Source organism: Callorhinus ursinus, unplaced genomic scaffold, assembly GCF_003265705.2.
Source record: "Callorhinus ursinus isolate GAN/ISIS: 27379988/994484 unplaced genomic scaffold, GSC_fseal_2.0 scaffold85, whole genome shotgun sequence".
Classification (NCBI taxonomy): Eukaryota; Metazoa; Chordata; class Mammalia; order Carnivora; family Otariidae; genus Callorhinus; species Callorhinus ursinus.
Genome location: NW_027397147.1, coordinates 3,082,286 through 3,154,374, shown reverse-complemented (window position 1 = coordinate 3,154,374; position 72,089 = coordinate 3,082,286). Strand labels below are relative to the sequence as shown.

The 72,089-nt window shown below is 40.0% G+C and overlaps 1 protein-coding gene and 1 long non-coding RNA gene across 3 annotated transcripts; both read right to left on the bottom strand.

Annotated features, from left to right (window-relative positions):
- Window positions 1-16,201: 16,201 nt before the first annotated feature.
- RBBP6 (RB binding protein 6, ubiquitin ligase) lies at window positions 16,202-48,421 on the bottom strand. 2 transcript variants are annotated; one of them, XM_025855366.2, is made up of 18 exons: window positions 47,155-48,421; window positions 41,826-41,925; window positions 39,223-39,259; window positions 34,665-34,709; window positions 32,503-32,591; window positions 32,291-32,387; window positions 31,755-31,894; window positions 28,925-29,097; window positions 27,586-27,689; window positions 26,706-27,043; window positions 25,257-25,353; window positions 25,039-25,117; window positions 24,882-24,936; window positions 23,640-23,708; window positions 21,535-21,897; window positions 21,143-21,244; window positions 18,533-20,293; window positions 16,202-18,191 (listed from the first exon to the last, which is right to left on the bottom strand). In XM_025855366.2, the coding sequence occupies exons 1-18, from the start codon at window positions 47,318-47,320 to the stop codon at window positions 16,622-16,624; spliced, it is 5,385 nt and encodes a 1,794-aa protein (XP_025711151.1). In that variant the 5' UTR covers window positions 47,321-48,421; the 3' UTR covers window positions 16,202-16,621. The 2 variants fall into 2 exon arrangements, with proteins under 2 accessions (XP_025711151.1, XP_025711155.1); XM_025855370.2 differs by lacking the exon at window positions 21,143-21,244.
- A 1,189-nt stretch (window positions 48,422-49,610) lies between these two features.
- LOC141371668 (uncharacterized) lies at window positions 49,611-53,758 on the bottom strand. The gene is made up of 3 exons (XR_012376787.1): window positions 53,574-53,758; window positions 52,238-52,338; window positions 49,611-50,309 (listed from the first exon to the last, which is right to left on the bottom strand). It is a non-coding gene; the product is annotated as an uncharacterized lncRNA (long non-coding RNA).
- Window positions 53,759-72,089: the final 18,331 nt, after the last annotated feature.

Sequence of the window (72,089 nt, the reverse complement as noted above, 5' to 3'; positions counted from 1 at the left end):
GCAAATGACCGTTAAGCACATGAAAAGATGCTTAACATCATCTGTCATTAGAGAAACACAAATCCAAACCACAATGAAATATCGCTTTATATCCTCTAGGATAGCTATAAACAAGAAGAATAATAGTAAGTGTTGGGGAGAATGTGGAGAAACTCTTTGAACACCACTGGTGAGAATATAAAATGGTAGAGCTGGGGCACCTGGCTGGCTCAATCAAGAGGCATGTGATTCTTGATCTCGGGGTCTATAAGTTCAAGCCCCATGTTGGGCATGGAGCCTACTTAAAAAAAAATGGCAGAGCTGCTTTGGGAACCATCTGGTGTATGATCCAGCAATTCCACTTAAAGGATTGAGAACTGAAAATACACATCCACAGAAAAACTTGTACATGAATATTCATAGCAACATTATTCATAATAACCAAAAAGGAGAAACAAGTCAAACGCCCAATAAATGATGGATCAACAAAATGTGGATTATTCAGTCATAGGAAGAAATGAGGTACTGATACATACTACAATAGGGATGAACCCTGAAAACATCTTTTTGTTGTTAACATTTTATTTATTTATTTGAGAGACGGGGAGGGAGAGAGAGAAAGAAGCAGACTCCCCGCTGAGCAGGGAGCTATGGGGCTCTATCCCAGGACCCTGGCATCTTGACCTGAGCCAAAGGCAGAAGCTTAACCAACTGAGCCACCCAGGCACCCTGAACCCTGAAAACATTTAGGCTCAGTGAAAGAAGCCAGACACAGAAGGCCACATACTGTATGATTCAGTTAATAGGAAATGTCCATAATAGACAAATCCACAGAGGCAGAAAATAGATTAGTGGTTGCCAGGAGCTGAGGTGAGAAGGGAATGGGGTATGACTAATGGGTGTGGGGTTCCTTTTTGGGGCGATGAAAGTGTTCTAATTAGATGGTGGTATCAGTTGTAGAACTGTGTGAATATACTTAAACCACTGAATCATATACATGAAAGGGATGAACTTTATGGTATGTGAAATATATCTCAGTAAAGCTGGTATTAAAAATTGGATCATCAATCTAAGTGTAGAACCAAAGTGATAAAGTTTTTAGAAAAAAACATGGGAGTAAGTGTTTTGAATTTGGGTTAGGCAAAGATTTCTTAGAAATGCCACCAAAAGCACAGCCTTTAAGACTGAACACATAAGCTGGGCTCCATCAAAATAAAAAACTCTAGGCTTCATAAAACAATGTTAAGTGAATGAAAAACTAGCCATAGAGTAGGAAACTATATTTGCATATCACATATTTGATGAAGGACTTGTACCCAAAATACCTAAAGAACTCTCAAAATACTTAAATTTTAAAATGGGTGAAAGATTAGAACAGAAACTTCACTAAAGAAGATATATGAATGGCAAATAGCACATGAAAAGGTACTCAACAGGAAATGTAACTTAAGAGTACAATGAGATCCTTCTCAGAACGGCCAAAATTTTAAAAAGCCTGGCCACACCGTTGGCAAGGATGCGCAGGAACTTGAACTCCCTTACACTGCTGACAGAAATGAAAAATGGTCAGCCACTTTAGAAAACAGTTTGGAAATTTCTTAAAGTATTAAATAGACACTTCCACATGATCCAGAAACTTCATTCCCAGGTAATTAACATGAGAAATGAGAGCATATAAGAGCACTAAATGAGAAAACAATGCAGCCAAGAATACTATAACCACCTAGGCTGTCATTGAAAATAGAAGGAGAGATAAAAGCTTTCAGGACAAACAAAAACTAAAAGAATTTGTGAACACCAAACCAGCCCTACAAGAAATACCGAAAGGGATCCTCTAAGCAAAGAAAGAGCCTGAAAATAACATAGACCAGAAAAGAACAGAGACAATATACAGTAACAGGCAATAAATACACCTTACAGGCAATAAAATGGCACTAAATTCATATCTTTCAATAGTTACCCTGAATGTAAATGGGCTAAATGCCCCAATCAAAAGACACAGGGTATCAGATTGGATAAAAAAACAAGACCCATCGATATGCTGTCTGCAAGAGACTCGAGACTCATCTTAGACACAAAGACATCTCCAGATTGAAAGTTGATGGGGTGGAAAACAATTTACCATGCTAAGGGACATCAAAAGAAAGCTGGGGTGGCAATCCTTATATCAGACAAATTAGATTTTAAACCAAAGACTATAATAAGAGATGAGGAAGAACACTACTTCATACTTAAAGGGTCTATCCAACAAGAAGATCTAGTAATTTTAAATATCTATGCCCCTAACATGAGAGCAGCCAATTATATAAGCCAGTTAATGACAAAACCAAAGAAACACATTGACAATGATACATTAATAGTAGGGGACTTTAACACGCCCCACTCAAATGGACAGATCATCTAAGCAAAAGATCAACAGGGAAATAAAGGCTCTAAATGACACACCGGACCAGATGGACTTCACAGATATATTCAGAACATTCCATCCCAAAGCAAGAGAATACACATTCTTCTCTAGTGCACATGGAACATTCTCCAGAATAATCACATCCTGGGTCACAAATCAGGTCTCAACTGGTACCAAAAGATTGGGATCATTCCCTGCATATTTTCGGACCACAATGCTTTGAAACTAGAACTCAATCACAAGAGGAGAGTTGGAAAGAAATCAAATACATGGAGGCTAAAAGGCCTCCTACTAAAGGATGAATGGGTCAACCAGGAAATTAAAGAAGAATTTAAAAAATTCATGGAAAAGAATGAAAATGAAAACACAACTGTCCTAAGAGGAAAGTATACATCAGTCCTAAGAGGAAAGTATATAGAAAGACAAGCCTTTCTCAAGAAACAAGAAAGGTCTCAAATACACAACCTAACCTTACACCTAAAGGAGCTGGATAAAGAACAGCAAATAAAGCTTAGACCCAGCAGGAGAAGAGAAATAAAGATCAGAGCAGAAATCAATGAACTAGAAACCAAAAGAACAGTAGAACAGATCAACAAAACTAGGAGCTGGTTCTTTGAAAGAATTAATAAGATTGCTAAACCCCTGGACAGGCTTACCAAAAGAAAAGAGAAAGGACCCAAATAAATGAAATCATGAATAAAAGAGGAGAGATCACAACCAACACCAAAGAAATACGAACAATTATAAGAACATATTATGAGCAACTATATGCCAGCAAATTAGATAATCTGGAAGAAATGGGTGCATTCCTAGAGATGTACAAACTACCAAAGCTGAACCAGGAAGAAATAGAAAACCTGAACAGACCCATAACGACTAAGGAAATTGAAGCAGTAATCAAAAACCTCCCAAAAAACAAGAGCCCAGGGCCAATGGCTTCCCAGGGGAATTCTACCAAACATTTAAAGAAGAACTAATACCTGTTCTTCTGAAGCTGTAACAAAGAATAGAAATGGAAGGAAAACTTCCAAACTCATTTTATGAGGCCAGCATTACCTTGATCCCAAAACCAGACAGAGACCCCATCAAAATGGAGAACTACAGACCAATATCCCTGATGAACATGGATGCAAAAATTCTCACCAAAATACTAGCCAATAGGATCCAACTGTACATTAAAAGGATTATTCATCACAACCAAGTGGGATTTATTCCTGGGCTACAAGGTTGGTTCAATATCCGCAAATCAATCAATGTGATATAATACATTAATAAAAGAAAGAACAAGAAACATATGATCTTCTCAATAGACGCAGAAAAAGCATTTGACAAAGTACAGCATCCTTTCTTGATTAAAACTCTTCACAGTGTAGGGATAGAGGGTACATACCTCAATATCATAAAAGCCATCTACAAAAAACCCACAGCGAATATCATACTCAATGGGGAAAAACTGAGAGCTTTTCCCCTAAGGTCAGGAACACGGCAGGGATGTCCACTATCACCACTGCTGTTCAACATAGTACTAGAAGTCCTCAGCAATCAGACAAAAAAAGAAATAAAAGGCATCCAAATCAGCAAAGAAGAAGTCAAACTCTCACTTTTTGCAGATGATATGATACTTTATGTGGAAAGCCCAAAAGAGTCCACCCCAAAACTGCTAGAACTCATACAGGAATTCAGTCAAGGGGCAGGATATAAAATCAATGCACAGAAATCAGTTGCATTTCTATACACCAACAACAAGACAGAAGAAAGAGAAATTAAGGAGTTGATCCCATTTACAACTGCACCCAAAACCATAAGATACCTAGGAATGAATCTAACCAAAGAGGCAAAGGATCTATACTCAGAAAACTATAGAACACTCATGAAAGAAATTGAGGAAGACACAAAGAAATGGAAAAACGTTCCATTCTCATTGATTGGAAGAGTAAATACTGTGAAAATGTCCATGCTACCTAGAGCAATCTACACATTTAATGCAATCCCTATCAAAATACCATCAACTTTTTTCAAAGAAGTGGAACAAATAATCCTAAAATTTGTATGGAACCAGAAAAGACTCCGAATAACCAGAGGAATGTTGAAAAAGAAAAGCAAGGCTGGTGCCATCACAATTCTGGACTTCAAGCTTTATTACAAAGCTGTAATCATCAAGACAGTATGGTACTGGCACAAAAACAGACACATAGATCAATGGAACAGAATAGAGAGCCCAAAAAATGAACCCTCAGCTCTGTGATCAACTAATCTTCGACAAAGCAGGAAAGAATGTCCAATGGAAAAAAGACAGTCTCTTCAACAAATGGTGCTGGGAAAATTGGATAGCCACATGCAGAAGAATGGAACTGGACCATTTCCTTACACCACACACAAAAATAGACTCAAAATGCATGAAAGACCTAAATGTAAGACAGGAATCCATCAAAATCTTTGAGGAGAACACAGGCAGCAACCTCTTTGACCTCAGCCACAGCAACTTCTTCCTAGAAACATCACCAAAGGCAAGGGAAGCAAGGGAAAAATGAACTATTGGGATTTCATCAAGATAAAAAGCTTTTGCACAGCAAAGGAAACAGTCAACAAAACCAAAAGACAACCGACAAAATGGGAGAAGATATTTGCAAACGACATATCAGATAAAGGGCTAGTATCCAGAATCTATAAAGAACTTATCAAACTCAACACCCAAAGAATAACCCAATCAAGAAATGGGCAGAAGACATGAACAGACATTTCTGCAAAGAAGACACCCAAATGGCCAACAGACACATGAAAAAGTGCTCAACATTGCTCGGCATCAGGGAAATCCAAATCAAAACCTCAATGAGATACCACCTCACACCAGTCAGAATGGCTAAAATTAACAAGTCAGGAAACAACAGATGTTGGGGAGGAGGTGGAGAAAGGGGAACCCTCCTACACTGTTGGTGGGAATGCAAGCTGGTGCAGCCATTCTGGAAAACAGTATGGACGTTCCTCAAAAAGTTGAAAATAGAGCTACCCTATGACCCAGCAATTGCACTACTGGGTATTTACCCCGAAGATACAAATGTAGTGACCAGAAGGGGCACATGCACCTCAATGTTTACAGCAGCAATGTCCACAAAAGGCAAACTATGGAAAGAGCCTAGATGTCCATCAACAGATGAATGGATAAAGAAGATGTGATGTATATATATATATATATATATATATATACATATATATATATGTATATATATATATATACAATGGAATATTATGCAGCCATCAAAAAATGAAATCTTGCCATTTGCAATGACATGGATGGGACTAGAGGGTATTATGCTAAGCGAAATAAGTCAATCAGAGAAAGACAAGTATCATATGATCTCACTGATATGAGGAATTTGAGGAACAAGACAGAGGATCATAGGGGAAGGGAGGGAAAAATGATATAAGACGCAACTGGAGAGGGAGACAAACCATAAGAGACTCTTAATCACAGGAAACAAACGGAGGGTAGCTGAAGTGGTGGGGGGTGGGAGGGATGGGGTGGCTGGGTGATGGACATTGGGGAGGGTATGTGCTATGGTGAGCACCGTGAATTGTACAAGACTGTTGAATCACAGACCTGTACCCCTGAAACAAATAATACATTTTATGTTAATAAAAAAATTGCAAAAGATGCAAAATAAAAAAAAATGAGAGCATATATACATAAAAAAGACTTGTACCTGAATGTTCATCACAGCTTTATTTGTAATATTCAAAAATTGGAAACAACCTGAATGTCCATCAGTAGGTGAATAGATAAACAAAGAAAAATAAACAAAAAAAAATCCCACTCAGCAAGACAAGAAATGATACATGCCATGGCAGGGATGAATCTCAAAATAATTATGCTGAGTGAAGGAAAACAGACCAAAAAAAAAAAAAAGAATACCAATTGTATGATTCCATGTATATGAAGGTTTAGAAAATTCAAATTTCAAATTAATTTACACTGTCAGGAAGCACATCAGTTGGTTACTTGGGGGATGAGGTTGGGGAAGTGTAAGAGGAGGCCTTACAAAAGGCACAAGAAAATATTTAGAGGTGACAGATATGCTCATTATCTTTTTTTAAGAATTTATTATTAATTATTTATTTATTTATTTATTTATTTATTTATTTGACAGAGAGAGGTACAGAGAACACACAAGCAGGGAGCGAGTGGCAGAGGGAGAAGCAGGCTTCCCGCGAAGCAGGGAGCCCGATGCGGGGCTCCATCCCAGGACCCTGGGATCATGACCTGAACCAACGGCAGCTGCTTAACTGCCTGAGCCACCCAGGCGCCGTTTGCTGTGTGATAATTAAATCTCAGTAAAACTGCTTCAAATAGAAAGAAAAATATCCTGTGATGTCTGAGTATTTGAAACAATAATTGGACTAAGAGAAAAGCACTACTGAATTCAGTATTAGTGTACTTAACACTGTATGTAATAGCAATAGCTGACAATCTAAATTATCAATAGGTGACTAGTTAAATGTTAAATTTATACACAATGTAATATTATGCAGCTATAGAAAAGAATAGGGACATTTTCTATGCATTGATAAAGAAAGAGGTCCAAGTGTATTAGTAAGTGAAAAATGCAAAGGGCAAAATGGTGTGCTCCGTACTATTTTGTTCTAAAGCTATTTGTATAATAAGGAAAAGTAACAAGAGAGGGTGTATGTGTGCATGTATATATATTAAGAAACTCTGGAAGGATATACAAGTACCTAATGACAGTGTTTATCAGGAGTGAGGGGGTAATTACTGAGGGAAGCTATACAATAAGATGTTGAAACTTCTTCATATTCATATATGCACACAGACATATACATACATAACAGTAAAGGGCAAGCCACCAGCAGGTATTTTAATTCTATTATTGATCACAGAGAGTAGGATTGAGAAATTCCAGTCAAACGTGGTGGACTGCATATATTTACCTCTGCTCCTTCCTAAAAGTGCACCTTGATGATAATGAAGAGGGGAAAAGGCATGAAGGAACAAGAACAAGAATAGGAAATCACAAATTTTAGAAGGTGAAATTCATATGGAAGTGGTAACTAACCTAGAGGACCAGAAAATCAGAGGTCTAAATCAGAAGCCCAAAGACAGATTGTTCAACACAGAAGCCCAGAAGATCCAAAGTACATTGATAGCCAAGTACTACTGAAAGCAGCAATGCAGAGAGGGCCAAAAGGGGGAGTACAAAGCCGCTCACTTGGGCAGAAGGATGGAGGTTAACTCTCTGGAGGGTTGCAACTCAAGCAGTGGTTCCCAACTTTGGCTGTATGTTGGAATCACCTGGGAGATGCTAAGAAGCCTGATGTTCAGGTCACACCCTGATGTATTAAATCAGAAACTTTGGGGGTGGCATCCACCCAGTCTTCAGTATTTGCTAAAGGTCCCCAGGTAATTCCAGTACGCAGCCCTTAGGAGAACCGCTGAATGGGAGAGCCCCTGCAGTTGAAGACATCAAGCATAATAGCTGTAAGCAGGGGTGCTGTAATCAAAACAGGGAGATCAAATGTAAGCCTTTATATTTAACAGAGCCTACTTACCTCCAAAAAAGTTCCTGGTAGTCTGGTTGGTAATTATACTGCTCCTCCTCTAGCCCACACTGAAGAGTAGAGAATTCCTTCCTCAGAAAACTAGCCCAAGAAAAATGCTTGAGAGTACACTTACCACGATGAGCACTGGGTGATGTATGGACCTGCTGAATCACTATATTGTACACCTGAAACTAAAAGAACACTGTACATTAATGTACTGGAATTAAATTTTAAAATAATTTTTCAAAAAAGGAAAATGCTTGGAAGATGTTGGCAGCTGGGGATCCCCTAATGAAATGATCTAATCAGATCAGATCAATAGAACCCACTTGACAAAGCTTGCACACAGTTTCTAATGCAAGGAGCATAGGAAAACCTTAAAAAAAAAAAAAAACCTATCACATCTTCACCAACCCAATTATACCCATGAAAAAAGAACAGGGTGTTATAAAAAGGGAACAATAAAACAAAAAAGAATTCTGAGAGATTATAAATATGCTAGCAGAAATAAAAATTGGAATATGTTGAAGAAACTTTGCAAAAAACAGGGATGGAAAATAGGAGAAAAGAAGTAAGAAAATCAGAGAATCTGTCCAGGAAATTGAACATCTAAATAATATGTCCCAGGGGTGCCTGAGTAACTCAGTGGGTTAAGCGTCTGCCATCAGCTCAGGTCATGGTCCCGGGGTCCTGGGATCGAGTCCTGCATCAGGCTCCCTACTCAGTGTGGAGCCTGCTTCTCCCTTGCCCTCTGACCCCCTTACCTCAGGGTCATGCACTCTCTCTCGCAAATAAACAAAATCTTTAACAATAAATAAATATGTCCCAGAAAAACATGGAGAATATTATCTCACAAGTAATAAAAGATGGTTTCTAGAACTGAAAGACCTGAGTCTCCAGACTGAAAGGGCTCATAGAACACTCAGCAAGATAAATTTTAAAAGGCTCACATCAACACACATCATCAGATTTTTAATGTACTCAGGATAAAAGGAAGTTCCCAAAAGTATTCTGGGAGAGAAAAAAAGTCACAAAAATGGTTAAGAGTCACAATGCCTTTGAAGTCTTATCAGCAGTGCTGAAAGCTGTATTATAAGCAATATCTGCAAGTATGAGTGAAAATAATTTCCAACTTAGGATTCTGTACCCAAACGATAAATCAAGTGTGGCAGTGGAGTAAAAACATTCTTGATATTATAAGCTCTCAAAAAAATGTACCTCTTCATGCAGCCCTTCTCAAGAATCTACATGTGCCCTTCACCCCAAGTGAGGCAGCCAACCTGGAAAGAGAAAGATACAAGATGGAAGACACAGAGATCCATTGCAGAGAGAGGGTGAGGAAAATCCCCAGGATGGTAGTAAAGAAGCTTGCAGGGTCAGAGCTGTGTGGCTGGCTTAGAGGACAACCAATTTTTACAGGAGAGTTATCACAAGAAAAAAGATAAAACTAAAAGGCCACTTGATTCATTTGAATATACTGAGGAGAGATTTACATTTCTTGGCAATCTGTAGGACAGGAAAAACTTTAAAAAAATAAGTCAGTTATTAATTCCAGGGAAACCAAAACTTTACAGGAAAAAGAATCCTAATATACCAAATGACTTGATTTTGAACTACAGATGTAAAGACATAATAATGTCTTCTATCATCTTTTTTTTAAAAATAAGCTTTACACCCAACATGGGACTTGAACTCATGACCCTGAGACCAAGAGTCGCATACTTTACCTACTGAGCCAGCCAGGAGCCCCAAGACATAATAATGTTCACACCGTTTCAATGTAGTCCAAATGGGAACTTTTATTTGGAGGATGGGAAAAGATACATGTGTGGGGGTAGCGTGGGGAGGGAGATGAGGAGCTAAAGTCAGTAGTAGCTAACACTTGAAACTGAAACATCAAGGTAAGAGTTCACTTTTTATATTCAACAAGTGTTTTTGTTTTGTTTTTAAAGAAAGAACTAGAAGAGTTGGAATTGATTGCATCTGAAGAGCTGGTCAGGGTGCAGTGCGGTTGGCGCAGCAGGCTCAAGTGTTTTATGCCTTGAAGAATTTTATGACTTTTTAATCGTTGTAGGGCTTTGTTAGAAATAAAAGCAAAACACATTTTAAAAGCCTGCAAACTGAGGATGCATATTATGATCTGAGCAAACTTAGTGAAAAGTTAACCACCACAGACAAATGCTGATGGAAATGCCAAGGTGGTGGGAAGAGGGAGAATTGGGTTGGTTTTGGACTTGCAGGTAACTCTAAATGCCTGAAGGCGATGGAACTTTGTTTTACCGGCATTTTTATTGCCAGTGACATTTAACCTTTTCAAATATCAATTGGCCATTTGTATTCTGTATAATAGTTAAGTTTGTAATTTTTAAAAATTGTAGAGGGAAGAAAAGAGTTGCTATTTTAAAGAACTGCCTGCAGCTTCTTCTGCTCTCTAATGGTATAATTCATCACAGGGTGATTGTTTCTTGACTCAGAAAATACCTTAAAAGATGGAGAGCCTATGGTGGAGGACAGAAAAGAAGAAGAGACGTTGAACACAGGGTAAGTGAGAGGATGTGATGTATTCTGAGGGAAATGTCATAAACTTATGAAGACTGAGACTCTACCATAGTGAGATCTGAAGAGAACAATCAGCACCAGGAATAGATGTCAGGGAATCAGAAAGGAGCAGACCAAGATAAACCACATCTCACAAGCACTGTCAGAAATACTGGGGAAGATCTTGGGTTTCCAGTTGACTGGCCAGTTTGAAAAAAAATAAAGACCCAAGCTATTAAAGAGAAGTTGATCCTAGAAAAAGGAAAACTGACCAACACTTGGGTTATGTAAAATAGAATTGTTCATAAAAAGATTTAATCCATCTAGAATTTTCAGGTGTGGAAAATTTTTTCTCTAAATGGTAATCCAGTTTTCTCAAAGCTACTTACTGAAAAATGGACCTCTTTCATATTTATTTATGTTGAAACTGTCATCAAATACTTTATTTGGGCCAATTTCTGGGGTTTCATTCAATTCCACAATTTGTCTACCTGTTCTAGTAGAGACACTATCATGATTAGAAAATTGTATTAGCTCCCCACCCCACCCCCACCTGTAATAGCCAGGGGAATGAAGCCTCTGTGTTCTGACCTCCTTCCTGGCATTGAGACCACATACAGCATATCTATTTTTGGATGGAACCTTCCCCTAACCCCATCAAAGTTGTAGCCTATGCTTCAGGTTTCCTTTGTGCAATTTCCATCATATTAAAATGACCACAAAGGGAGTATTCCTCATATGCTCCATAACCTACCATTGTCCCTCCAGATTATGAGGCATTCATATTGCCCAAGATCTTCTATTTGCACTTCCCAAGAGGCCATCTGCTTTCTCAAGGAAGAGAATTCTGGGCATCTTGTCTTTAGTTCTTAAAAAACAAAAACAAAAACACAACTTTTAAAATGTGGCATTGTGGCAAAATTCCACATCTCTGGCTGTCTGCCCCTCCCATCCTTTCCCTGGACTCTAGCACTGATACAGTTTCCTCCTATGTTTGTTCACTTTTCATCCAACTTGTTTTTATTAGTTTTAAGTTTTAGGCCATGAAAAGGAATCGGTCTACCAGATCTAGTTATAGGTCATTAAGCCAATGTTAAAACATATTTATAAATAATTACCAAAATTTTAAGGTGTCAATGTTTCTACAAAAACTACTTTGAATTCTAAAGGTATGTCCGTTCTTTTAGTAGTATCTCTTACTACTTTAGACTTTAAAAATGAAGAACTAAATTGAAAAAGATCCACACTGGCCAAGCCAGCTTCATAGCAAATTATTAAGTAGCCACATTTCTGGGTGGAAAAGCAAGATTCATTCTGATGTGGGTTCTAAAATGGGATCACTGTTCACCCCCATCAGTTTTTTTTTTTAACTGTAAAAATTAGCAAGAGCTGTTCTTTAAAAGTCCTTTTAACATGATTGTAAAAATAATGTCAGAAGCCTGTAACAAAGAGAAGCCTTGATCAAGTGTTTAGACTACATTACTGAAAAGAATTCTCATGAAATCTCTGAACATTCCTGTTAACCCCATTTTTCATATTAGTGTGCTGAACCATCATTCACACACAGCAGAGCCACATTACCCTTTAAGGATTTAAGTGGCTTACTTTATTCAATTCTTTCGTGATCATTTGCAACACTTAAAATTAATGAAAAATGTTAATACTGAAAAGACCTGTTTATGATATACAGAGAGAAAGCAGAGCACACCATATATACACGTATCTACGTATTAGTAAGGCTTTGTTAAAATAAGAGACCAGGGCGCCTGAGTGGCTCAGTAGTTGAACGTCTGCCTTCGGCTCAGGTCATGATCCCAGGGTCCTGGGATCGAGTCCCACATCGGGCTCCCTGCTCGGCAGGAAGCCTGCTTCTCCTTCTCCCACTCCCCCTGCTTGTGTTCCTGCTCTCACTGTCTCTCTATGTCGAATAAATAAAATCTTTAAAAAAATAAAATAAAATAAGAGACCAGGTGAAATTGGCTTACATAAATAGCAATAGTATAAAAGGGCTCAAAGAAAGAGTTTGCTCCAAACCAGAGGTTCTGTCCCGTGTAGTTTTGTACAATAGGAACAACATTCATTAAAGGAGTTAAAGACAGGAAAAAGTGGACAAGACAGATGGGAACACTTGCACAAATCGGGATGAATAAACCATTCACTAGCTAACTCTGAAATTCCAGGCTTAAAAATTTTGGAGGGGATTTAGCGCTCTTCATTTGGCATGCTGAGACTAGCAAAGGAGTTATTCTTAGGCCCCTGATCGTAAGGCTTTGCAATATCCTTGGCACACTGAAGCAGCTGGTTATTGGAAAGATACTATCTTCCAAGTCTATAGTAGCTCAAAAACTATTTTCCTCCCTTAAAAATGTTGACGTTATCGCTGGTTCCCAGAAAGTTAGCAAAATTTAACTTCAAGTTCAAAAAATTTATTTCATCTTATCAATTATTAACCTTATAATGTGCAAGGTGTGTTTTGGCTTCTGGACTATATACCCACATTCCTTTTGAGGCTTTCAGTCCATTGAGGAAGACAACCAGAACCCACAGAAAACAACTGGTGTGTCCTCACAGCATATTCAGTGATGCTATTCCATCTTGGGTGTGTGTGGGGGTGGGCAGGCAGGCACCGTGAGGGAATAGTTAAAAAAAAAAAAAAAAAAAAAAAGGCAAGCTAATTCTTCAACAGTGGGTAGGAAACTGTAAAACAGGCAGAGGAGGAAGAAAACTCCAGCCAGACAAAAACAGCCAAGTATAGAAGACATGGAAATAGAACATGGCCTTTCTGGGGTCCAGCAAAAATAGATGAATCTTAACATGTTATGTCCCACTCCTCTCTACATAGCAGGGATAAGTTGGACTACTTAGACGCCGAGGCTTGAGTACCCAAGGCTGGACTGAACCTTCATAGGCAGTAGAATTTCCCCCTCAAAGTAGTACCAGACATCAAAAGCTAGAATTTTTAAGGATCAAATAAATACAAGCAACTATCACAGTGCCTGGCAGTTACTTCTTACAGTTTCTTTCAAGCCTTTAATTTCATTAAGCAGCCCATTCAGCACCCTTATTTAGGGTTGGGAGTTAAGCTATTTAGGTTCAGGAAGATGAAGGGGGAGCAGATTTGGGGAGTGTCCTGTGGTGCAAGTGACGGGGTTCAGGCAATCATAGGATGGAAGAGTAAGGGAGGAGTTAAAACCTCAGGCCTATTTCCAAAGAAAACATCCAAATGGCCAACAGACACATGAAAAAGTGCTCAACATTGATCGGCATCAGGGAAATCCAAATCAAAACCTCAGTTATCACCTCACACCAGTCAGAATGGCTAGAATTAACGAGTCAGGAAATGACAGATGTTGGTGGGGCTGTGGAGAAAGGGGAGCCCTCCTACACTGTTGGTGGGAATGCAAGCTGGTGCAGCCATTCTGGAAAACAGTATGGAGGTTCCTCAAAAAGTTGAAAATAGAGCTACTCTACAATCCAGCAATTACACTACTGGGTATTTACCACAAAGATACAAATGTAGGGATCCGAAGGGGTACATGCACCCCAATGTTTATAGCAGCAATGTCCACAATAGCCAAACTGGAAAGAGCTAAGATGTCCATTGACAGATGAATGGATAAAGAAGATGTGGTATATATACACAATGGAACATTACGCAGCCATCAAAAGGAATGAGATCTTGCCATTTGCAACGACGTGGATGGAACTGGAGGGTGTTATGCTGAGTGAAATAAGTCAATCAGGGAAAGACATGTATCATATGACCTCACTGATATGAGGAATCCTTAATCTCAGGAAACAAACTGAAGGTTGCTGGAGTGGGGGGGGGTGGGAGGGAGGGGGTGGCTGGGTGATAGACATTGGGGAGGGTATGTGCTATGGTGAGCGCTGTGAATTGTGCAAGACTGTTGAATCACAGAACTGTACCTCTGAAGCAAATAATACATATGTTAAAAAAAGATAGGAGGGGAAGAATAAAGAGGGGAAATTGGAGGGGGAGACGAACGATGAGAAACTATGGACTCTGAAAAACAAACTGAGGGTTCTAGAGGGGAGGGGGGTGGGAGGATGGGTTAGCCTGGTGATGGGTATTAAAGAGGGCGCGTTCTCCATGGAGCACTGGGTGTTATATGCAAACAACGAATCATGGAACACTACATCAGCAACTAATGATGTAGGGGCGCCTGGGTGGCTCGGTTGGTTAAGCGACTGCCTTCGGCTCAAGTCATGATCCTGGAGTCCCAGAATCGAGTCTCACATCGGGCTCCCTGCTCAGCAGGGAGTCTGCTTCTCCCTCTGACCCTCTTCCCTCTCGTGCTGTCTCTCATTCTATCTCAAATAAATAAAATCTTAAAAAAAAAAAAACTAATGATGTAATGTATGGTGAGTAACATAATAAAAACACAAAAACAAAAAAAACCCTTAGGCCTAAGAAAGGCCAGTAGAGGATGGAGCTGGAAGATGAAAAGATTGGTTTAAACTTAAACCAATGGCCACAGATGATGAATTCTGGAAAACTGTCCTAGGAGTGGACGGCTGTTAAAGGTCAGTTGAGATGAAAATGAAAGGCCAGGAGCCTACCTAGGTAAGAAACCTGACCTCACCTGATGAAGCTTATGATATAGAGAGTCCCAGGTGCTAAAATCCTCAGTGAACGTGGGAGATACGATCTAGATCTGGGGTCCTGATTAGTACAAATGAAGAGGGTAGTCTAGCTGGAGTACCTGAGAGTAGAAGTGGTCGTATGTGTTGTGTGGGGTGCAGTGTGGTGGGGCTCCAAGGGGGCACAACAGACACCTGCATCCCCAGTGACAGAGCCCTTTAAAGGAAAGTTGGTTTAACTTATTTTAACACACTTCTGACAAACACGTAACAAACTTAACTCAGTCTTGCATGGCTTTCATGAGGTCAACAGCATTTGTGACACTCACATTAATCTCCTTAAATCATTTTTAACTATTAGAAGTTACATTAAAAACACACTCTGAAGTATTTTTGCATACCGTCCGCACGGCCCAGCCTGGAAATCCTTTAAAGGCTCAGACACAGGAGGGTCACAGAAGCAAGTTGCTGCTAATTTAGTTCCTTTCCCCTCCCACTAGTAACAGTTCAGGGGAACTGTTACTCAGCCTGGAGCTGGTCTCTTTTCCTCCTTCCAGCCGCTGTCATCCTGATCCCTGTTCATACTGCCAAGTTTCTGAGGTACCATTCTTACCCTAACTCCCCAAATCCTTTCAATGCCTTTCATTGCCTACAATAACTTCCTGAACCACAGCCCCAAAGAGCCCATTATAGTCTAACCCAATGCTCCTGGACCTCCTACTTGCTTGCTCGTCAACAGGGCAGACCAGGCAGGCCACAGACACTCATGACTGTGCGCTTTAGTGGGCACTTTATCAAGGAATTTAACACTTGTTTATCAGGGTTTCAAGAAAAAGAACCATAAACAAATCACAATTCCTCATCGCTAAAATTCAAGTCCAAACTTCTAATTACTCTAAGACCCTTTCAGATTTTTTTTCAACCAGCTCTCCAATTAATCCTGATTTCTTATTTCTGGCCACCTACTACCAGCCCACTGATGAAGTCTACCTACCATGTTTACTTCATAATTTTGTATATTTGGTGCAGCTTATACTACAGGCTCAAAGGCTATTTTAAATGAGGAAATGGAAGGGGGAAGAGACATGACACACTTCCTTCAAATAACACATATATTCGACATTTGAAAAGTTTACTGAAAACTTTTATTGTAATCAAAAAGTGACATACTGGGGTTGTAATGAATTCAGCAAATCATTCTGCTGATATTTTAGAACTGATACCAGCTTTTGCCAGGCAATTAAAAAAATTCAAATGTGAAAATTTCACAGTACAGTAAACTCCACCCCAACTAATTAATGGTGGTTAAAAATAATAGGCCCTAGCAAAACCTCTCATGTTACATGGTCACAACTCACAATTCTGTACAAAAGTTCGTGTTATAAAGCTCTGATGTAAAAATCAAATAATCAAGCAGCAATATTTTAAGTGCAGCACAGGGTCTTCCATATCATTATTTACAAGGCTTGAATCTCTTTACATTATAACAAAATTTAATACAGATGACTTAGTAATTAAGTCAATTTTTAAAAATCCGTCCTTTTATACGGGGACAGATTTCACTTTTTGGTCATCTTTCTCCTTCTCCTTTTCTTTATCTTTGCTCTTCTTTGACTTCTTTTTCTTGTGTTTGTGTTTTTGGCTTTTTTCCAATTCTACTTCGGCGCCCGCATGCTTCTTATGCTTCTTATGTTTTTTATGTTTCTTGTGCTTTTTCTTTTCCTTCTTCTTCTTCTTCTTCTTGCTGTCCTGACTCTCTGCAGAGCTGGCACTACTGCTGTGGCTTCGGGTTTGGCTTCCAGAAGGGCTATGACTTCTACTTGGACTAACACTAGGGCTGCTTTGACTCTGGCTCCTGGCTGTGCCTATCTGGCCGCCTGCTGCTGGGTCCAGGCTGTCTTTTGCTTTCTCCACGACTTTATCTTTCAGTTCCTTAGAAACTTTTCCTGAAGTTTCCTCCTCTTTTACAGACACATTGCTTTCACTGTCACTTTCATTATAGTCTGGTTCAAAAGCAGCTTCATCAGTTTCTCTAGTTAAGTCGGAGGAAAGTCGGGAGGAGTGACTTAACTGCGGTTTCGGCTTCACTGCATTCTTGTCAGTCTGCCCAGGAACTTGCTCTTTTTCAGTCTGTGGGTCTGGTGGGTTAAGCACATATGGTAATTTATTGCCACTTGACTCTTTATTGTTCCTTGCTTCTAACATGTGCTTCTCACGATCTTTACAAGGATTTTTATCTACAGGTTTTGTCTCTTCACTTGGGCGTTTAGTATCATAAGTGGCTTTGTGATCATGAGGTCTTTTGTCTCTTGAGGGACTGGAATTGCTCTTTTTGGAATCTCCTGTTCCCTTCTTGGGCAAATCTCTCTCCTCCCGTGGCTTAGTTTTCTGTCCAGATGCAGAATCTTTACTTCGAGAAGGAGAGTCTTTCCTTCTTGTTAATTCATTCCTTTCATCTCTACGTTTGGAACTTGAGTATTCTCTGTTGTCATAGTCGGGTTTTTTGTCTCTGTTGGGGGTAAAGTCTTTAGTTGAAGAACCTCGAACGGAATCATGCTTATCTGAAGTTCTCGTCTCTTTGGAAGACTGAGACAGACTTTTAAAATTTCCTTGTTCATTCAGACGGTCCAAGTTACTATCTTTCTCTGGCGGAGCGCTGTTCTTCCTCTTCTCAGGGTTTTCCTTCTCCAACACTGAATGATCTCGATCTTTGGTCTTCCCCTTTTCACTGGATGCAGAGTTCTTTGAACTTTTGATCTCATGTTGTATAAGTTCATGGCTCACTTCCTTGGTGAGTTTCTGAATTTTCTCTGATGACTCGCTTTCTTTTTCAGTATACTTGACTGTATTTAAGGGTTTAGTGCTAACATTTTTAATAACACTGGCGGGTTTTCCTACACTTGATATAGGCTGTGTTGTCTTAACATCTTCTTCTTCAGATTCAAAGTCATCTTTATCCCATTTGGACTGAGGAACCTGAATCATAATAATAACATCTTCAGCAGGAGCCGTATTGTCATTATTATACTCTTCCATAGTTTTAATGACAGTTCGTTTTGTATCTGTTTTTTCTTCAGATTTCCGCACAGGACTGCCTCCAGTTGAGCTCGTACTAAAAAAAAAATTAATATGCTGTTAATTTAATGAGGAATTTACTACTACTGAACACTGATAAATATAAAAAAGGCTAACTTAAACATAAATGTCCTTTTAACTCTCAAAAGCCAATAGCCCTACTCTGAGATTAAATGATTTAAATGTAGGATTGTGTTAAAAAAAAAAGGCTCACCCACAAAATCTATTTACAACCTTCAACTCCTTTCTTTAAAGACAAGAATAAGCCAGGCTAACCCCTTCTTAATTAACATACTACACTTTAGAATTAAAAGCATTGATAAAATTAAAGGAATTCTTTCCCCAAACATCCACACCCAACCACCCATAATCAGTTACCTGGTATAATCCACAAGCGTTGAGCTGGATCCTTCAGCTCCAGCTACTTTTCGTCTGACCTTTCCTTTGACTTTTTCTTGTTTAACTTTGCTAGATGTTGATTCCAATTTTTCAGAGGTTTCTTTTGTATTAGATACATTTTCTGTACTTCCAATTTTTTTACCAGTTTCTCTGTTGAGCTTGATTTTTTTGGCTGGGGCAGTTGATGATGAAGTTTTGTCTTTCTCAGGGGTCCTATCCATCTTTTCAATATCCGGTTCCATTTTGCGCTTTGGTGATGGTTTCACTATTTCAGTTACTTCTAGTTTAGAGATTTTCATTGAAGAGGATTCAAAATCTTTATCTACACCCTTTTCTTCAGTTTTTCTTTTTCTTTTTTCTCCCTTGCTGTCAGGTGGCTTACTTTTCTCACTAGGCTTCTTGGCCTTTTCTTCCTTATTAGTTAGCTTTTCTGATTTGACATCTTTGGAGTAATCCTTCTTCACTTTTTCCTCTTTGACTGGTTTCGTCTCTTGGTGTTCTTTTGCCGACTTAGAGTGAGCTTTCCTGGGGGTACCAATGATCTTTTCATCTTTTTGAGAGGAAGATGACGATTTAGCATTGTCAGTCTTTGGAGTCTCCTCTTTGGCTTTTTTAAGTGGAGGTTCAGGTCGAGGAGATTTTTCACGCTCTCCATCTAGTTTTTCTTGAGGTCCCTTAGCAGGTTTTGCAACGTTTTCTTTTTTGGACACAGTAGAACCATCATTTTTCCGTTTGGTCTTATCACCTTTTGCTTTTGGTTTGTCTTTCTCCCTCTTGTCTTTTTCAGACACTGATTTAAAAGTGATAGATTCTGCATCCATTGGCTCATCTCTCACAGGTGTAGCATCATCTCGACTTGGGAGAACAAACAATGAATCTGTTTTATTTTCTTCACCACTTGTAGGTTCTCTCGATTTCCTAGAAGTTTCTAATAACTCAGGGTTTAGAAAGCCTTCGCTTTCCTCCCCCTTTCTTCTTTTCCTATGTTTCTTATGTTTGTTTCCTTTACCATCTCCTGGGGCATTTTCACTCTCCTTCTCTTTCGACTTTGTGCTGTCCTTCTGATTGTGACTGTCTCTTGTTGAAAGCTTTTCTGGATAGTTGCCACCTAAATTTCGACTTCTATGGCTTTGTCCACCAGCATAATCTTCTCTGCGGCCTCTTGTGAAGGGAGAATTCCTGATATTAAGAGGTAAAAACCTCTCTGGAGAAAAGTTCTCTCTATTTGCTGATGGTCTAGGCTGTGCTCCAGTAGCATAACCTATTTTATAATACTTTTCATACCACTCTCTATATTTTCTCTCCCATTCTCGGTAACGCTCTTTTTCAAATGGGTCTCTAAAGTCAACACTCCTCCCATAATAAGCTTTCATGTCATAAGGTGGCGGAACTTCTCTGTATCTATTAAAATATTCACGTTCTGTTTCCCCTTGAGGCACGTTACGTTTATTAGGAGACTGTCCCCTAAATGCTTGAGGAGATCTTGACCGTGAATGATATCGTCTATATGGGGGTGACCTTGACCTAGATCGATGATATCCATGAGATCTAGACCGTGAACGGTAATTTCGGCTCTTGCCTCTGCCTCTTCTGGGGTATGGAGGTGATCGTGAATAGGAACGAGAGTGTGAGCGGCTAAATGATCGAGAATAAGAACGTGAACGTGTTGAACCAGATCTTGACTTAGAATAAGTATATGAACTTCTTGAATATGATGAACCACTATAGGGAGATTTAGACCTAAAAACAAAAACAAAACAATAGTTGATAGTTGAGAAATATATACAAAATAAAATACAAACTCAGATTCTAGCATGCTCTCCTCACGGTTCCATCTTTCTTTATATCAAATTTCATCTTAGATGATTAAAGAGGCACAGTGACCTCTACTGGAATGGAATAAAGTACACAAAGATCAGAGCAATCATTTGTTACAAAACAAAAGTGAAATCTTGACAATTAAGAGTGAAGCGCATTAATGTACCGTGAGTTATATGAGCTAATTAACATTAAACAAAATGCCAATTAAATTTAAATTTTACTTCCTATCTGGTTATTTAAGTAGGAGTAATTTCTTTGTCCTACGTTGGCCAATAGTCTAGCTTTGAAAGGAACCACATTTCAAATGTAAGCTTAAAAAATAAGTCTTTTAAACAAACTTCCAGGGAATTTTTATAATTCAGTTTTTCTATCAATAAAGCAGTCTGTATTCTACCACTACTTCAACAATTACACAGGTTAATGTTCCAGCAAGAAGCTGTAGCCTCAGGTAAAAGGGTCCTCAGAAATGTTCTTCAGCTATTTCTCTCTTTCCTTCCACAAACATTTCCCAATTATTTCACGCTACAAATAACTTCAAGGGACAAGGGCAATTTCATCCCCATAACTGCTCGTTCTACACAATAGAATTTACATTGAGACATTATTTCAATAAACAGATATTGGGAAATAAGCTACATGTCCATTTCTATAAACCTAGACCGAATCAGAAAAATTCCGTAAGTGCAATGTTATTTATATCCATAGCTAATCCCTGGATATTCAAAGTCCCATTTGTAATTCTGTTGTGAAGGCTTGCAAAACACTAACCTGGAAAATGAGCGCCTACGCTCCTTTTGAATCTTTTTGTATTCCATCAATTCCTTAGCAAAATCATTTGTAAACTCATCTAGCTTGGACTTTTTCTTTTCCCTAGTAAAATAAAGTTAAAGAGTGAAAGTTAACAAAAACCATTTAAGAAAACTAACAAGACAAATGTAATTAGATCATGAATGAAATGAATGAAATTGCCATTAGTTTTCCACTTTAAAACTATAAATAACTAAGAATCCCTGAGGAAGTTGCTTGTATGGCTTTGGCTTAATTTTTAGGTGATTTTTCTTGTACTAACTGGAAACACTAGAAAATGTTTCCAAAGATACCTGGTTGAATGTTACATCAGAAAATGAGAGTGTATGAGAATTTCAAACTGAAGCACTCACTCTTCTTTTAGCCGTCGCTGCTCTCTATAGAATTCTTCCCTGGACAACGGGGGTGCTTGTGTTGTTGGGATGGTATTTGAGTGAGCTGTCTGCACTCCTGAGGATACCCAAGTTGTCGATAAATTGGCCGGAGCCGGAGGAAAGCCTGGAGGAGGGACACTGTAGCCAGCAGGTGGTGGCTGGCCAGGAGGAAACTGAGGAGAGAACTGTGGAGGAGGCACACCTGGAGGGAGAGAAAGTGTATGGGGCGGGGGCGGGTATAAAGGAGGGGGTGGCACAGGCACAAAAACTGGAGTTGCTGGTAGCGACGGGCCTTGAGTTCTCTGTGATCTTTCGCTGTGGTGTCGTCCGCGGTTTATACTTCTGGAGAAATAAATCCGAGATATTATTCCTTCAAACTATAATCACCCAAGACAAGACAAGTAAGTGTCTTTTCTATCTGTAATTATCTTCAAACTTACAAATGATGGAATAGAATCAACTATTCAAATAAGAATAGGAACTTATTTATGTGAAAATACAATTTTTAAGGCCACTTGGGGACCGAAATGATACAAGTTTACAGGGCCTTCTCTCTATGGAGACGCCATATTTAGAAGTTCTCTTTTGTGAAGTTCAGATTTATTACCACTCCACAAAGATCTTTTGTGACTTCCGAATCTGTCATTTAAAGGAACTGACAAGGTTAATGCCTCTCTGACCTAGGCCTCCCCAAAATGCCTTCCAAACCAAAACTTTCTATGAATAAAAACCACTTCCTGTAATCCTTTGAGGTAGGAAGTGTGGAAAGGATCCTTCTAAATGGTACTTCAAAAATACCTAAGTACAAGGTATTTTTGATTTTCATAATTTTATATTTCACCTGACATTATGTACATCATGAGCATTTCTCGATGTCATTAAAATGTCTTTAGAAACACAGTTTTAAATGGCTTCATAGCTTTTTGGTTTTGTTTCGTTTTTGCATTTAAAGTAGTTTTTATTAATTGGTTACATTTTTTAAAAAAACTGGAAGTATAGTTTGTAACTATACTATACTATAACTATACTAGAATGTAACACACAAGGTTACATTAGTTTCAGGTGTGCAACAGAGTGATTCAATAGGTCTATACCTTATGTGAGGTTCACAGTGTAACTACTGTACCATACTACACTATCACAATACCACTGATTATATTCCCTATGCTCTACCTTTCATCCTCAAGAAAATAAGTACCACTCTTAACATTTGTCACTAACAACTAAAAATCTCAATGTTTTATTTCTAAGCGTTGGGTAAAAATAAGAGTGCTGGCCAAAGTTTCTGAATTGTCCCTCATCAAAGAAATAGTGACTTCTTTAAAAGGTGGGCTTATTTCTGTAAGCTAAAGGTTCTTTAAATTATGAATAACTGGTACACAACAGCAGCAGCAGGGGTTTAGAGTTTAAGCTCTTTTCAGTCTGAATTAGTAAATATTATCTTCTATTAACGTGATCTAGTAACAAAGTTATTACTTAGCAATTCTCAAGGCAGCACTAGAAGATAAACCTTAATATTCTTGTTATAGAGTTAATTTAGAGGCCCTTTACCCTGGTGGCGAGTGTGACCTAGATAATAAGACTTAGGGCTTCGAAGAGTAACATTGCTTTTGCCTGTCCAGGGCAAAAGCCGTGAACAATTTCTTTGTCTCTTCTTTTGGAAAAGAGAAGGTGGGAGGAGATTCAGAAAATGGAGTCTAGAAGAGAAATAAATGCAAGCCTTCACACTTGGGAGGTGAGCAAGTTAACTTTCATCTTAAATTAAACTGTCACCTTAAATACTGTCTGGACCTTAATGACGTCCTTCTACCCTCAAAAGAGTAAATGTGAGGTAATATTCTGCCGTGTGCTTGGAGAAAGTAGTCACTGGGAAGGAGTATTAAAGATGTAGCCTAAAACCATCATTTAAAAGACTAAATGTAATCTATTCTTCTCTAGGCCTCAAGGGCAACTGAGGACTTAAGTGAGATAAGCATAAACCAAATGACCTCCCTCTCGTGCCACTGCTGTGCTTTAATTTCTTTGTGTTATATTTTTCAGCATGTCATCAGATTACAGTTTTTCAAGATGTTTAACAAGCCTACCTGTAGCAGCTCCTCTCCCCCCTTCTAATTTGCTGTGGTGGAGAAACCAGATATCCAAGCTTATTGGAACTGTGTGGAAAGATAAAATGGGCTTGAGTATAACACAGGATCTCTTAGTGTGTGGACTTTAAGACACATATTTTAACTATTCTAGAAACTTTTTCTTCTTCCTGACCCCCATTCTGTAATTTGTTCCAGATAGAGGGGATGTGAGCAAGTATTAAACTATTTTTTCAATTAACTATTGTGACAATAATTAAACCTCAATGTACAATATTTTTCACAATATGGTATTCCATTTAGCATTCTACAAGTGACTGTGAACTTGTTACAAGAGAAATAGAGCCCTTTTATCTGCTGGGCACTGTGCAGCTAAGGAACTAGCACTGTTCCAATTCTGCAGATGAGGCAATGGAACTGAATAAAACTGCATGCCCAAGAGTCATATAGCTGTTAAGTGCAGGGGCTGGGATTCCAACCCAAGCCTACCGGTCTCCAAATCCTGTATTCCTTCTACCAACACAATCTGCTAAGTCTCTCACTTAGCATACTCTTGAAAATAAAAAAATCTGACTTATCTTTCAAACAAACAGATCAAAATTTTAGAACATAAGCCAGTTTATATAAATATATAAGCCTATTTATATAGATTACAGAAACAGAAATGACTGTATAAAGACCATTCATAAATAAATACACTAATTTTTAATGCCACAGACCATTATCAATACAAAGATCAAAATCCTATAGATTTTAATATGTAATAAAATTCCACTAATACAGACTATCCAAAATGAGAAACTGTTTGGTAGCCTTAATATGTGTTTACTCAAATCAAATTTTGAAAATCCATATTAAGGCTAGGAAAAAATTTAATCTATTAGCACAGTAAGTGATTCAACATTTAAAACACTCTTTCAAAAAAACAAAAAAAAACCCTACTTTCAATTACTACTTATCCATGAACTGAGATCCTGTCAAGATCACCATTTGCTAAGACATGAAAGTAACAAAAATTGATATGAATTTGTATTTTACCATTTTCAGAAAAGAATTACTCATTCTTTTAGAAAATAGTTCTTCACATAATCTTGAATTTATGCCACTTTACATAAAAACTACATTAACGTGGCATATGAAAGAGGAGTTCACAATAAAAAATATTCACCAACACATTTGATTCTAATTCCCATTATCTAGTTCAAAAGCAATCATCTGTAGATTTTTTAAACATATACTTACTGTTCCCAACCTGGTCGACCACCACCTGGACGAGCAGTATTTATTCTTACTGGACCTTGGAAACAAAAACAATAGGTAAATATGAAATCGCATGTTAAGTAAAGTTACAACTATTTTTGAATGGAGAAAATGTTCAAACCAGAATGATTTTACTCACCAGTTGTGGGGATCAACTGTCCATGCAATAGTGACTGTCCAAGCAAAGACGGGGTTCCAAGTACAGGCACCTGGTAACCCTGTAGGAAAAAAACATGAATAAAAAGAAAGTTAAAAAAAAAAAAAAGACAAAAGAGGGAGAGTTAAAAAAAAACAAAAAAAAACCTGGAAGAAAAACTGTAAGACAAACCTCCAAATTTAAAAGCCAATCAAACTTACCTTCTCCTCCATAAGAGCAGTGATTGCGATTGAAGAGGCACCCTTTGAGTGCTCAGGCGCAAGGGCTGCAGCCGGCAGTATTTTACTATCAGAGTCCCTACAAAACAATGTAGTTTGCAATACATTAAGAAGTCATCAGAAATGGAGGATTAAGAGTAAAAAATTTACATATTATTACTAAGTCTGTCCACCCACCACCTGCATTAAGGTGAGTTAAATCAAAGCTGAAGAAAACTCTGGAGGAAAGTGAGAAGCCTAGACCTTTGCACAGTTCCTCAAACACACAATGTAAGTAAAAAGAAGGAATCTCCTTAAGGAGTCCCATCTGTGATAGCTATGAAAGAAATCAGTTCAGTTCTAAGAATAATAAAGCTTAAAAAAAAAAGTCAAAGTGTGGGACCTAAAGAAGACAGGATTAAGAGTGAATTCTACTTCCAGCTCCACCACTGAATCAAAGGGGTGATCTTAGAAAAGCCAATGAACCCTGAGACTCATTCCCACTGTTAATCACAGAAAATCAGTGAGAAGTCTTCCATATACATGTAAAGGTCCCAGTCCTCAAGATTTTTGCTTCAGTAGGTCTGTACAGATCCCTGGCATCTATTTTTTTTTTTTTTAAAGTTGTTGATTCTTGAATCACAAATCTGTACTTCTGAAGAATGAAGGAGAGTAAGTCGGAGGGGGAGACGAACCATGAGAGACAATGGACTCTGAAAAACAAACTGAGGGTTCTAGAGGGGAGGGGGGTGGGGGGATGGGTCAGCCTGGTGATGGGTATTAAAGACGGCACATTCTGCATGGAGCACTGGGTGTTATGCACAAACAATCATGGAACACTACATCAAAAACTAATGATGTAATGTATGGTGATTAACATAACAATAAAACATTTTTAAAAAGTTGTTGATTCTTTAAGAATTTATGAGCCACTGGATGACATGGTCAAAGGTCCTTTTTGTGTCTGAAGTGGTAGGATTTAAGTGAGTTTTCACTGGTCATCTTCTACCTAAGTTTGCTCCAGTCAGTTTGTTTCTGACTTTTCTACTGCCACCAATGTTTTATTCCCTCTACTCCACCGATCCAAATTGTGCTTAGTTCTGCTCACATCAACTCTAATACCACCATTATGACTACAAGTGAATTCTCTCTATGATTTGACATTTAACAAGGGTTCTTGGCAACTTGTATAGTCCTTGACCTTGGGATGCTTAATCATTTGCCGAGTGAATCTCCTTCATTTATCTGTTCTTCCAATTAAGAGTAAGTCATCTCTTACAAGGAAACCTTTAGAAGAGGGTTACTTTATTCCCCCACCTTACTGAGTACAATGATTCACAAGGATGATACATACTGCAGGTCACTACAACTGCTAGAGCAATATACAACAATAAAAAACTGTATTACTGATCTCACTTGTTTCTGAAGAGTGAGAACTGCACACAGACTTACCGGAAAGGTCCATCTGATTTTTCTGAGTGGACTGATATGGAGACTGTCGCAGTTATATCAGGTACAGGAGCTGGGGTAGAAGATGAATTTCCGGGCACAGGAGGGGCCAAGGAAGACGGGTTAGAAGTTAATGAAGACATAGAGGGAGCTGGGTGAGTTGATGAAGATGTCACTGGAATCATCAGAGGATCCTGTTGTCTTGATATTGGAGATCTCATCAGAGGTTGTAGGTTCCGCTGGATGAGTGGTCTTGGAGGGGGTATTGGGGGTGGTGGTGGGGGTAACTGTTTTCGTAGTCTTTTTGTATAACCAGTTTCATTTTTGAAGTTATTAACAGCCTATATATACCAAACAGAAAAATGCAGGAAGATGTAAGGCTGTATTTACTCAAGTACAGTTTAAACAATCATAAAATTTTTTTTTAAAGATTTTACTTATTTGACAGAGAGAGAGAGACAGTGAGAGCAGGAACACAAGCAGGGGGAGCGGGAGAGGGAGAGGCAGGCTCCCTGCTTCAGCAGGGAGTCCAATGCAGGGCTCGATCCCAGGACCCTGGGATCATGACCTGAGCCGAAGGCAGACGCTTAATGACTGAGCCACCCAGGCGCCCCTGAACAATCAAAAAAAAAAAATTTTTTTAAAGACTTTATTTATTTATTTGACAGAGAGAGACACAGCAAGAAAGGGAACACAAGCAGGGGGAGTGGGAGGGGAGAAGCAGGCTTCCCGCGGAGCAGGAAGCCTGATGCGGGGCTCGATCCCAGGACCCCGGGATCATGACCTGAGCCGAAGGCAGACGCTTAACGACTGATCCACCCAGGCGCCCCAACAATCAAAAATTTAAAAAAATTTTTTAGAAAAGGGATACAAAGATAGTTACCTGTCGTAAGAATTTATTGGCAATTAAAGCATCAGGAGAGACATCATTTTGATGGCATGTTGGACATGTATGATCATCTGATTCCAAGAGTGCTGTTCTTATACCTATGTCAAATATTTTAAATATTAATAAAAGCAGAGTACAAACTCAGTGTTTAGAGAATGAATTACAAAGACCACTTATATCTAATCAGTTACATTACTGTTTCCAGGCACACATCACTAATCATTTCTAAGATAAGATTAAGAAACTTAGAAGTAAAATCTCTCGCCTGATAGCACTCCTCTGCTAACTTCTCTCTACCTTTAAAAATAGAAATCATGAATATAATTTCAACAAACATTTAAACTAAGAGAAAAAGCACTCTTTCCTAAATACTATTCTCTTTGTTTAGTAGTTGGAATATTATAGGGGAAAATAGAAGTAAGATATAGTCTAGAAAGATAAAACTTTACATGGCTAACAGGCTTTTTAAAAAAGCCTCACAAGAAAAGTATAGGATAAAGACCAGAAGGGTTATTCAGACAAGAAGGTCAGTGACACCTCCAGCACAGTGCACAGGAATAACGCTAAATTATAGATTCACTGATTATGCTTCAGTGTAGTAAAAAATCCAGTAATAAGTGGTTTGTTAAATCTAAGACACACTCTGAAACAAATCTTGAGTGACTTTGGCGTTCACTAAAAAGACCCCAAAATAAAGATTTATATTCCAAAGCTATGTTTAGAAATGAAAAAGGCCAGAGCAGGACTGAGGAGTAAAATTTTCAGATGATGTCATTTTCATCTGGGTTAAGAAGGGGCAAATTTAGAATACGTGGCAGAAAAAAACAAATGCTAATATAAATGATCAGAAAAAAAAGTCACAAGCCACCACATGGCAAATGTTGGGCAGTATCTTTACAGACAGCAGTTCTCAATCAAACTTAGGAATTTAGAGTAAGCGATTTTTCACAATCCAGGAAAGGGATTTAAGTACCATTTAAAAATATTTCCAGAATATCTAAGGCCCAAAAAGCTTTCAAAATTTTGCATTCCATTTAAAACGTATAGGCAACAAAAATCCTACATTTCATAAAACCTCAGTACAGCTACCCTGATGAAGGTATAAGAGGTGGTCCATTCTAACTAATAATTAACAGGACAAAGAGGCTGTTGTTATTAAAAAAAAAAAAAAGCAGCGACAAAGACGGTCCTTGCTATTAAATGCTCACTGATGAACTGACCAATTATTGACATTTTATACTTCATTATTAAAACCTATAATGTTGCTTAGAGCCTTTCCAGGTAAATAGACATGTTCTAAGATCTACGTCTTTGAAGGGTCAATGTTTCTTACATTCATCACAATAACTGTTTCCACAGCAGGGAATGACAACAGCATCAGTCATAATATCTTTGCAGATGAGACACAACAATTCATCTGGGATAGGATCATCTTCTTCTGAAGAAGAAGATGGCTCCTCTGGTAAGAAAGGTGGTTTTTCTTTCTTCCCAATTGCATATGCTTCTCTGTAAAAGAAGGTTTTACTGTTTTAACACTGTTAAGGCGGCAAAGTATTTCCAAGATACACACATGTTCTACTATGCCATATTTGGAACTTGTAATTCAGTACGATGCTAAATTTGTTTACACAAGTGTAGCACCTTCCAAAATAAGGGAGTAATTATGAACATCCTCCCCCTAAACAACAAAAAAGACATAAAACAAAATCCTAAACAAGTATAACAAAAAGAAACAAACACTATAAAACTGGCTAACAGGATCTTAAGAATCCACAACTCTAGAACTAAGGGCCGGAGAATAAAGGAGCACATTCAGTGCCACAAAATTATGTTTAAGTGGCAGAGACAGGATTTGAACTTAGACCTGACAACACCTTAGCCACAATTTTCCCTATCCTACCATATTACTTGAAAAACAAGTGAAATTTCCCCTCCACAGTCCCACAGTCCCAGAATGTGTGAAGGTACCAGAGTGAATGCTGTACCACAGGAAATAGAAATTGGTGCTGACATTACACAATCAAGGGGGATATTTCAAGGGAAATAGGACACTGCCAACCACACCAGTAGCTAGTAGACTGCAAAACCAGTGGTCTACTCATCATCAGTATTTTAAAAGAGAGACTAATCTATTAAAGCCAACTAAGAAATATAAATGACTTAAGTGATCAGAGTATGTGTTACAAAAATATAAAGTAACACTTCCACCATGGGGTCCATTTTTTTGGTTGAAGTGCATTTTGCAGAAATGTTGTATATTTAATATATTAAAAAGAAAGAAACACAATACACTATTCTCAGACTTGTCACTATTTCGAACACCCCCATCTTCTCTGTAATCAGGCAGATTTATGAAACACAGGAATTCCTAAATTCTTTCTACCTCATTTAGGAACAGTGTGTCAATCTCAACGCTGGAAATGAAAGAATCTCAGCTGTACGGAGTAGGGTACCTTAGGTGTGTTATTTGTGTTGCAGTTGCTCCATAGACATCACCACGATTCCAGAAATAAGTATCAATTTGCTTATGCCCCATTGTTCCCAATTTGTGAAAGAGGAGTCTCCCACTGCCCAAAAGAGAGAAAAGAAAAGAAAAAAAAAAAAAAGAGGAGAACAGAGGATAGAAAAAGAAACAGAAGAAGAGTCTGAGTTGCTTATCAGTGGTGTTAGTGGAGAGGGTGAAAGTTTCATTTAAAATATTTGGGCTCCCATTTTTCCCCAGTATTTGCTGTGTGTTTGGCACAAATGGGCTTTTGTATTTCAGCATTCAAAGGCAATGAAGTTAATTATTAGTTAGGGTTCACAAGGGTGGTGTTAATTTTTCCAACATAAATTTTTATTTAAATACTTTTACTTGTATATATTATATTAAGATGAAGCGGTCTGCTCTTAAATTGTGTCTGTAAAAATCAACCATTTCAACCTAAGTTGTTTGGAAGCATGTATGAAATGTCTGAATTAGAAACAGCATAACAACAGACTAGTCTAAGATGAACCACAAAACACAGGATGGTGACGGATAAAAAATAGATGGGGGTGAAACTGAGAAAGTGAACAGGGTTGGGAGTTTGGAAGAACATTCATTCCTATCCGTGAACTAAAACAAGGTACTTATTACTAAAGCACATACTTGAAACCACTCTGTCTGTTCCATATCATTTCGGTAGCATAGCCATCTTTCTCCATCACCCTCGCCAGCTCACTACGCTTCAACATGACAGCATGAAGCTGAGGAAAACTGTTCTTCTGCACATTTTCCCTGTGTCACTATGAACACTGCCAGCTATTCTCTAAATTGATGTTTCTCAAGGTATGTCCTGAGGACGTACTCACTTCATAATCCACTGGAGGACTGGTTAGAGAATGCAGTCCAAAGGGACAATTAATACTGTGCTCTGTATTATGAATTCACAGCTGCCCAGGGCAACTGAAAATGTAATTAGATGTATCAATAAGGGCAGATAAAATGAGAAGTTACCTAGTTGAACTATACCACTAGGTTTTCACATCTATCCATTTCATTAAAATTGACTCATTAAGTAAAATCTGAAAACCCATTCAAAATAAGCACGAAGCTGTAGCATACAGCGCTGTAGCTCTTCTAAGCTAATGGCTTATAAAATAAACCATATATTAGAATCTTAACACTCACACAGTATATCTGAACTTATTCAAGAGGACTCAGTTTTTCATTTATTCTCGGCACTTATATCTGCCTTGACATCTTGTAGAACGTTTATGCTTAAGCCTTTTGTTTCTCAAAAAGATTAAGATATTTGTCTTCTTCACTTAAAAAATGTAGTGCTCGCTTCGGCAGCACATACACTTAAAAAATGTAGATAGCATATAAGATTATATGGGAGTATGTATGTGAATGAGGAAGAAAGCAGGGTATGACAGAAAAAGAAAAAATCAGAAGACTACAAGGGAAGTGGCACTCGGTGATAACAAAAAACCCCAAATCCATTTTAAATTTGCATTTCATGGAGCAGACTGCAGCCTCTCATTCTTCACATAGAAATGCAACACATGGAGACTAACAGTCTTGCTATACAATGCTCACAAGAAATCCAAATAGCCACGTTATGAGCCTGAGACTACAGAGAGTACTGGTGCCTGGCCGGATGGCGGCCTCACAGGTCATACCTAACTCGCATACTTACGCATCTATAGTTGGTATTGCATATTTTCCAGTGTTGGTAAGCATTGCACCTTTCATGTTAGGATCTTTCACCTCCATCATAAAACTTCTGGGAATACCAGTGCTCTTTTTAATCCTAGGACCAGATTCAAAGTTTTTATCCTATTCGGAGGGGAAAGGAGAAAGGAGGAAAAAAGCAAGCAATTACCTTTATTTAATATGAACTAACACACCGTGCTCATTAACTGCTTCTATTATTTGTAGTGCTTTACACATATGATCTCATTTAATCCTCACAATAGCCACGTGAGGGAAATACTGCTATGAGCATCTCGGTCTCACAGAGAAGAAACGACAGACCTGAAGAATCAAGTAGTTTGCCCAAGCTCACCCAGCTATTAAGTGGCAGAGCCAGGGTCTGAAGCCTGGTAATTTTGCTCCAGAGCCTGTACTCATTTGCCATTGTCATAGTGAAGGCAGTATTCACCAAGAAAAACACAATGGCTAAGAAATAATTAAGAAAAATAAAGTGTACCAGGGTTTTTACTCTGGACTTACCCCATTTGTTGGGCAATTCTTAATATAATGGCCAGGTTTACCACAACGAAAACAGGTGTAAGATGGAGGTGGTGGACCTAGAGGTTTCTTCATGTAACTGAAAGGGAAAAAAAAATTACATGTACACAAAAACTTGAAAAAACAATGCTTTTGATTGGGGGGGAAAAACCCACCCCAAAGTACCTATTAGTACGAAGCATTTATGGACTTACTTGATTGGGTCGTATTCATGGCCAGATTGCGACATCATTGCTTTAATTTTATCTTCTTCAGAAGCATTGGCTTCAGCCAGATTGGCAGTCTGTTTAACAGGTAATTATTTGACACACACATTAGAAACACATTTAAGACCACACAGCCAAAGACAACACCACTCATCCTGTAAAGAGCAGTATCTAATCTTGCATAAAACCTAAAACTGAAAACTATTTACATGTATAACCTAGAAGAGGCCCCGGGAGTTTCCTTAGGTCATTACATGATGTTTGGGTGTCTGCAGGGCTGAGGAAGGTTGTTCTGGGGGCACTCAAACCTTAGACCCTGTTTGTACCTTACATTAAGATTTGCATATGATTCCTCTAAGAGTTAAAAGCAGATTACGGAAACACTTGATATTTTAAATCTTCAAAATAATTCAAGTGTCACAACATAAAGACTTAATATTATCAACTTGGAGGTAGGGTTGTGGGTAGAACAACTGAACATATTATGCAGCTGGTATTAAGCCAGAAGACTCTTTAAGTAGTACCATCAGTTTCAAATTAGTGCAAAGCACATGCAACTGAGCACTCAGAATTATAAATCCAACTCTCCAAAGTTTTATGAACTTCATTCATCTTTAAGGTATTATATACAGAACAGTCTAGATATAAGCAGGGTCTAAGGGAGTGAGTCCTAATAACTTTAATCTTCAAGCATCTAGCACTCACATCAGCCATTCATTGGGTTTTATCTTTACATTCATCCACAAAACAAGCAACCAGTTTTAACATTTTATTGTAATTTTATATACAAAGAATGCTTAACATTAACAGAGCTTAGAACAACAGCAACATTTACAGAAAACTGGATTACAGATGTTGAACAACTAATTTGTTTGAACCCAAACATTAATTTACAAAGTTAAAAAAAAAAAAAATCCCCCAAACCTCCAAAATTCCCCAACTGCTTCCCACAAAGAAACAATGGTAGGAACAGACCAAAACTCAAATATGGTCCTTACAGCACATAAGAATTAAAACCATGAACTATAAACTGCTTAAGAGGTTAACTCTATGCTAGACCACTTTGCATTAGAAAATTGTGAGAGGATGGTTTCAGCCCACTTGTGTCTTAGAATCATCAATTTTAATGTTTAGTTTTCCCGGAACAAGAGCTTAAAAAGCTTATTTGTTACTAGGACATTTTGGGGGGATACATTCTAGGGAAAAGGACACAACCTCTAACAAAGCCAAGGCTAAGATAGGGACAGCACTAATGGAAAATCCATCCAACTCGTTAATCTTGGTTACTTAAGTTTGGTTTTACATTTCCGATAGCAGGGGAAAAAGGATTTTTGGAAAATTGGAAGACTTCCTTCTTGGTCCTCAAAAATGTGCCTATTCTGTAATATATGTCTTTTTTTTGTTAAGGCATGATTTGCAAACTACATCTATAGTTTTAAAAAGTAATCCATCACTAGTGCTTTCCCAAACAAAAGTACACATTGTTGAGCAGAAAATGCAAGCAATTTTATCGCAAAACATGGCATATACAATTATTTCAGGAGGTAACAATTTGCCCCTCTGCCAAACATACACATTGGTATATTCCTGCAAACAGCTTATACATTTACACAATTCATGTAGTCTGTGTTCAAACAAATTAGGTTGTTTAAAACTTTTTCTAATGCAGACAGACTACAAGTCTATAGCATAAAGAAACAATTGTAACACATTTAAAATGTTGACCTTCATGGGATCAATTCAAATATTCGAGAAATAACCGTGCAATCGTCCATGTAAAGGAAAGCTTCTATTTTGGCTGCTTAAAGAAAGTCCACATAATTTACAGCCAAAACCAGGAAATTCCTCCAGAACTTTGTTAGTTTCCAATGTATAATTAAACAAAATGTATGAGGGAAAAAAAAACCAAGTAAGTGTAGCTTCATGTGTTTCTTCTGTCTTGAAGATGAACACTCCAACATTATGGTGAGGCTGCCAAAATATTCCCCCTATCTTCTCAAAACAGCAACTACTCTTTACAGGATAGTAATAATGTGTACAATGTTTTCGCAAAATACATCCTCCCCCAACCCCTCTTCAAACAATTGTTCCACATTAAAAAAATACGATGTTAGAAAAAGATTTATATTTTCAAGAATATATATATATACCTTTGTAAGCTGGGCCAGAGAAATAGACGCAGAAGAGTCATCAATCTGTTCACAAAAAATTAAACACACATTCAAGTTCCACACTGAAAACATCTGAAAGTGATCATTTAGTCCCTACTGCCACTTAATGTTCAAATATTGGGCATTTTCTTAGAAGTTTTCTAAAAAATGTTATTTCCAGTTTTAAAGCTGAAATTGTAGCTCACCCTGCTTTACCCTTCTCTACATATTTCACACACAGTAAAAGGCTAAAGTTGAAGGGGACTCAATTACAATGAAAAGAACAGGGTGAAGAAAAATATATCACAGAAAATGTGTTCAGAGCAGTGACTAAATATTCAAGAAGAGTCCCGTGTCTATCGATGGTCTCTAAATCGGATAATGCTCAAGACAATGTACACTAGACGAGAGAATAAGAAATCTAACTTTCCTGGAATGCCATCATATAACACTGTAAAAACAAGCAGCTCTTTAAAGGCTCAGATAATTGCTTTAATAAACAGCTCCCACATAATTGCTACTTTTTTCTCTATTTTTGAGCATGTACTGTTCATTCTGAGTAAGTTTGTTTATTCTCCCATACAAAGAGTAAGAATGGCTTTTTGCCAAAGAAACCACAGCTTTATCAGGGCAAAGATGTTAAGCCAAAAAAAGGGAAACCAAAGGTAGCCTGGCGCAAAGGCAAACAGGGCTATCATAAGAGGATGGACTTTAATGTGTGAAGAAAGTTAATTTAATCAAATGGAGCGAGCAAGTATTATATATTGAAGGATGTAAGAAGGATTTTAAAAATGTATTTTCAAATGTGATATTAAAAATTTTTTCATTATTTGATCCCTGAAATGATTTTAATTATCAGTTTTTTAAAGTGTATATGTGTACATATGTACACACACACCCCCTTTAGCATATAACTCTAAAGATATGATTTCCCTATAAGTGTGCCAAAATGAAAACATTATTAGCTTCCTAGGTAGTAACTGGGTTGCTTATTCAACAGATTATAAATTTCTCATGCATTACTGGTCAGAACTCTTGTTTAAAATGGAGAGGATGTAACGAAATGTCTGGATCAAAGAAAAACAACAACAACAACAACAAAGTAAGTCTCCATCAGGTATTTTTCAAATATTCCAGAGAACTAAGAGTATTAAAATAAAAACAGCATGAGTCCCAAATAGAAGAGTCCCAATAGAGTCCCAAATAGAAATGTTACCAGTTTCAATATGAAGTTCTTAGCACAATGCCTACCACAGTAGGAGTTCAATAAGTAAAAATAATGTTGGCTAAATTTAAAATACACCTTATAAATATCTTAGGGTTTTAAAAGTTAGTTTAATGGATATTATTACTGGGATGCTTATTTAAACAAAAGGTTCTTAGCTCCCCACTGAGGGGCGGCAGAGTTCATAATGCACTAACTCCGCATTCCTAATACACAACCGTATAATCCACCAACGTGTTGTGTTCTTATTTTCATCTAGCTTTTAAGTGCTCTTTCATTACAGAACTAATCTCAAAGGGAAGCTTAAAGAAAAAAAGTACACAAATATCTTATTTTTATCCAGAATAAATTCTGATCATCTATCTTCAAGAGGGTTACATTTTATATTAGCTAGGAATTACTTGAATCTAAGTAACAAGAACTGAACAAATTACTGTCAAGCATCATCTGTTTCTAACCAAAGAAACAAAAATAGCCCTTCAAAATAAATCCATTACTATCTAGAATATTAATACTGATCATTTAAAAGAAAGCAGCTATATTAACTTTCTTACAGCTGGAACTAAAATACTAACATTTTTTGTTCTTCCCATTCCTAAGATATAGCTGTCTTTTGGTTCTTACGCCAGGCTTTCTTGCCCTTTTAGTTTTCTACCAACTTGTTTTAGTACCCTAAAAAGTGGTTTCAGATACTTGACAACTACATCACTTTTTTTCCCCACCAATCACTTTAGCACCTTAAATACCTTAAAATCCACAAGGCAGTAAAATTTACCACAAATTGAGAAAGGCATCCAATTACTTTCTGCATATAGCAAGGTACTAGAAATTAGTGAAAACTGCTGACAAGAAATGGTTTAAAAATGACTAGGAATTTACATGTCCTAAGCCTCATTACACATATTAACTCTCAGATACTAATGATTAAAAAAATGCACCATGTTAAAAAAAAAAGTAGTCTTAGAAAAAACTAATCAATGCATACTTTGAACATCATTAAAATTAACCCACTTCCCCACATCTAATTTGTGGTCTTACTTCTGGGAGAAAGAATCTGAAATTTCTTATGCTACCTACCCTTGCTTGAAATTAAAGGATCCTACAAAATGCAGTTCCGGTATTTAGTAAGCAGGAAGAACATCCAGCTTTGCAGTACCAACAAGGAAGGATGACTAAATAAAACAAAGCTCAGGAATATAGATAGAAATAGCCATCCTTGATTACAATTGGCTTAGGTTACCAAAAATGTACATACATTTACTTTTATTAATCAGAATTCAGAAATTTGTTTTGGTGGCTCTATCTTGGCTTTTGTGAATGTGTACAATAACAGGTGATTTGTAAAATGGGCATTAACTATGCTTGATGAATATATTCTCAACCTAAATGCCAGCAACTGTACCCCAAGCAAATAAATGATGGGGATATTAAATTATCTAATGTCTCCTGATTTCAGACATTCTACCTAAAAATTAAAGCCACTTTTAAAGTATCAAAAAAAAAAAGAAAAAAGAAAAAGGAAAAAAGAAAAAAAACAGAAAAAAAGAGAAACCTAAATAAGCATAAAATAAACTGCTTCTTGTAAGTGTAATACAGACATGCCAGGGAACACACAAGGCTAAAAGAATGTTAACTTTATTTATGAACATGTGATTTGTGTTTATACACATGCTAATAAACAAAAAGGAAATAACTTTTCAAGAAATAAAACTTCATCTGAATTAGTTTAAATACTATATAAAAGTACTTTATACAAAATGTGTTACATTAACTACTACAGTCACCAGGATAGTCACTCTAATTTGTGCTAGCATTTGGATACATAAAATCAGTTTTAAACCAATCACCAGCAAAACAGAAACTTGGACAGTTTTTTACAGCATTATGCTTTAAAAACCAAAAAACCAAACCAAAACAAAAAAAAAAAAACAAAAAAACCAAAATGCCCAAAAAAAAAAACCCAAAAAAAACCAAAAAACAAAAAAAACCCATATACCCCCCCGGGGGGGGAACCCCAAAACACTAAGTTTTGACCTTTGAATCACCATATTTAGTTCCATGAGAACTAAAGGCCATATACTTTAGAGAACAAGTCCAAAGTTCAGATATTCTATATTATCATGTTTAAGATGCAATGATCCAAGGTTAGTGAAATGCCTGATACACAAAGATCAGTAGTATTTAAAAAGATAAAGTGAAACAGCAAGCAATACCCTTGAATTCCCTAAATCAAGATTTCAGACATCTTGTATTGTGTACAGATCAAGCCTGAGCAGTAAAATGTTTCGAGAACCATCAAGTTTACAGAACCCAATTACTACAGCCCTATGCTCTGAAACAGATGTGTCACCCCACAACTTAGGAATACTGCTGCCTTTTACTTAAGACCTCCAAGTCAACATGGTGTCATACTTAAGCTGTGATCATAAAAATTAAGATGTTATCCCAGGTTAAGGGGAGTTACCTTTGATGAGCTACAGCTTTCAATTAGCTTACAATTAATGCAGCATTTTAATATCTTTATGAGAAAGAGGGAAATATTTGAATTTGGAGAACGAAGCAGGCTGGAAGTGAAAGACCTTGTATTAAAATTTAAAAACAATGTACTCAATTGTATAAATCATCAATGAGACATTCATATACTCATGGGGCCCAATTTCAGGTCTCACTTTATAGTACAGATATAAACAAAGAATAAAAGCTTGAAATTGCCAAATAAGACAAAACTAAGTAATAAAGCTGCATCAAAAGTCTCTGGAAAGCTCTTTTCTATATGTGTCTGAACTTGGAGAAAGCATCAAACTTTAACATTAGCTTTGCACATTGCTAATGCATTTTTTAAAGCCATCAATCAGGCAGAAAAAAAAACTAACAAAAACTAAGTGATACAACGTGAAAATGGCAAAATATACACTCCAAACATTTTTTTTATTGCAAGAAACAAAAAGCACACAACAGCCTGTACATACATACAAAATACTAACTATAGACAGACAGATGTAGAACATGTCATCATGTTCATTAGTGTAAAACCTACATGAGCTAAAAAGAATCATACATTAACTGTACAACACAGTGTCATACAGGGAGGATGCTATCATATTTAATATGAAACAGTGTTTTTTGGGGGCACAAATTACCCATTTCTACAAAGTAAGTGTGCAAATTATGCCACATATATCCATATTCAACTGAGCTGTCATCAAAATACATTTTATTTACAATGTGTACTATGATCAGTTGGATATTAAGTTCTAAATGATTTACTTCACTGCTACATTATAAAGGTAAAAGCAATGTGTAGAAAAAGTGTGAGATTGTGTTTTTACATACTGCTTTTGAAGTTCCCATCACTGGTTCAGTTCGACTTCTAAAAAATAAACAAAAATGAAAATAACATTAATTATGAGCAGCTATTTATGGATTTTTGTGCTAAAACATCTTAATACATATCTCTAATCACGTATCTTTATGAACACAAATTTCCTTTGGTACAAAGATTTAAAAACAACCAATTTCCTAGGTAATAATAAGTACACTACTTTGATTAATCTTTACCACCTTTAAATAGTTTAAGACCTTTTTGTGGCAAATAAAATAATAAAATAAAATGAAATAAAATTCCATACTAAGGAATTCTAGAATAGGTGTAACCTGCCATTTACAATAGATGTTCTCACAGGTAGAATGAACAGCTTCTGTTAAGAAACATTGTAGCTATTTCTCGGGCACCTGGGTGGCTGGGTGGGTTAAGTGTCTGCCTTCGGCCCAGGGTCCTGGGATCCAGCCCCGCCATTAGGCTCCCTGCTCCCTGCTCAGCGGAGAGTCTGCTTCTCCCTCTGCCCCTCCCCCTTCCCCTGTGCGCACGCTCTCTCTCAAATAAATAAATAAAATCTAAAAAAAAAGGATAGAAAAGAAACATTGTAGCTATTTCTTAATAGATTTTACAACCAAATTACATTATTCGCAGGTTTTTTAATAGGTAACAAATGTACATTTTTATACATCAGATTTTCTTAAATGAAGACCACTCACTGTTAACATTTATAATTTGGATCCCTGAGAAATTGCTATGCTCCAAAAACTAAATTTCAAATCCAGAAAGGTTGATAGTTACTTTAACTTCTTCTAAGTCTCAAAACAATGACCAAAGATTAAACAAGAATTCTAACTTCCAGAAAAACGCAATATAGTCTGACAGTATATTAGTTCAAAGACTGAGTCTGATGGTTATGAAGAATTGAACAAACTGATTTTTTTAAAGTACATACAAATAAAGGCCAAGAAGAAATTCTTTCAAAAGTCCTCACAGGAAAGGGGACGGGGTTGAGTTGCTAAATACAGCGTTTAAATGCTTAGTTGGAAGTTTATGCTATCCTGACTACAGAGAAATGTTAGTGCACATCTGAAAGGAGTTTCTAAGTTTACATGGGATTTTCAAGTCCTGGGATAAAAAATGAAGTTTTCGTTTTCTAGTACTTGCTCAATAAACTCAGAGGCATTTTATGAGGCAAATAGATTACAAAGGAAATCTCACACATAAATTAACACACAATTTTAAAAGGCAACTTATTTTCCTGTGTACTTCAAGTAATTCTCTCCCTAAGACTTTCTTAGTATCAAAAAAAAAAAAAATCAACTGAAAACTGAATGTTTACTGTTATTAAAAAGCAATCGGTAAATTAAAGTATAATTTCACACTGAATTCTAGGAATTAATTATTCCCTTATAATTTCTTACAATTACACAAAGCTAAAAGCACATAATTCACTTGGTTTTTATAAGAAAAAGAAAGTATGCAGGTTTTTAAGTTGTTGCTATACAAGATATTACACAAAAGGATCTCCAAATGCTAAGACATGGAATATAACTTTATAGCAAACTAATGACAATAATTTTAGAATGAATACTTGCCCATATGAGGTAAAGCTCCAAGAAATGACTATTTTACCTCAATTCCAGGAACACATTCCATTTCCTAGGACTGGCAAATTCCAGAATTTTTCATTAGCCAAAAGAATTTGCCAAAATTTCAAATAAGGCTACCTAACTTCTAAGTGGAAATCACTACCCCTTTCACATTATTATAATTTTAACACCATTAAAATTGCAAGGAGGTAGGGGCGCCTGGGTGGCTCAGTCATTAAGCGTCTGCCTTCGGCTCAGGTCATGATCCCAGGGTCCTGGGATCGAGCCCCGCATCGGGCTCCCTGCTCCGCGGGAGGCCTGCTTCTCCCTCTCCCACTCCTCCTGCTTGTGTTCCCTCTCTCACTGTGTCTCTCTCTGTCAAATAAATAAATAAAAATCTTAAAAAAAAAAAAATTGCAAGGAGGCAGGGAAAGTTAAAAGATATGTTTTAATCCTGCATCTTCCATGAATTCCTTAAGCTCTAGGCTGGTGCTAAAATACTGCTGTGTTCTTACTTCAATAATGGGAGTCTACCATGGGCCAGGCACTGTTTAATTCTTCCAGCTCTCTTCTTTAAGTACTCATATCCCCATATTATTTTGAGAAATCTATTTTGAGGCTTTAGATAACTTATCCAAAGTCACACAACTGGTGTGAAGCAGCTACTGAAGTCAAACCTAACTGATTCCATAAATCTTATAAACTCTATAGCTTCCCAACAAAAGCCCCTTATTGAGAAGCAAATGTTAGCATTACTGAACACTCTGGATGCAGTCAAAAAATTTAGGACAAATCTCTTAACACACTTATATAATATAGCAAATAATTATTCCTGATAACTCATACTAACTACAGATTAAGTTAACAGGGGGAAGAAACCAGGAAAAAACAAACCCATTCTCACAGTTTTAAGGATTAAGAAGATATACTTATTAACGTAATGACTTCAGTTCTAAAATACTTCTTTCTTGTGAAACAAAAAAGTCTATTTTGAGGACTTAAGTACATGAGTTTTGATAAAAACTTACATAACATACGTCTTGCTTGTAGATTTAACACCTCCAATAGGAATTCTTCTAACAATTACAGATGAATTCTTAGGAATTAGAGCATTATCATCAGTATATTCTGTAAAAAAGATAGAGAGTTGAATTTCTATTTGGCGATTTGGAGAAGTCAGTCCTCAAGAATTAGAAAACTTCAACCAAACATAAACTTCATGGAAAATGAACTTAAATTTAAAAGAGCATTAATCACTACATGGTCCTTGCATCTGGATTACTGATATTGTCAGAACAAATATCTAAAAGAAAGCAAGTCCTCACAGGAGGTTCTCTTCAAAAGACACCAAATACGGTCACCAGGTTCTCGGCTCTAGCGCCCTACTTTTGTGGAACCCCAAATCTCAGTAAGACTAAGTCATTCTTCAGTTTATTTAGCTAGTAATGCTAAGCATCTAAACTATGAGAAAAAGCGGTTATTTAAAATGAAGTCATTCTGGGGGCGCCTAGGTGGCTGTCGTTAAGCGTCTGCCTTCAGCTCAGGTCATGATCTCAGGGTCTTGGGATCAAGCCCCGCATTGGGCTCCCTGCTCCGCAGGAAGCCTGCCTCTCCCTCTCCCACTCCCCCTGCTTGTGTTCCCTCTCTCGCTGTGTCTCTCTCTGTCAAATAAACAAAATCTTAAAAAAAAAATTCAAAACGAAGTTATTCTGTCCCTCCGAGCCCCTCAACCTGAGTATTACTAAAAACGACAGACTAAAGAAATTATGACATATTTTGAATAGAGAAAAAAGAGTTTTGTAAAAACAATTAGTACAATTAGTGCAACTTTGGATAGAACGCTGATTTAAGGCTCTTCTAAGGAACACTTGAGACTGAGAATCCAGCCAGATGTGCAAAAAAGCTGGAAAAAGAGTGTTTCAGATAGAAAAGCATGTGGGAAAAAAATCCTAAGTCCAGAATAGCTGGAAGATAATGAAAGGGAAGAATGACTTGAACTACAGAAAGATACAGATCACACACTGATTTATATTTTGTTTCTAAGAACAACAGGAAGTCACTGAAGGATTTTAAACAAAAATGATGACAATTTGGTTTACATTAACAACAAACAAACAAGATAACTCCCGTATCTATATACACAATGAATCCAGAGGGGAACAAGAGCAGAAAGAAGGCTGCTGCGAAGTCACAGTAAGAGATGATGGTCTGTGCTGGGATGTGACAGATGAAGACAGGAAGAGAATCAGAATGTTTGAGGTACAACTGATAAGGCTATCAGTGGATTTAATGGGGGGGAGGAGATGAAGGAAAAAGAGCAATCAGGCATAAAAAACTGGGTTCCTGGCTTAAGCCAACTGGAAGAACAGTGATGTCACTGCAAAGAAAACAGGGAGAATGAATGGATCCAATTTTTCTACTCTTTAAACTCCCTATTACTTGCAATACTTCTGGAAGAATGAAATTAAAAGAGAACCTGGACCAATTAACTTAAAATTACTAAAAAGAAAAATAAGGAGATAGACATGAGAATGTACCCATCTCCCCCAATCAGGTATTAGGGTTCACTCTTTAAGATTATGGAGTTTACCTGAGAGAGAGAGAATGAGAGACAGAGAGCACGAGAGGGAAGAGGGTCAGAGGGAGAAGCAGAACCCCCCCGCTGAGCAGGGAGCCCGATGTGGGACTCGATCCCAGGACTCCAGGATCATGACCTGAGCCGAAGGCAGTCGCTTAACCAACTGAGTTTACTTGCTTCACTTAAGTTACTCAGCACCAAGTGGCTGACACTTCTGTTCTTCCAGTTATTTCAATTTATCACACATGTGAGCATTTTAAGCTTATATATACTCTATTAATTTTAATCATAACATTATTAGTTATTTCCTGTTACAAACTAAATTGTTCAAGAAAGGGTTCTTTGCAGTATATTTCAAGTAGTAGACCGTATCTCTCAGGTATCCAATCAGAGCGATGCAATTTCCTAGACTGTTAGAGACCATCATCATTATCTTGATAGTTCACGACAGTTCCAGATTTCAAGCAAGCTCCAAGTAAGAAAAAATGGAAGATGGGAGATGTTCAAAAAACAAATTCTAGAAACAAAACTTGGTGTCAAACATTTGACAAAGACTTTCTGAATATGTAACAACTCTCAAAAGCATTCACTGTAGCTTTCCAAGACAGCTTATTAATTTGATCAGCACAGTACTGTCAGACTAAAAGTCACGTGCCCCAACACTAGATGCTCTGATTGACCTTTTTAAGTACCTGAATTACACTGGTGACTTCCTACCCTTAAAATACCTTACTAAGTAGCCTGTTAGCGTCAAAAGACCCCTTCCAGGGGCCAGTGTGATTTCTGATCCAAAAATATGAAGACCACAGATTTCGGAATGAAAAACAAGATGAATCTGAGAAATGGATAAAGATAAGAGTCTTTTAAAAATACTTCATTCTCAGCTTTCAAATCTTTCACACTTAAGAATGAAGGTTTATTTTGTTGCGTTTTTTTTGGGGGGGGAAGCTGAAAGGTAGGAAAACAAGTTTATATGGAAAAGCTATTATTAAAAAATACAGGAAGATCATTTGGGATTTGTTTTGAAAGACAGTCTAGAAATAAAGGAGCAAGATTCTTTAAAACATGAAATTTTGATCCAAGCATTTTGGTCTAATCAAGATTTAAGGGTCCTAAACATGGACAGATTCCCAAAACTCTTAAGGAATGTTTTACAGAAATGTGATACACTGGGTAATTTAAACATTAATTCAAACAAATTAAGTGATCCAGTTCAGCATCTTCTCCTAGGCAATCTCCTAACTCTGAGGCTATAAACTTTTATTTTGTACTCTCTAATTCACTGGATGGTGCTAAAACCCAGCCCATTCTTACTCAGCTGCCTGTGACATTGGACGCTTTTCCCCCGTAAAACTCATTAAGTGAATATCCTCTGCGCTACTATCAATGCTATTTTTTCCTCTCTTAATTTGAGGATTGCACAGAACGCACATTCTCTCCCCAGAAGCTCCTTCTCTTAATCTAACATCAAAGCTTTCTCCAATAAGGACAGTTGACCCAAACATATAAAAGAAAATATGCTGCTGGGCAGAACACTTCCCTGGCTTTAAGGGTTTGTAAAAATAATACATCACATAATTTCCTGGCTTAGAAAAAAAAAATAACACAATGTCACAAAACTCTTAGATTTTTGGACAAGAATTTCATCAACTATAACTTACTCCAATCTAACAAAATTGTAGTCAATTATTAGGTGGAGAAAATACACAAAGTCTATGATAAAACCATTTAATACTCCAGTAAAATGTAAAACCTGCATAAGTATAGGACTAAAATTGCCTTAATAGTCTTTAATTTGTATTTTCTTCCTCTCATTTGTAAGTATCATTAACATATCAGTACGTCCTGAAATTCTTATAAACCCATCTGTCCTGTGAAGTGTGGCTGCAATACTTAAGGGACACTTTTGGCGGCCTTAAAGAAAAGAATATTTCCTGTAAGGTATTTTCTTGAATGCTATTTTAAAAAGCTGTTTCTCAGCTGTTCAAGATGACCAGCAATTTTTCCTTTCTGTAATGAGTAATTACGGAAATGAGTATTCTACACATAATTACAATCACCAAAGCTTCACGTGAAATATCCCTTAGGTATAACATTTTAAAAGGGGGTGGGGGCAGCAGAGAATATTCTTTCCCATGTTATCATGTGAGTAAAGTTCTTTCTTAATGACTATTTTTGAGTCATGCCAGTAGTGCCATTCCTTAACATAATACAATTATACCTGGATGTAAATGGGAAACAGCTCTTTTACATGACAAGATTTACTCTATTAAAAACTACAGACTAAGGGCGCTGGCTGGCTCAGTTGGTTGAGCTTGCGACTCTTGGTCTTGAGGTTGTGAGTTCAAGCCCCACGTTCGGTGTAGAGATTACTTAAAAATAAAATCTTAAAAAACAAAGAAAACCACACAAAACCCCAAACCCCGAATAGGCTACAAGTGAGGGACTCCCCCAATTTCAACTAAAGAACCCAAGTCACACCTTAAGCCAAATTTAGTGATCTATAAAATACCCTAAGCGAATTAGAACTTCTCAATTTCTTCTGATCCCACATTAACCTACTGAAAACTACACATCAGCATTACAACACTGAGAAAAAGAAACCAAAACAAATGCAGAACCAGAATCTGAAGAAACTGTTTATCACGCTGTCACATCTAATGTTAAAATTGCAACATTATAAAATGCTTTTAAAAAGGAGAAAGAACTTAAAGATTCCTATCAGTGGCATGTTTCAAACTCATGTGGTAGCAGCCTACTATTCTCTGTATCCTAGTTAACAACATAATCATGTAAAGTCTAGCAATTACTACTTTAAAAAAGAAAAGCCTTTACTTTTGATCTTTACTAAATTGCTACTAAATTTTAAGAGTAATGTGATGAACTGAAAACTCAACCACTTAATTACTGTATTACTAATTCTGGAATTTACACACAAAAGTGGTGACATCAGAACACATCAGGTTCCAAAACCAATTCCAACATTAAAGACTGGCTAGATTAAATCCTTAAAAAATACTTAAGTGAGGATCCCTTCTCCAAAACACAGGCAACTCCAAAATAAAAATAAATTAAGTACACAAAGACAGGAAGAAAAGGAGTACATAAAACCTGCCAATAAACCCCACACCGTTGTCAGGTTAGAAAGTTAAGAGAAGTATCTCTACTGCTGCTTTAACAAGAAGCCTCCATATGCTCTCCTCCCCTCCTTCTGATAAAAAACAAGCTCGGGGCGCCTGGGTGGCTCAGTCGTTAAGTGTTCGCCTTCAGCTCAGGTCATGATCCCAGGGTCCTGGGATCGAGCCCCGCATCGCGCTCCCCTCTCTGCGGGAAGCCTGCTTCTCCTTCTCCCACCCCCCTGCTTGTGTTCCCTCTCTCGCTGTGTCTCTGTCAAATACATAAAATCTTAAAAAAAAAAAAAAAAAAAAAGCTCGAAAACGCCACAAGGCAAGAATACCAAGAACCTGGATAACACCCCTCACCGTCTCCCACTGAAATCTTCATTTTAAATAACATTTGAGAAGAATCATCAGACTTCCACGTTTTCAGATTAGCCCGTTACCGATGATCCCACGTACGCAGACATCAAATAAACCAGTTAAGCTCCCAGGCCGACCGCTGCAACCCTGGGGTCTCAATAAAAGTTGTATCAAAAGTATTAGAATGAACCGTCCCACAAGAGACGTAATGGCGGTTAGCCTTCTGCCAGGCAACCAGTATCTAGCACAACTAATATCTATCTTCAACCAGCAAGTATCTGGAGCCCAGGTGGCCCTTACCTTCTTTCGTCTGCGCGTTGGTGATCTGCAGGTCGCAGTCGGCAGCTTTCAACTTTTCTCTCCCCATAATCTGCTTCTTTAAATCGCAGAGGGAGATGTGGAGCCCATCAAAGGTGACGGTATCATAGTTGAGTTTAGAGGAAAATTTATAATGCACACAGGACATGGTGCCAAAGGATTCCTAAGGTTCAGCGAGGAGACGTGGACACTCTCAATATATGTATATTTATAAACTTAAGAGCAAAATATGTACACACACAAAACACTCAAAAGACACCGAAGGACCCTAAGGCCTCAGATTAAATACCCCCCCAACCACAAGCAGGGGTTCGTAAAAACAGTAATCCAGAACCCCCCCGTCCCCCCCGATACTCAGAAGCACTTCATACGGGAGGAAGCGGACGAGGACGGGAAAAGGGGAAATCGAGAATCCGCCAACGGGCACAATGTCACCCGGCTGGGTCCCCCTCGCTCATGCTAAGGGCCGGCAGGAGACGGGGGGCAGGCGGTGCAGTCAGTAGCGGTCAGTCCACACGTTAGAGTCCGAATGACCCCGCGGGGTCAGGGGTCCATAGCGCGGCCGCACCTCCCGGTTGGTCTCTCTTTCCGTGGATTGGGGTGACCCAGGCCCCGGGAGAAGGTTGGGGGAGAGGGCCTAGGCCCGGAGTCCACGAGCGGCCTCTCGCCTCCTCCTGGCTTCCGGACGACCGGCGTCAGCTTCCCCAGGCCCAGGCCCCCCCACACACAAACCCCTGTCGCCTGCTCCCCGGAGGCCACGAGCGGCCCGCGGCCTAGGCCAAAAACGCGCGGTCGGCGGAGGAGAGGCCTTCCCGCAGGCCGCCCCCGGCTCCGCCTCCCCCCCGCCGCCGCCGCCGCCGCCGCCTCAGACACAAAGCCGGTACTAGGCCTCAACTAGGCCTCGAAGCACTTCCTCACCACCCCGGGCCCCAGCCAGCGGCCGGGTGGCTTTGGCGGACCCTGGGGACGCCGCCGAGGCTCCCCGACGCTTCCTCTCGCCGTGTGCTCCGCGCTTCTCTCGCCTTTCGCTCCCGTCGCCTTTCGGCCCCGAACCGCGAGAGGAGGCCCGGAAACCGCCGGGCAACGGCAAGGGCTTCGGGGCTCTCTTTTTGTTTTGCCCCCCTGCCGCTCTCGGGCCCTCACCCAGCGCCGGCGACACCTCCAAGCCAGGCACTATGGCGGACGCGGCCTGGCTTCGGGCGAGCGCCCCACTCCGGGGTCTCTTAAGCAGGGATTGCACGGGCGGCGCGCGCGAGGCGGGGCTGGCGTGCGCGGATAGGCGGGCCGGGAGGCGGGGCCCGCGGCGTCACAAAGCGCACCGGCCCGCCCACGTGACCTCGCGCTTTGTGACTCGGAGCGCGGAACCTGAACCAGCCCGGAGAACGAAGGAACCATCTGTCTCAAGAGGAAGGGGGCGCTGCACGGAGGGCCAGCTCACCCGGCGGCTCCGGAGAGGGGTGTGTGTGTGTGGGGGGGAAGCTCGGATTTCAGCTGCTACGGTGCTTGTTAGTCTCCGCGGCAAAGTGGGGTGCCCAGGGGTGGCCGGCTAACTCCCCTTCTCCGCAATCCCCACCAACTCCCGCAGTTCAAGTAAACATTATAGTTGCTATGCAGTGCCCCCTAGCCTCCCCTTCCAACAAACCGGCTACCTTCAGCTCTAAGTGGAAATTCTGGAGCAGCCCCCTGGCTAGAACTGACAAAACCACCACTATAAAGATTTATTGAGTCCTTACTATGTGCTAGGCACAGGGCTGAGCCCTTTGTAACACTGAAAGGCTCTGGAGCCCAGTTGTGGTGGTTGGAACCCTAGCTGCGGGGGTCAAGATTTAACTCCTCCGTGCCTCGGTTTCCTTGGCTGTAAAAGTGCAGTTTAAAATTGTACTCGGGGGCGCCTGGGTGGCTCAGATGGTTGGGCGTCTGCCTTCGGCTCAGGTCATGATCCCAGCGTCGTGGGATCGAGTCCCGCATCGGGCTCCCTGCTCCTTGGGAGCCTGCTTCTCCCCCTGCCTCTCTCTCACTCTCTCTCTCTCTCTCTGTCTCTCATGAATAAATAAATAAATAAAAAATCTTAAAAAAATAAAATAAAATAAAATTGTACTCGGTCTACGGGGTTGTTATGGATTAGATAAATGAATATGTTTCCGTTGTTTAGGACTGTGCCTGGCATATGGTTCAATGTGTCTCACATGTAGCTCAATAAATGTCTTTTTAACATCAAAAAAACAAAACAAAAAACAAAACCCTAAGTGGTCAGCACGACCATTACCTCGGATTTATAGATGAGGGAACGAAGCTAGCAATCGAGAACTTTCTGAATTCTCAGAATCAGGGGGATGCCTGCTTTATAGCGGGGTCCGAAATCCCATTTCTAACTGTAAAGGAAGGGAACTGTGCCAAGACCCCCCCTCGGTAGATTGGAGATTATTTTTTCCTTGGGGCATGGGGAAGTTATTATAACATCCATGAAATTCATGCTATACAAAATTGCATTCATAAACTGTAATAGTCACTATAACTTACAGTGCATTTTCCTCATCCTCTCTGGATTGTTACTGGCCCGGGCTCAGAGAAGTTAGTCCCTGAGAACAAGATCACACAGCCGTGATGGGGCAGTTTGCCAGGGGCCCCCTAAATACATACACCCAATCCTTGCAGAAGGTGGTTTAAGTAGATCATCATCTTGTCAGGAATGTCTTCCTAGGGCGATTTTATCCAAATAGGATGGCCATCATTCTATCTCTTCCTCTTTTTTATTTTCTTCCAAGCGTTTGTTACTATTTGACATGGTATATATTTACTTTTTAATTTTCTGTTTCCCCCCACAGCTGAGAAGAGGGATTTTTCTCTTTTGGTCATGCCGTATCCCCAGCTCTTATACAACCCCAGCCTGGACATAGTAAGCACTCAATAAATGTGTTGAATAAATACATTTTTATGTGATCTATAGAAATACCGTGGCAGTAAGATTTTGGCAAATCAAGGCAGCCCGAGAGACACAAATACGATTTAACTCAGCCACATCATTAGCATCAGTGCTTTTCACATATAACAAATTTCTCCTACCTTTATCTTTGGTAACTGACCAAAATTTTCTCACTCTTGGGTCCACTTCAGAATGGCTGCTTTTCTTGAAAAACCTGTATGAACCAAGGGGGGGGAAATTACATCTAACAAAAGAAAAGGTGGACAGGAAAACGAGGTATTGTATGGGTATTCACACCTCTAAAGTGGTAAATCTAGGGCGCCTGGGTGGCTCAGTTCGTTAAGCAACTGCCTTCGGCTCAGGTCATGATCCTGGAGTCCCGGGATCGAGTCCCACATCGGGCTCCCTGCTCAGCAGTGAGTCTGCTTCTCCCTCGGACCCTCCCCCTTCTCATGCTCTCTCTCTCTCTCTCATTCTCTCTCTCAAATAAATAAATAAATAATCTTTTAAAAAATAAAAAAAATAAAGTGGTAAATCTATACTCTTTCACCGGTCTTTGGCCTATCCCTTCACACTTCATTCAGTGCTAATTTAACCAACCTGATGGGACTCAAAGGAGGCCACATCCTCAGGATAGAGTGGATTAGAAACCTGCCAGAGATGAGTATGTCTCCTTGGAAAGAATATAGTCAGTGTTATGATTTGGTCCAATGGTTCTCCTCAGCCAAGAACCCTTTACAATGCTTTTGGAGACCTCACTCTGTATCACATTGAACAGGTCAAGATTCACCCACAGCCCGCATAAAATGCGCTTGTGATGGGATTTAATTCCGTTGCTTGCCTAATTGACAAAATGTTACATTTGGTTCATTTCATGAAATTCCTTAACAAATCTCAACTTTGTAAACTTCTGTTGGTAATATGGAGCTGCTCTCCCAGCCACTTCTCCCCTCACCCACCCCGATATTCGCGTAAGCCCTGGCAAAGCCTTTTGTACTGTACCTACCTTTCCAAACTTATTGTATGTAGCAACTCCAGAGTTCCCACCTCCTAGAATTTTAACCTTTGTCACTCTCAAACTCATTGTACCCTCACATCCCCACCGAACACATACATCTAGTAGATCCCCTACCTTATTTTAGTATGCCAATATTTCAGTTTCAGAGAACAGAATTGGGAGACCCAAGAAAGTCTGCCAGTCCCCTACAGGGTACTTGTGTTACTATCCAGGCTCTGGAGGTTAGAATGAGACCTACCAGGCTGCTATATACTCTTATAATCTAATCCCACCAAGTGCCCCAACAGCAGGCACATCACCAGATTCTGAGTCTGGCCTCTGTGTTCTCAGCCCAAATTCACAAAAGATAGATAGATCCTTTATATCACTGACGTATCTTCCCCAGAGGGGAGATGGGGATCAATGGGATCCCCTGTGATCACTGGGGGGTTTGCAACAGTAATTTTGGAAAACGATCTGGCATCCTCTTGCAAATTTGAGCGTTCCTATACCCTATGAATCAGTCATTGCACTCCTGGTTATATATACCCAAGGCAAAATTTAACTCATGTAGTTGCATGAGAATTTCATGGGAGCTCTCTTCTCAGGAGCAAAAAGCTGAAACAACCCAAATGCCCTTGAGAGGGGAAGGAGTGAATACATGCTGGTCTATCCAGACAGTGAAGTATAATGCGATAGTGAAAATAAATAAAATAACAGTAGGTGTAACGACATGGCAATGTGATCTTTTTAGCTGTTCTGGAGTCAGAAAAGCAAGTCTCAGAAGCTGACATACCCCTCCTATGAATTTCAGAAACAACTCAAAGCAAACAATGCATTATTTAGGGAGGCATACAAATGTTAATGCACCTAGGGGCGCCTGGGTGGCTCAGTTGGTTGAGCGACTGCCTTCGACTCGGGTCATGATCCCGGAGTCCCGGGATCGAGTTCCGGGATCGAGTCCCGCATCGGGGTCCCTGCTCAGTGAGGAGCTTGCTTCTCCCTCTAATCCTCCCCCCTCTCATGTACTCTCTCTCTCTTTCTCGCTCTCTCAAATAAATAATCTTTTAAAAAAAAACACACACAAATGTTAATGCACCTGAACACTGGCAACCGGGAGACACAACATTCAGGACAGTGGTTACCTCTGAGATGGAAGGATGAGACCGGTGAGGAGCCCAGAGGAGATAGGAGTTACCAGCAGTGACCTAGTTCTTGGGTGGGTTCCCATGTAGTCATTAGTGTACTGAAAATGGACAAATAAAGAATACTTAAACTAAAAGGGGATCATGTACAGAACAATAAGAGGTTGTGAGATTAGGAGTATGATTCATCCATTGATATGTGCCTGAGGTTTCATCTCTCCTTTCTTTTCACTGCCAGCAAAGACTCTCACGGTCAGACAGAAAAAAATGAAATCCCTTTCAGAGCAACAAAACATATAGGCTAGTTCCCTAAACTCTTTTGCAGCACTGAATGCTGTAACTGTAAATAAAACTCTTTTACAGTTTGGTTCTAGTTTTCTTGTGTTGAGATCAGGGAGGGGACTTAGCCATCAGACTTTTGGGGATCTGGGGCCAGAACATGCTACCAGTGACCTCTCTTTATCCAGTGACTTCTTTTTTTTTTTTTTTTTTAAGATTTTATTTATTTATTTGACAGAGAGAGACACAGCGAGAGAGGGAACACAAGCAGGGGGAGTAGAAGAGGCAGAAGCAGGCTTCCTGCAGAGCAGGGAGCCCAACGCAGGGCTCGATCCCAGGACCCTGGGATCATGACCTGAGCCGAAGGCGGACGCTTAACAACTGAGCCACCCAGGCGCCCTTCTTTTTTTATTTTTAAGATTTTATTTATTTATTTGCGAGAGAGACAGAGATAGCGACAGAGATAAAGAAAGCATGAGCAGGGAGGAGAGAAGGGAAGCCCTGATGTGGGGCTCAATCCCAGGACTCTTGGGGCTTGATCCCAGGACCCTCAGGGCTCGATCCCAGGATCTCAGGATCACAACCTGAACTGAAGGCGGACACTTGGCAGAATGATCCACCCAGGCGCCCCTATCCAGTGACTTCTAATTCCACTCCACGGGTGAAGGTGGGACTCGAAACCAGGAATGTTTTGAAGAGGAGAGGACTCGTAAAAATGCCAGGGGACGTTATACATAGAAAGACACGCGCCACACTTGCTTCTCCTAGAAATCCAAGGGCTCTAGGTAAACACAAAGGAGGAAGAGGAATGGGAATGCTATTGTGCCAGAGCACAGATCCTTGGACAAAGCCCTTCTCTCTCAGGTGAATGTGACCGATTTATTCATTCCCTCAGATATGAACTATGTAATGAATGACCAAGGGCACCAGGCACTATGCTGGTTGCTGGCCACTCTGCGGTGAACAAATCAAAACCCCTGCCTGCAGGGAGTTTACGATAAGTAAATGATTTCAGAGACTCCAAAACTTGCTGTGTGACTTTGGGAAAGTAACTTACCTTCTCTGGCCCCTGGTTTCCTCCAGGGCCTATTTCATGGGTCCTGTGTGATTGTGCTTGATGTAGTGCTCTGCTGTGATCATCTTGACCATTCCTCATAATTTTCATTTTCATTTTGCACCGAGTCCCACAAACTATGTAGCTGATCTTGGTTTCTTGGCTTCTGAAACAGAGTTAAAACAGTACCTTCCTAGAAACAGAAATCAAGGGTTACAGGAAGGGGAAGTGAGGAGATGATGTTCAATGGGTACAGAGTTTCATTTTTGAAAAAACAAAAAAAGAACAAAAATGTTCTAGAGATCTGTTGCATAACAGTGTGATTATACTTAACACTACTGAACTGTACACTTAAAAATGGTTAAGATGGTAAATTTTATGTTATGTATAAAAAAAAAAAAGACCAAAAAATAGTACCTTCCTTATAAGGTTGTTAAGACAGAGTCTGGCACGGAAGCACCATGTAAATGTTGTTTGGAAACTAAATTTAGGGGACACCTGGGTAGCTCCGTGGGTTAAGCCTTTGGCTCAGGTCATGATCTCAGGGTCCTGGGATCGAGCCCTGCATTGGGCTCTCTGCTCAGAGGGGAGTCTGCTTTTCCCTCTCCTTCTACGGCTCCCCCGCTTGTGCTCACGCTCACTCGATTGTGTTCTCTCTCCCTCTGTCAAATAAATAAAATCTTTTTAAAAAATTTAAAAAACAAAAAAGAAAAATTTAAGCAGCAAATGCTAGAGAGGTTTCTTTGAAGTTGAAATACTTCCAGCTTGGATAAACATAACAACAAAGCAAGAACTGTGGCTATACATTTCCTATTTACCACCCTGTGCCAAGGACTTTTAATGCAGACTTCTTGAAATCCTCTCAAGAACCCTGTGAATAGGTCCCAATATTATCCCTATTTCATAAATGAGGAACGAGGTTCAGAGAGGTGATATCATGTGCTTGAGGTCACAGAGGAAACATAATTTTAAAAGGGGTGTGCCTGAATGGGAAGGGCATTCTCTTAACCACTGACTCTATTTTACTGCCGAGGCATCCTTTGGAGGGGCCCGTGGAAGGGTGCCCTCCCTTCAGTTATCAGGAGCAAAGCTGGTCTGCTGCCAACAGACTATCCCCTGGCCCTCCTCCCTCTGTCTTCCACTTAACCTCTACTGTCTTCGGTCCTGTGTTTTTATCTTGTCTCTGCTCCTAGATTAAGTCCCCAGACCTCATCATCTGTCTCCTCCATGTCTTTCCTAAGGCACCTGGCAGGTGCTTGGTAATTATTTGGGGAGCCCAAAACTGACTCTTGATAAGTGGTTCTGCTTGGCTTCTCCAGCAGTAACAAGCTGGGTAAATTAAAGCAGGGCAGTGGCCTTGAATGTCCCCTCATCCCCCCAACCTCCCTTGAGGCAGTACAATGGGGATGCCTTTCAGGCTTTGTGCGTGCCCCTCCCCGGCTCTGCATCCAGGATTGTGGGTCTGAGAGACTGGGCTACGTGCTTCACATGTACTATCTCATTTCACCTTACCATGACCCTTTGAGGTAGGTCTGATGCTTTGTCTGATTTTTTACACAGGAAGAAAACAGGCTCACAGCCGGGAGCCCGAGGTCACACAGCCCAGAGGCGAGGCCAGGGTCATGGTGGGTAGTGATGGGCCAGGATTCGAACCCAGCTGGTGAGCTTACTCTCCCTGTCAGGTGTTCCCGGTGGCATCTGTCACACCTGTGCCCATCTCAGGGGGCACACTCTGCTTTCAGTTGGCTGGCTTTGCTCCTGGAGGACCCTGGTTGAGAGGAGTAGGGCGGGGATGAGAGAAAGTGCTGATGGCAAAGGCTCTCATTCATGTCCTAGATACTTATGGAGTGTCCGAGGCACCATTCCTGGCAGGCTTCTGGCAGGTTCCATGGCAGGCAAAGCTTTTGCTATCCTGGAGTTTCCATTCTAGTATTAGATACAATAAGGACCTAGACAAGCAAAGGAGAGAGAGCTCTGAAATGTCATAAGTATTTTTTTATACAAACGGAATTATTTTAGTTTATTTTTATTATTTATTTGTCAGAGAGAGAGAGAGAGAGAGAGAGAACACAGGCAGAGGGAGCGGCATAGGGAGAGGGAAAGGGAGAAGCACACTCCCGGCTGAGCAGGAAGCCCAATGCGGGGCTCGATCCCAGGACCCCGATATCATGACCCGAGCTGAAGGCAGATGCTTAACTGACTGCACCACCCAAGCATCCTGGGTATATATCCTGCCAGTATTATAAAGAAAATAAAACAAGGTTAGCAAGATGGAGAGTGATGGGGGAGGGTAGAGGAGGGGGATTTACATCAGATGGCCTCTCTGAGGAGGTAACACTGGAGTTGGCATTTGAATGATAAGAATGAGCTAGCTGTGTGAAGTTCTAGGGGAAGAACGTTCTAGGTAGGATGAATGGCAAGTGTGAGAGTCTTCAGGTGTGAGCCATCACAGTTGAAAGGCTGGTGTGGCTCAAGTGTGGATCATGATGGGGAGTGACTGGGCTCAGGTCAGAGAGATTAGCAGGGGCCAGATCACGTAAGACCATAACACCCATTTAAACAAATTTTGATTTGAGAGAGGAATGTCCTAGAGGGGTATGAGAACTCAGGGCCATCTTATTTTAACGTTCAGGGCAATTCGACTATGGTTGGTACCATGGGTTCCTACGACCCAAGTTACAGCTGAACTATACTTTCCGAAACATCCCAGGAGTTTCTAGCATCCTGAAGGGGCTCAGGATAACATGGGGTTGTCAGATGTGGTTTATTTAAAAGACAGAGGTTGGGTGAGACATCCGCCATGGCTCACAGCATCTTTCCCAGTAGTCACATGACCAGGGTTGTGGCTTCAGACAGGAGGAGAAGGATCATCCCAGGGACAGCCATCTCTTCCTGCAGCTCCTAGAACCTGTTCCACCTGTCACGCAGGCTGGTGACATGGCTCTGTCAGGAATGGGTCAAAGGTAACCCTAATTATCTAGTCCTATGACTTGGTAAAGAGCCAGTGAGTCAGGAAAAGGAAGACAGGGAGGGGAAGGGAATGCCTATATTTGGGCACCAAGGCCCGGAGCTTGTACCCAGCGCAGGGGCTGGAGAGTCTGATTCAGCAAGCAGGTCTTTGCAGGTCATGCAGGTGATTCTGAGGCATAGCCAGCATTAAAGACCCACCGCATTCTAGGGTGCACGTGGCTGAGTGCACAGAGGCAGGCACCACACAGCCTCTGTGCAAAGCCCAGCTCTGCCACATACTGCCATAAGGGGCACCGAGCAAGTGGCGTAAGCTCGCTGTGCCCCAGTTTGCTCCCTGTCGAATGGAGCTGAGAATAATAGTACCTCATTCCTAGGCTGCTGCAAGGAATAAAGCACCCGAGGGCAGTTCCTGCTCAGAGTAAGCACCACGTAAACATTGGCCTCCGTGGTGCTACTTTAGTGCCCTTCAGAACCACCTTTTGAGGAAAGTATCATGATTATTCAGATAGACAAATGAGAACTGAGGTGAAGTGACCTTTCCAAAGTCATAATGAAAGTATTTGACTTCAAAACAAAGGAGAAAAGAAAAAACAAAACAAGGCGTCTGGGTGGCTCAGTAGGTTAAGGGTCCAACTCTTGATTTCGGCTCAGGTTATGATCCAGGGTCGTGAGATCGAGCCCTGAGTCAGGCTCTGGTGCTGGGCGTGCTGCCTACTTGAGATTCTCTCTCTCTCCCTCTCCCCTCCCCTGCCACCTGCAGGCGCGTACCCTCTCTCTCTCTCAAGTAAATAAATCTTAAACAAAACAAAACACCAAAATATAGTCCATTCCCAAATGCTCAAATGATCTGGGGTCCAATGGGTCCATGGTACCCATTGCTCTGCAGACAGGTGGCAGAATAGTACCTTTCTTGCAGGGTTGGCTGGAAGGTGAAATGTAGTAGCTCAAGAGTGAGGCAAAATTCCTCTCCCAGTCATGGCTGAGTAACTCCTCACAGATGGGTCCTGCACAAATAACAACTATAAACTCTGGACAAAATGCAAAAAACAAAAAGCAAAAAAACACAACCCCCCCTCCCCCCATCAAACTACCTGTAGACACTGGGGAATGATCAAAAACCGGACAGGTGCTAGAGGGCTGTCATCACTTGGAAGAAAGGGACAGTACAGGCTGAGTGTCCTGTTTTCAAAGGCAGGGCAAATCTGTGCCAAAGGAGGATGGCCAAAACTCTGCCAGGATACCTGGTTTTACTGGCCTGAAGAACCAGAGGACAGGGTACATGCAAACACAGCCTCTGGATGTTGAGTAGGGAATCCTGGAAAAGGAAGATCCAGGGAAGGGGAGCCCCAGATTCTGTTTAAGAGCTCTGCCTACATCTCTACCTGGGCACTTGAATACAGGGTTAACACTAGGCAAAGTGAACTGATGGCTTTAGCTGCCACTCACCCCCACGGAGGAGTTTTGCAATTCAAGTTTAGCCAAATGAACTGCCTGCTTTAAAAAAAGAAAAAAAAAAAAGGATGAGACAGGCTGTTATATACCGATGTGGAAGGGTATTCAAAATTTATAGTTAGGTGCAAAGCAAAGACCAGTGTATAATATGCTTCCAAAGCTATTTTTATATGTGTGTGCATGTGTGTGTGTACACACACACATTTGTATGTGTAAATGTATATACAAGTAAATGTATATACATGTAAATGTATATGCGTATACATGTATCCATGCATACTTGTATATATCTAGACTATTTCTGAGAAGCCGAAAGGATCTACAAACCAGTAACAGTGATTGTCTTCTGGGAAGGGAAAATAGAATTAAGCAATTGGCCCAGCGATGTATAGGAAGACCCACTTTTCCCCTCTTTGTTTTTTTTTTTTTTAAGTCAGATTCATTGAAGTATAATTTACATTCAGAAAAATTCATTCCTTTTTAGTTTACGCTTGTCTGATTTTTGGCAAACACATCCAATCACGAAGCAACCACCGCAGTCAAGATATAGAATGTTTTCCATCAGCCTCCAAAATTCCTGTGTACTCCTTTGTGGTCAACCGCTCTCTACCCCCAGCCCCTGACACTCACTGACCCGTTTTCTGTTCCTACAAATGGGCCTTTTCCAGCTTATTTTATAAAATAGAATTGTATAGTAAGTTGTCTTTTGAGGCTGGCTTCTTTCACTTAGCATATTGCATTTGAAATGCATCCATCTTGCTGTAATACCAGTGGTTCATTCCCTCCCATTGCTGACTAATCTTCCATTGTATGGATGCACCATGGTTGGTTGACTCATCATTTGAATATTCGGGTTATCTCCTGTTCTTTTTTTTGGGGGGGTTATCTCCTGTTCTGGCAATTACCAATAACACTGCTACAAAATTAATGTGTAGGTTTTTCCATGAACATAAGTTTTCTTTTTTTTTAATTTAAATTCAATTAATTAACATATAGTGTATTATTAATTTCAGAGGTAGAGTTTAGTGATTCATCAGTGGCATATAATACCCAGTGCTCATTACATCAAGTGCCCTCCTTAATGCCCATCACCCAGTTACACCATCCACCAAACCCCTCCAGCAACCCTCAGTTTGTTTCCTAGAGTCTCTTATGGGTTAGATGGTTTGTCTCCCTCCTTATTTTGTCTTATTTTTCCCTCCCATCTCCTATGTTCATCTGTTTTGTTTCTTAAATTCCACATATGAGTGAAATCATATGATAATTGTCTTTCTCTGACTTATTTTGCTTAGCATAATACCCTCTAGTTCCATCCACATTGTTGCAAATGGTAAGATTTCATTTTTTTTTTGATAGCTGAGTAGTATTCCATTGTATATGTATGTACCACATCTTCTTTATCCATTCATCTGTTGATGGACATCTGGACTCTTTCCATATATTGGCTATTGTGGACATTGCTGCTATAAACATTGGGGTGCAGGTGTCCCTTTGGATCACTATGTTTGTATCCTTTGGGTAAATACTTAGTAGTGCAATTGCTAGGTCATAAAGTAGCTCTATTTTTAACTTTTTGAGGAACCTCCATACCTCATGAACATAAGTTTTCATTTCTCTTTGGTAAATACCTAAGAATGGGTTATCAGAGCAGATGGTAAATATATGTTTAACTTTACCAAAAAAACCCCCAAAAATGCCAAACTGTTTTCCAAAGTGGCTTCATTTTGCATTCCCACAGACAATGAATGAGAGGTCTGGTGAGTCCATAGCTTTGTCAGCACATGGCATTATCAGTCCTCTCTCCTTTTTTTAGCCATTCTAACAGATATGTAGAAGTATCTCACTGTGGGTTTTTTTTAAATTATTTTTTTTAAGTAAACTCTACCCCCAACGTGGGGCTCGAACTCACAACCCAGAGATCAAGAGTGACATGCTCACCGACTGAGCCAGCCAGGCTCAGTGGTTTTAATATAAATTTCCCTAAAAGTCAATGTTGTGGAGCAACTTTTCATGTTGCTTATCTGCCATCCATGTATCTTCTTTCCTTTACGGCATTATTGAGATATAATTCCTATACCATAAAAGTTACCTGTTATTGATTTATTTTTTAAAGATTTTATTTATCCATTTGAGAGAGATAATGAGATAGAGAGTGAGAGCATGGGGGGGGAGGGTCAGAGGGAGAAGCACACTCCCCGCTGAGCAGGGAGCCCGGTGCGGGACTCGATCCCAGGACTCCAGGATCATGACCTGAGCCAAAGGCAGTCGCGTAACCAACTGAGCCACCCAGGCGCCCTAAAAGTTACCTTTTAAACATATACAATTCAGTGGCTTAAATATATCCATAGAGTTATGCAGGCATCACCACTTTCAATTTCAGAACATTTTTTATCACCCCCAAAAAGAAACCCTGAAGCCATTGGCTGTCATTCCTCATTCATACCGGCCTGACTTCTCTCTCTGCCCCAGCCCCACCCCAACCAATAATTTACTTTTCTCTATTGATTTGCCTATTCTGAACCTTTCATATAGATGGTGTCATACACTATGTGGTCTTTGGCATCTAACATCCTTCACTTAGCATAATGTTTTCAAGGCTCATCCATGTTTTCAAATGTATTAGTACCTCATGCTGAACTACCCAGCTTTTTAATAGTAGAGTAATAAACCATTCTATAGAGTTTTGTTTCTCCATCCATCAGTTGATGAGTATTTGGCTTGTTTCCACTTTGGGGCTGTTATGAATAAAGCCATATGAACGTTTGAGTACAAATGTTTGCATGGATGTTATCTTTCAATTCTCTTGGTTCAGGAATGGGATTACATGGTTATATGGTAATTCTATGTTTAACTTCTTGAGGAGCCACCAGACTATTTTTCCACAATTATACCCATTTTACATTTGCATTAGCAGTGTATGGGGGTTCCTGTTTCTCCACATCCTCACAAACTTTTGTTATTGTCCTCCTTTTTTTTTTTTAAAGATTTTATTTATTTATTTGACAGAGAGAGCGAGAGAGCACAAGCAGGGGGAACCGTAGAGGGAGAGGGAGAAGCAGGCTCCCTGCCTGGCAGGGAGCCCGATGCGGGGCTCAATCCCAGGACCCTGAGACCATGACCTGAGCCGAAGGCAGACGCCTAACCATCTGAGCCACCCAGGCGCCCATATTGTCCTCCTTTTTGATTATAGACATCTAGTGGGTGGGTATAAAATCCTATCATATTGTGGTTTTGATTTTCATTTCCTTAGTGGCTGACGATGTTGAGCATCTTTTCATGTACTTATTGGCCATTTGTATATTTCCTTTATATATATATATATTCAAATCCTTTGAACATTTTTAAATTGGGTTATTTGCCTTTTTGTTATTGAATTATAAGAGTTCTCTATATAGTCTGGATACAGATTCCTTATCAGATATATAATTTGCAAATATTTTCTCCCATGTTGTGATTTGTCTTTTTACTTTCTTGATGATGTCCTTTGAAGGACAAAAGTTTTCAACTTTGATGTAAAACTTCTATTTTTTCTTTTGGTATCATATCTAAGAAACCAGTGCCTGATCTATAGTCACACAGATATATTCGTATATTTTCTTCTAGGAGTTTTATATTTATATTTATATTTAGGCCTACAATTCATCTTCAGTTAAGACTATTCTTTCTTCCTTGGGTAGCCTTGGCACCCTTGTTGAAAATCAGTCAGCCATAAATATAAGAGTTTACTTCTGAACTCTCAAATCTATTCTATTGATCTATAATTCTATCCTTAAACCAGTATTATACTTTCTTGATTACTGTAGATTTATAGTAAATTTTGAAACAAATAAGTGTGAGTCCTTCAACTTTGTTTTTCTTTTTCAAAATTGTTTTGGATATTCAAGATATGAATTTTATGATTAGGTTATCAATTTCTGCAAAAAAATTCAGGTTTGCATGGAATTTTGATACAGATTGCATTGAATTTGTCAATCAGGAGTATTGCCATCTTAATATCAGACTTCTTTTTTTTAAAAAAGATTTTATTTATTTATTTGACAGAGAGAGAGACAGCGAGAGCAGGAACACAAGCAGGGGGAGTGAGAGAGGGAGAAGCAGGCTTCCCATGGAGCAGGGAGCCCGATGTGGGGCTCGATCCCGGGACCCTGGGATCATGACCTGAGCCGAAGGCAGATGCTTAACGACTGAGCCACCCAGGCGCCCAATATCAAGACTTCTGATCTGTGAAGACAGTGTGTCTCTCTATTTATTTAGGTCTTCTTTAATTATTTTCAACAATGTTTTTAATAGTCACTGTACAAATCTTGTTCTACTATTGTTGAATTTATTCCTAAGTATTTTATTCCTTTTGATGCTATTGTAAATGGAATTGTTTTAACTTCATTTTCACATTGTTCATTGATAGTCTGTATCTTCTTTTTTTTTTTTTAAAGATTTTTATTTATTTATTTAACAGAGAGAGAGAGAGAGCATATGTAGGCAGAGTGGCAGACAGAGGGAGAGGGAGAATCAGGCTCTCCACCGAGCAGGGAGCCTGACGCGGGGCTCAATCCCTGAACCTTGGGATCATGACCTGAGCTGGAGGCAGACGCTTAACCAACTGAGCCACCCAGGCGCCCCGATAGTCTGTATCTTCTTCAGTGAATTGTCTATTCAAATATTTTGCCCATTTTTAAACCATGTTGCTCATGTTCTTATTATGGAGTTTCACGAGTTCTTTGAATTTTTCCTATATATATAGAATGTGTTTTGCAAATATTCTCTCCTAGTCTGTGGTTTGTCTTTTCATTTCCTTAGTTAATTTCATTTTCAGATTGTTCATTGACAGTCTATGTATCTTTTTAGTGAACTATCTATTCAAATATTTTGCCTGTTTTTATTATTTTTTATTATTTTTTATTTTTTTATTTTTTAAAGATATTATTTATTTATTTATTTGAGAGAGAGAGAATGAGAGATAGAGAGCACGAGAGGGAAGAGGGTCACAGGGAGAAGCAGGGCTCCTGCTGAGCAGGGAGCCCGATGTGGGACTCGATCCCGGGACTCCAGGATCATGACCTGAGCTGAAGGCAGTCGCTTAACCAACTGAGCCACCCAGGCGCCCTGTTTTTATTATTTTTTAAAGATCTATTTATTTATGTGAGAGAGTGCATGAGTGGGGTGAGGGGAAGAGGGAGAGAGAATCTCAAGCAGAGTCCCCACTGAGTGCAGAGCCAGACATGGGGCTCGATTCCACGACCCTGAGATCATGACTTGAGCTGAAACCAAGAGTTGGACGCCTTTTTAACTGACTGAGCCAACCAGGCACCCCAGAAGTTTTAAAATTTTGATGAAGTTCAATACAACAAATTTTTCTTTTGTGGATTGTGCTTTTTCTGTCTTATCTAAGAAATTTTTGCACTTGCATGACTCAAGATAACAAAGGTTTTCTCTTATGTTTTCTTCTGGGAGTTTTGTGTTTAAGATTTGACATTTAAGCCTGGACTCCATTTCAAGTAAATTTTTTTAAAAAGATTTATTTATTTATTTTAGAGAGAGAGAGGGAGAGTGTAGAGTGAGGAGAGGCAGAGGGAGAGAGAGAGAATCTCAAGTAGACACCCAGTGAGTGTGGAATCTGACGTGTGGCTCAATCCCATGACCCTGAGATCACAACCCTGAAATCATGACCTGAGCTGAAATCAAGAGTCAGATGCTTAACCAACTGAGCCACCTAGGTGCCCCCATTTTGAGTTAATTTTTGATTATGGGTCAAGGCTTATTTTTGTTTTGTTATTTTGGGTTTGCCGGTGTTACAGTACTGTTTGCTCAATAGACAGTCCTTTCTCCCCTGAATGCCTTTTGACTTTTGTTGAGAGCAATCCATTATATATATATGTATTTTCCTTTGTTTTATATATATATATATACACATATATAAGTGTATATATACATATATATGTAGAAAGTACATAAAATATGTTCAGTTTAAAGAGTAATTATATACAGGTGCACCTGCCTGGCTCAGTTAGTGGAGCATGTGACTCTTGATCTCAGGGTTGTGGGTTTGAGCCCCACACTGGTGTAGAGATTGCTTAAAAAATAAAAAAAAAAATCTTTTTTTATAAAAAGAGTAATTATATACAGTACTACTTAGGTCGATCTCCAAATACAACCCCATTCTTCTCTCCAAGAGTACTGACCATCTTGATTTTATAATAATTCCCTTGTTCTTAAAGATTTACCATGCATGTATGTGTCCTTAAATAATTTAGTATAGTTTTGACTGTTTTGAAATGTTATTACATGAATGGAATCTTACGAGTGTATTCTTTTAAAATTTTTAATTGTGGTAAAATACATGTAACGTAAGATTCACCATATTAACTATTTGTGAGTGTACATTTCACTGGTATTAAGACATTTCACTGATATTAAGTGCTTCCCAGTGTTATGCAACCATCACCAGGGTCCATCTCCAGAACTCTTTTCATCTTGCAAAACTGAAACTCTGTACCCACTAAGCAGTTAACTCCCCATCCTCCCTCCCCCCGAATGTATTCTTTTGTATCTTGCTTCTTTTGTTCAATATGATGTTTGTGAGAGCTCTCTGTAACATCCCACATAATGATGTAGTTCACTTATTTTCATTGCTACATTGTGGTGTTTCTCAAAATCAGGCCATCCCAGAAGTCAGAACTATTTTCATACTACCGACTACACAAACATAGTCTATAAATACTAAGACGTTATTTACCTTTTTTTAAACATTTTTTATTTTATTTTTTTAAAGATTTTATTTATTTATTTGACAGAGAGAGACAACAGCGAGAGAGGGAACACAAGCAGGGGGAGTGGGGGAGGGAGGAGCAGGCTTCCCGCCAAGCAGGGAGACCGATGCGGGACTTGATTCCAGGACCCCGGGATCACGACCTGAGCTGAAGGCAGACGCTTAACGACTGAGCCACCCAGGCGCCCCTTATTTGCCCTTTTTTATCTTCATTCTCTCATGAGGTTACTGTGGAGCTTTTGAGAAACTACATGGTGTGTAATATTGCAACAGACTGAATGCAGAAGCAGATATAAGAACTCACTTGTCTTCTATTAAGGAAGACATTAAAGAGATTTACAAAAATGTAATGCTGCCATTCTTGCTAGTTTAAAAAAAGTTATTTTTCATATCAATATGATTTATGTCATATATTTATTATTTTAAAAATGAATAAACAAATAGATATATTAAAAGTTTCTCAGTTTAGGGGTACCTGGCTGGCTTAGTTGGTAAAACACTCAACTCTTGATCTCAGGGTTGTGAATTTGAGCTGCACGTTGGGTGCAGAGATTGTTTAAAAATAAAACCTTAAAAAGGGCGCCTGGGTGGCTCAGTCGTTAAGCATCTGCCTTTGGCTCAGGTCATGATCCCAGGGTCCTGGGATCGAGTCCCTCATTGGGCTCCCTGCTCGGCAGGAAGCCTGCTTCTCCCTTTCCCACTCCCCCTGCTTGTGTTCCTGCTCTCACTGTCTCTCTCTGTCAAATGAATAGATAAAATCTTTAAAAAAATAATAAAACCTTAAAAAAAAGTTTCTCACTTTAAATTTCTCATTTGGTATATACATATAGATATAACCCATGTAAACAAAAGCTCTTTGGGAGTAGTTGGTAGTTTTTAAGAAATGAGTAAGTCCCGAGATTTTATCTTTAAAATCTTTTTTTAATTTTATTTTTTAAATTTTTTTATTTATTTGACAGAGAGAGAGAGACACAGCGAGAGAGGGAACACAGGCAGGGGAAGTGGGAGAGGGAGAAGCAGGCTTCCCATGGAGCAGGGAGCCCGAGGTGGGGCTCGATCCCAGGACTCTGGGACCATGACCCGAGCTGAAGGCAGATGCTTAACTGACTGAGACACCCAGGTGCCCCTATCTTTAAAATCTTTTTAAAGATTGACAGGGGCACCGCAGTAGCTCAGTCGGTTAAGCATCTGATTCGGCTCAGGTTATGATTCCAGAGTCCTAGGATCAAGCCCCCTGTTGGGTTCCCTGCTCAGTGGAGAGTCTGTTTCTCTCTCTCCCTCTGTGCTTTCTCTCAAAAACAAATAAATAAGATTTTTTAAAAAAATCTTATTTATTTATTTGAAAAACAGACACAGTGAGAGAGGGAACACAAGCTGGGGGAGCGGGAGAGGGAGAGGCAGGCTCCCCGCTGAACCAGGAGCCCGATGAGGGGCTTGATCCCAGGACCCCGGGATCATGACCTGAGCCGAGGGCAGACGCTTAACTGACTGAGCCACCCAGGTGCCCCAAATAAGAATCTTCTAAAAAATTGACAATTGGTGCTGTATCATATTCATTATATGAATATGCCACAATTTATTTATACATTCTACTGCCGACAGACATATGGGATATTTCCAACAGCATTAAGAATAATACTCCTATGAATAACCTTGAGCATGTCTCTTCCTCACACACATCTTCATGAGGAAAAGAATTGTACATCTTCAACTTGAAGAATGTCATTCTGTTTTCCAGAGTGGTCGTACCCACTTCTGCTCCCACCAGCTCAGCTCTACATTTGCCCCAACATATAGAATGACAAACATTTTAATTTTTTTTTTGGCCAACTTTACAGATGTATGATAGAGATCTACTTTCTGTTGTGTATTCTTTTGTGTATTTGGAGTTTTTTCCATGTGCATGTGCAGTTATGAAACTTACACTGTGTGTGTGTGTTCGAGAGAGAGAGAGAATGCGATCGGGGAGGGGGCAGAGGGACAGAGGGAATCTTTTTTTTTTTAAGATTTTATTTATTTATTCATGAGAGACAGAGGAGGAGAGAGAGAGAGAAGCAGGCTCCCAAGGAGCAGGGAGCCCAATGTGGGACCCGATCCCAGGACTCTGGGATCATGACCTGAGCCGAAGGCAGACGCTTAACCATCTGAGCCACCCAGGCGCCCGGGACAGAGGGAATCTTAATCAGGCTCCACGCCTAGCCCAGAGGCTGACGCCGGGCTCGATCTCATGACCCATGAGATATGACCCGAGCTGAAATCAAGAGTGGGACACTCCACCGACTGAGCTACCCAGGTGTCCCATGAAACTTACACTATATGTTTTTATTTTTATTTTTTTTAAAGATTTTATTTATTTATGTGACAGAGAGAGAGACACACACAGCGAGAGAGGGAACACAAACAGGGGCAGAGGGAGAGGGAGAAGCAGGTTTCCTGCTGAGTGGGGAGACCCATGCGGGGCTCCATTCCAGGACCCTGGGATCCTCACCTGAGCCGACGGCAGCCGCTTACCGACTGAGCCACCCAGGCGCCCCACACTACATGTTTTTAAAGAGAAAATCTGTCTTCATAAAGCCACTTTAAAGTAACTTTCCATACAAATATGTTGACAGTGCTTCCATATATTTTTCCCTGAAAAAATTTCCTTGGGAAAAATAGGATGTTTTGCCCGTCTGCGTGTCTTTCTTTGGCAAATATGGGTGAATGGCAGAGCTGGAATTTTAACCAACTCGTCTCTCTTACTTCAGGCTCCTTCGCTTCTCTTTAGGACAGCATGGTGACAGGCAGCAGATCTTTTCTTGTTTTATTTTATCTTTTGATTTAATTTTAAGCCACCTTCACAGAAGGAGGTTGCTGATGGCTGCCCCCTTGTGGACTCCTGCAAGACTGCTTCCACTGGATTGTAAGAAACCCCTCTGCGCGCTGAGCTCTTTCCTGCCAGGAGGCCCGGCCTCCGCTCTGTGTAAGCATCTGCTTCCAGTAGACAACAAACACAGATAATCCTCAGTAAAGAAACGACATGCTTACCTTGACAGCATAACTATACTCTTGGGAACTGATCAAGGTCAGCCTGTACCATCCTGGCTTTGGTTACACGTTTGGGTTGGCTATCAGATTTAAAAGGCACGACAGGCTTGAATCCAATACAGCTTCTCAACCTAAGCACTATTGACATTTTGAGCCGCATCATCTTTTGTGATGGGTGCCCTGTAGGATGTTTAAGAGCATTCTTGGCCTCTACTCGTTAGGTGTCAGGGGCATCCTTCCCCTAGTTGTGACAGCCAAAAAAGTCCCGAGACATTGCCAAATATCTTGTGTTGGGGGGGGCACAACAGCCCTCAGCTGAGAAGCGCTGTAATAGAGGGATGCAAAGCGGGAGATGCAGCTTACGCAGTTTCTTTATCTCATTGGAAAAGCCAGCAGTACCCGTGTGCCTAGTTTCTCTTGCCCCCTCACGCACACGGCTGCAATGACAAGAGCCAAGGCGTACATAAACCACCCTTACACAGAGAAGCCCCTACCTTGATTTCTCACCCATCTTTGGGGCCATGTTAGCCACGTGGGGATGAAGTCTTGCGTCACAACATTCCACATTTATCTTAAATCTTTGTTTTCCAAAGAAACTGCGCTGGGAGAACTCAGAGAGCTGACATTATCCCCAGGCAGGCCTGTCTTAGCCTAGGCCTGAAGCTAACCAACACTTTACTTATCTACATAAACCATAAACCATACCCAGCAAATTAGAGTTGGTTTATTAAATGCTTCCCCTCCCTGCAGAGACGCTATTCATGCCCCACCCATCCCTAAAACCACCAAAAAAAAAAAAAAAAAAGAAGCAGGCTTTTGTGTCTACCAGAACCCACACAGCCTCAGAGCAGCCTGCTTTCAGCTCCCCTGATCCCTACATGCCGGATGAACTTCATGGGGCCGTCGAAGATCTAGGCTTCTGGGATGGCTGGCAATGGTTTACTTTGCTCCTTCACTTAAAATACTCTGCTGTGTGTCATGTATACCGTTCTGGGTATGGGGTTATGGTACATTGACTATATCTAGAAACATTTGTTAGCATGCTAGAGACATCCTGAAATGTTCCCCTAAAAGAAGAGTCTGGGGAGGATTTCACAGGCCGCGATTCCACTCCAAGGACACCAAGATTCTGTCAAGACACGGGTGGCTTCTTACATGGCAAAGTCGTCTAGGGAACGTTGGCAGCTGCTGGAAATGTATGGGGGCCAAGGAAATTCTGGAAATCTCAAAGAGTTGCCTTTTCTACTTGGAAATCCCCCGGAGATCCTTACTTTACCTCCCTCCCAGGACCCTAAAGTAATTCAGGAGAAACACTCTGTCTCTTCCCCACGGTTTAGGTTGCTGAAAAGGTAAGTCGCAAACTTGAATTTACTGATGACCATTGGGGAGATCCCGCAACAAGGTTGTGAGTACAACCAGTTCACTTGGCAATTGATCCCAGGAAGCACCAGTAGGGGATTAGAGTCATGAGACACAGGAGGGGAGGAAACCAGCCAATTAGGAGTGTTTTATGGAACAGGTTATTGCTGTGGGCAACTGGGGTGTGAACCCCGCCGGGGACTCTGGGAGATCGTGTAGAACATGCATCACAGAGTTATCCTGACCACAAGTATTGGTCCATCCACTCTTTAAAAAAAAGATTTATTTATTTATTTATTTATTTATTTATTTATTTATTTGAGCGGGGAGGGGCAGAAGGAGAGGCAGAGAGAGAATCTCAAGCAGACTCCCGCTGAGCGTGGAGCCCTACATCGGGCTCGATTTCACAACCCTGAGATCATGACCTGAGACAAGCTCAAGAGTCGGATGCTTAACCAACTGAGCCACCCAGGTGCCCGGTACATCCATTTTTATCAGCATCTGAGGGCACGCCCAGCCTGTCCCACAGGTGGACCAGGTGGTCTCAGTGGCCAGAGTCCCAGGCAAAGAATGCAGCTGCTTGCACTGGAGGCTAACACGAGAGCTGGGCACCTCGATTCCCTCATGCTTCATATTAATTCATTCTTCACTCCGTCCTTTGTCGCCTGTCTCTCTGGGTGGTGGCCCATTATCATCGTTTCTTAAAAAAAAAAAAGACACCAAAAGGAGTGTTGGTGGGATAAACTCCCTCTCCGCTGTTTCAGTTGGTCCTGAGGCTGTAATTTATCTTCAATATCCATTCTCAAGTCTCCTCAACTTTTGGCCAGCAATTTTTTTTTCTCATAGACTTCCTTTAATTGAGCTATAACTCACAAATGATAAAATTTGTTTGCTCACTGTGTACAGTTTCATGGTTTTTAGTGTACTCACAAAGTTGGGCAACCATTACAGCTAAGTTCAGGACACTTGCCTCACCCCTAACAGACACAACTAGTGGTCCCTCCCCCATCTGCTTCCCCTTTTGCCCCCCCCCCCCTCCCACCCAACCCCTGGCAGCCACTCATCTACTTTCTTGTCTTTGTGGCCTGGCCTCTTCTGGACATTTCCTGTACACGGAATCAGACAACGTGTGGTTTTTGTGTCCGGCTTCCTTCAATTGGCATGATATTTTCAAGGTTCATCCACGTGGTAGCATGGATTGGTACCTCGTTCCTTCATGGGCCGGGTGATTCTACTGCATGAATACACTATTTTGTTGGCCCACCTAAGATGGACATTTGGGTTGTTTCCACTTTTTGGCTACGATGAACGGTGCTGCCAGGAATATCCGTATACGAGTTTTTGTGTGGACAGGTGTTTTCATTTCTCTCAGGTCTGTACCTAGGAGGGGAATTGCTTAGTTATATGGTAACTCATTGTTGAACTTTTTTGAGAACCTGCCAAACTGCTTTCCAAACCAGCTGTACTATTTTGCATTCCCACCAGCAATGTATGAGGGTTCCGATTTTTTTTCACTTTCTCACCAACACTTGTTCTTCTTTTTGATTATGGCCATCCTGGTGGGAGTGAAGTGATATCTCATTTTGGTTTTGATTTGCATTTCCCTGAAGACTGATGATGCGAATCATCTTTTCATGTGCTTGTTTTGGCCACCAATTTTGCTTGTCTGGTGGTTTAGCCCAGATCTTCATCCCTCGGGCTCTGAGCCCCTGGTTTCCTTGCCTAGAGGAGGCTGGGGTTGCTGTAATTGCCTCCTCATAGTTAGAATTGGGCACAGGAGCACCAAGGGGCACCCCAGCAAATCCTCTGAGTTTCAGAATCTTCCTCTTTGTCCTCATTACGTGGCAGCCATCCTATGTCCTAGTGATAATGAGAGTCAATTAGCTCAGCTAATAGAGTAACTGCTTTTTCTGTCTGCTGGGCTACTGGCATAAGGAGCCCAAAACGACCAGGTAGCAGCTTAGCTTTAGGTAAGTGGAATGGTTAGTGTGTCACCTGGTGGGAGCATCCCTCCCCCTAGGAATGGGGGTCTTTAGTTCAGCAGAGCTTAAAGTTTCAGGGAGAGGAACCACAGATTCCCTAAGTGGGTCACTGGGAGTGATGGTCAGGGGTAGTGATGCTATTCTTGGCTTTTAGACACATGCATTATAACTTTATTATTAGGGACACATTACCATATAATGGCTATTGGGGCAAAGCACATCCTGCGTCTTGAAGGACAGCACCCTAACCACTGCCCCCCTTCAAGTTGTCATCCCCAAGCTGGTGTTGTGCTTTTAAGAAGCCATTTCAGCGTTCTATTAGATAGGCAGCTTCTGAGCGACATGGAATATCATGTCCATGGTCACCTCTCTCATCATAAAGTAGGAGTTCCTTGACTTAAGACTTTGTTACCCAAGATCCCATGATGGAAAACCAGGCGCTCTGGGAACCTTCCGTTACTGGTGCTGGCCACCTGGGGCAGGAAAGGCAGATTAACATATACTTGGAATTCCCATAAATCCTAGTAGGGAGACATCATTGCCTGCTACAGGATAGAAATGGCCCAATGAGATCAACTTTCCACCAATTGGCTAATTGGGTTTCTCCAGGGACGGCACCATACTGAGGGTTTAGTGTCAATGAATGCACAGGACAATTGTCCAGCAGCAGCAGTGGCTAGATCAGCCTTGGTGGGATGGAGTGTGTGCTGTTGAGTCCTTGCTGAGCCTTCAACTCTGCCACATTGTCATTCAATTAAAAGGCTCGCTGTGATGGCACAGTTATAGCTGAATCAGGAGGATGGCTGACCTCCAGGACAAGTTGCCCTGTCCACCCCATGGTCCAGTTGCTTTCTTGTCGTGGATGCTCTGTGATGGTTATGGACCTGAGGCACAAGGAGGCACGTACTTTGTGTCTCTTCCACAGATCCATCTACAGAATTCTGCCTCAAGATCTCTGGTCTT

Coding starts and splice junctions, on each gene's coding strand:
- RBBP6 (XM_025855366.2), bottom strand. CDS start 47,320: ATGTCCTGTGTGCATTATAAATTTTCCTCTAAACTCAACTATGATACC. Junction 32,592..34,664: donor CTCTGGCCCAGCTTACAAAG/GTATATATATAT, acceptor CCTGTTAAACAG/ACTGCCAATCTGGCTGAAGC. Junction 20,294..21,142: donor CGTAGGCGCTCATTTTCCAG/GTTAGTGTTTTG, acceptor TTTTGTTTTTAG/GTCTAAATCTCCCTATAGTG.